The sequence below is a fragment of the Pan paniscus genome, chromosome 21, assembly GCF_029289425.2.
Source record: "Pan paniscus chromosome 21, NHGRI_mPanPan1-v2.0_pri, whole genome shotgun sequence".
NCBI lineage: Eukaryota > Metazoa > Chordata > Mammalia > Primates > Hominidae > Pan > Pan paniscus.
Genome location: NC_073270.2, coordinates 17,742,661 through 17,814,749, shown reverse-complemented (window position 1 = coordinate 17,814,749; position 72,089 = coordinate 17,742,661). Strand labels below are relative to the sequence as shown.

At 39.2% G+C, this 72,089-nt stretch overlaps 1 long non-coding RNA gene and 1 pseudogene across 1 annotated transcript; both read left to right on the top strand.

Annotated features, from left to right (window-relative positions):
* The first annotated feature begins 47,758 nt into the window (after positions 1-47,758).
* On the top strand, positions 47,759-62,947 carry LOC117977165 (uncharacterized). Its single transcript, XR_004668155.3, has 3 exons — positions 47,759-59,515; positions 62,355-62,529; positions 62,680-62,947. It is a non-coding gene; the product is annotated as an uncharacterized LOC117977165 (long non-coding RNA).
* Positions 62,948-68,263: 5,316 nt separating this feature from the next.
* Positions 68,264-69,912, top strand: LOC100994895 (large ribosomal subunit protein eL6-like; annotated as a pseudogene).
* The last annotated feature ends 2,177 nt before the right edge of the window (positions 69,913-72,089 follow it).

The following is a 72,089-nucleotide window of genomic DNA, read 5'->3' as shown; positions in this document are numbered from 1 at the left end:
CCTAAAGGGTATCAAAAAGCTGCTGGTAAAAACATCAAGATTTAAGTACTAGAGGGATGCTTAACAAATCAAATATTTTGTAAGAAAAAATCTCTACTATGAATAATTGCCCTTTAACCATTCTATTGTGATATGTTGGATTTTCTACTGAGAAATGCTTGTGCACAATATCTTTCTTTTTTAGACTATTTTGATTCAGTTGGCTATTAGATTCTGTTGCACTGGGAATTCTTAGCATTCTCTGCTGAAATCTGAAGCCTATTTGTTACACAATATGTCTGACTCACATATCCAGCCTCAAACTACTTGAGAGGAGAGGAATTTCCTTATATGGTTTGTACTCCTCCACGGCATCCCTAGAGGATAACAAATTCTCAATATTTGTTGAGTAGGAGACAACCTAAATGCCAGGCGTTAGATGAATGTTAAATAAATGATGGGGCAACCATACAATGGAATTTCACATAGCACAGTTCTAAAAAAAATAAGAATTTTCTTCTAATACAGATACGAGAAGAAGGAAGACAGTTATTTTAGGTAAAATAAACACATTGCAGAAAAATGTGTATAAAAATCCTATTTTGATTACATGTTCATACACACATGTAGGTGGATATGCATATTTAGAAATCTATCAGGTAAGATTACACAGTAAACTGACAAAGGCTATTATCTCCAGGGATGAGAATGGTAGAAGGCGAAAGAATTTTCTCCTTTTACTTGTACTGTTTGTGTTTTTTAAACAAATATTTATTACTTGTGTAATATAAAAATGAACAAGTAAAAGAAATAATGCTTTGAATTAATCATGTGTATTTGATGATACAGTAGAAAAACAGGCAACTGGGTACAAATAAATACTTAGCTTTGACACTGAATCAGTCAGGTACCATCTCTCATTTCATTCTGCATGGAAAAATTGTTACTTCCATTTTTTTTTAATCCCTATGAGAGCCATTGGAACCTCTGCATTCTCAACTTCCCCCAAAATAACAGTGTTCTTGGCTGACTTGCTTGGCTATATATCATTGTATTTACAGCATCATCCTTTCTTTTGCAGAGAGTTCTGTTTACAGTTCTAATGAAGAGATAAAAACTTTGTGACCAATATAGGTCACTCAGCCATGCATAACTGGGCTGGTTGTCTTTGCTTTTTTTAATTCTCAGATTTTCACTTCCTAAATCTGCTTTAAATGGAAATATTTTTGTGCACTGCAAACATGTAATAATGTAGTATTCAGATGTTCTTGCATAAATGGTCTCTACACCCTAATCAATCCCACATAGCAAAGCATGATAAATACATATTTAAAGTCCTTGGAAGTGGACAAGGTATTTTAGGCTGTGTTCATTTCTTGAATCTTTTTGTGACATCTCTCATGATACTTAGAGAATTACTCAAAAAGGAGAGAACCCAGTTTTTCCCAGGAAAGGCAGAGAAATGGGATAAAACATAGCTGTTTCCTGGGTTTACATTACCAACCCTGTCACTCGGACACTCCAACATTTCCTAAGCACCAACAAAAAACCATCTTTGGATCTCAGCTCACCATTCTTCATTCCCCCTTATTTATTTACTTCCTACTATCACTCCCTTTCACCTCGCAATCTTCATTCTCAAACCACCAATTACATATAAAAAGTAGATGTATTAGAATGTCAGAACATTTATCTTAGGTAACAGAGAATCCTGTGGAAAAATTTAAGAAATTGATAACATCAAGGAAGGCTACATAGGTCCTGTGGAACGAAGAGAAGGATTAAAGACAGCCCTCTGCTAGCAGAATGCCAAAGAGCCTGAGATCTGATTTAGGAAGAACATTTTGGTATACTAAACACGACTGAACAACACACAGCCCATAAAAATTCCCAAGTAATAAAAGCCGACAACAATTTGAAGGAACAAATATTTATTACCATAGAACCACTGTATCCTCAGATTTTTGACATTCACAACTTTGCTTTTCTAGAGGAAAAAATAATGCAAAGAGTGTGGCCATAACCAATGAGCAGACTTACCCTTTAGATAGAGAAGACCTATAAACCTATATGGAAAAAAATTGTTATTTTTTGCTATCTTTTGAATGAGATTTGACATTTATTTTGATAATTAATTTAGGCAACAAATGACAATTATCTTATTAGAATCCATGACTTTGGAGCCAGTGGAAATAACAGATACTTTTATACCACATCACAGTTGTTGCAGGGATCTTGAAACACTGTTCACATTTACCACTATTCAAAATTATGGTAGTTGATTGATTTGCCACTAGAACTCATTAATGAATGTGTTAATAAGAAATCAATATATTGCAATACCAAAAATTGTATATTTTGACACCTGTATTGTAGTATAATTGGCTTCCTTTGCAATTCTACATGTTTTACTTTTACTGTAAAAATACTATTCTGAGAAGGGATTGACAGACTTCAACAGATTTCAGAGGCATGAGAGAACCAGTTAAGACCAGAAAAACCAGCCAATTAAGTTCAGCCAAAATTGTTCACCCATGCAATAGTAATCTTAATACTGTTGTTTTGAGCCATTAACTTTGGGGGTGCTTGATTAAACCACAATAAATAACTGGCATGTATCCCTACTAATATCTATTTAACATTTTTTCTCAAAATCAACTTTTTCCTTTAAATAAATCAATGTTTAAACAGTCTTTATTGCACTACAGCAAATAGAAAAACATTTTTATTTGACTCAAATAGAAGCAAACTAAAAACAAATACAAGGAAAACATTAAGTATTGTTACTAAATTTTGGCTAGATAGATATGTTGTCTGGGAAGGCTCTTTATTAAATAAAAAAAGAGATGAGTAAGTGCTGGAGAGTGATAAAGACACATTGCCTCCCAAGTGAGACTTCACCTTGATAAAGGCAGAGGGACCGAGAAAGAAGTGTGTGATTCAACCTTATTTCATCTCCTGCTCCTTTTCCTCTTATAAGCAGGAATCTCAGTGGGTGGTCTTGGCCCACATTTTGGAAAGCATTGATCTCATCACACTTGCAGAAAAAATTGTATATTTATGTAGATGTATTAATTCATCCTCACACTGCTATAAAGAACTGCCTGAGTCTGGGTAATTTATAAAGAAAAGGGGTTTAATTGATGTACAGTTTCTCATGGCTGGGGAGGCCTCAGGAAACTTATAATCATGGCGGGAGGGGAAGCTGGCATGTCTTACATGGCAGCAGGCAAGAGACAGCGTGTGAAGGAGGAACTGTCAAACGCTTATAAAACCATCAGATCTCCGAGAACTCACTCACTATCATGAGAACAGCGTGGGGGAAACCGCTCTCATGATCCAATTACCTCCTACCAGGTCCTTCCCTCAACACATGGGGATTACAGGGATTACAATTCAAGATGAGATTTTGGTGGGGACACAGAGCCAGACCGTATCAGTAGATGAGTGCTTTATATCATAGTATGAAAATGAAATGGCATAAATCTGAGAGTGCTTGGGCTATACTGTAGGCATTCACCCAGACTATGACTGTGAAGGCTCTGGGATACTGCAAACCAACAAGTTTATCACATGGATAAGAACACTGAGGCCCAATGAGATTAGACATTGGCCAGGGCCATTCAGGGAGTCAGAGGCAAAGCCTCACGTGTAAAAAAAATTTTGAATAATTTCACTCCTGCCACGAGAGGACAGAGAACACAGCTTTCAGAATTCTATAGACATCCAGATCTCATGTGTTAAATTAGGGAACTGGTATAAAAGGCCCAGAATCCATCCCACCCCAAGTTCTACCTTTCTATGACCCCATGAGTTTCAATGCTGTAGCACAAAGAACCCAAATAATTCACTAAGGAATAATAAAGGAAGAGAGCAAGGAATTAAAGAACATTGACTTACACATGGAGAAAATTATTCAGTTTTCACTCTCTTCCATCCCTCTGCTTTGGTCAAGGTGAAGTGTTTTGCATTAAGCCCAGCACATATAACAATAAATGCCATCTATAGTTAGTATTGAAAATGGTAATATTAAATAGTAGAGCAGGTTAAGAACTTGGGCTCTGAATGTGAATTTTGTCCCCCCTGCCCATCCTAAATTTCCTAGGCTGACAACTGAATTTACTTCTCTGTGCCTCAATTTCTTCAACTGTAAAATGTGCATTAAAAAGTATTTGCATCAAAGGAACATTAATGGAGGTAATACATGAAAGTATTTAGAATGCTGTCTAGTACCTAGTAAATATATTGCATAGCAATAACAAGATTGCATAAGTAATCAACAAACATTAACCCACGATGATAATAATAATGATAATTAGATAAATCAATGTATCAGCAGCAAACCATTGTTTAGAAAGAGACTTTGAGTAAACTTCTCCTTCTAAAACAAATTCTCACTATTCTTTGACGTGTCAGACGTAGAACCATGACATTGTCTTTTGGATTCATATTATGATTAATTCCAGAAACATATGTCCAGAGAATACATGGCTTTTGCTATTTCTGATCATTTTGACTTTGTGACAACATTTTAATCCCTGATGATGTATATGATCCACCAGTGCAGAGAAAATGTATATGAGAATTTTGAGAGTGTGAAAACATTTAAGATTTCCATCACCCTCACCACACTTCTCTCCCTGTTACTCAGCTCCTTTTCCCCTCTATATCGCTATGATAATCTGCAATGTATCTACATTCTAGCTCCAACAGCAACCCTGGCATTTGAATAAGATTCATGCATGGCATGCTATTTTGGTAAAATTCATTTTCCAAAAACAGCATTATCAGAAAGTGAGGCCAAAAAGAACTCACTGTTCTCTCTCACACTGGCACATTGAGGTGTCTGCTTAACCTGCCTATGGGCTCAGGTATTTCAAACCATGGTATATTTTTTTCTATTTTGCTTTAAATGGCATCACTACGTTAGCCTGTTGCCAAGTCGGACTTAAGTTAAAGTAAGGTATGCAAAAAGATGATACTGTTTCTCTAGGTCCTAATGTGAAATTAGGTAGGTTAATGGGTTGCTATGGTGATCATTTTTAGCAATGAAAATGAATAATGGTAAAGAGAACATGTTTTAGAGTCAGATTTTTTAAAGTCCAAAATCACATTATGTCACTTGTTATATGTTTAGCTGACTTTCAGCAATTTACTTGGCCTTTCCCAGTACATGTTCTCATGGGTAAAATGATCAAAATAATACCTACCTTGGGGAATTATTATCTTAATTAGTTCTCAGAATAACTCTGTAGTGTAGGTATCACGAGGACCATCTTATAGACAAGTCATATAATTTGCCCAAAGTCACATGGCTAGTTAATGGCACAGCTGAGAGACCCAAATCATGATTTCTGGGGGCTAACTGGGCTCAGCTAGGTGGTTTTCACATGGGGTAGTCATGCAGCTGCAGTCAGATGTTAACTGAGCTAGAGTCATCTCAAAGGCTTCCTCACACACATGCCTGGTCTTGATGCTGGCTCTTGACTGGGACTTCAGTCTGGCACTATCAGCCAAAGGAGCCACATATGATCTCATCATGTGGCCTCAGCCTTCTCATAGCATAGTGGCAAGGTTCCAAACCTCATAAGTAAAGCAGCATCACTTTCTATTCATTGAAAGGAAGTCAATAAAGCTGGTCTATATTCAAACATCTTATATTCAAGAAGACAGTAGATTAATATCTTCAAAGTGGTGACAGAAAATATGTGAATCCTAGAATTATATATGTAGCTAAACTGATAACAAATCATAGTTTTCTTTTTTAAACAGATCCAATTTAGGATGTTTAAAATTGGTCATGTAATTTTTTCAGTAAAACATCAATATCTCTTAGTTTATTCGTTTTTGTTAGCAGGTTTTGTGACTTAGCATGAAATATTTTTTATCAACACAGGAAGGTAGAAAGAAAGAACAACAAAGAGAATAGAGCTATAAAATAATAAAGATAAAAGCAGAAAGTAGTAAGATATAAAACATAACAAAAATGAAATACAGTTAAGATAACTAAAAATGTATATTTTGAAGACTACTCAAACACTATGAACCTTTGGCAAGTATGAGCCCAGAAATGACACAAGGGGCAACCAGAGGACAACTCTGAAAGGCAGGAGGGCAAAGGAGTCTGGTTAGGAACCCCAGAACTGGAGGAAGAACACTGAAGCAGGACATTTTAGGACCACCCCCACAACAGCAGAAGGCAACCCAACTTAGCAACAGAATGAGATTGAGGTGGTCTCATTCCTCCCCCAGGACACCTTGGAGCACTGCTGACAACACTAGGTGAGCCTGAGAGCAAGTGCGAGGGTGATTGACAGGGAGCCCTGCTAAAGGAAGTGGGCAAATGAAGTGCTGCCTTTCCCCATTGAACCTGAGACTTATTTCCCTTACTGGGCGACATCAAGATGGCTGGGCAGCCCAGGCAAGAGAGAGACCACTATAACAAGCACTTGACCCAGGACACCTATTTGTCCTCATGGGCCTGACACTCTCTTTCCCCACCTAGAGACACTGGGCAGCCAGTCACCACCAATGAGAAGATTCAAAACAAGCACCCACTCCAGGAAGCACTCATCATCATCAATGTCAGCAGATACTTTATTGCCCCATTTAGAGCATAGGTGGCCTGGCCTAGGGAAACTCCTACACCCCATCAAGTGGCACTAGTAGGGATTACTAATGTCGCATTTTGAGGAGCGCCCAAATCACCACGCCACGCAGACCAAAATATTACCATACAGTCTCTGAAAATTAAATTGCCATTGAAACCAACAGCCCATAAAGGTAAACCAGGACCTGCACACCAAACCTAAACAGAGTGCCTGCATGCATTCAGGCTGCTTGCTGTGGTTTGGATATGGTTTGTTTGGCCTTGCCAAGTCTCCTCTTGAAATCTGGTCCCCAATGTTGGAAGTAGGGCCTGGTGGCAGGTGTCTCTTTACTGAAGGCAGATCCTTTAGGAATGGCTTGATGCCATTCTTATGGTAATCAGTGAATTCTTGCTCTATTAACTCTGAGGGAACTGATTGTTAAAAAGAGCCTGACACCTCCTCCCCCTTCTGGTGCTTCCTTCCTCTTGACAGAAAAAAAAAAAAAAAAATCAAGTCAAGATAGATTTCTTAAAATGGGTTTGAACAGCCCATGGGAAAACAATAAAAAACAAAGAAAGGAATGAAAAAGAGGTGAAACAAATGGAAAACACATAATAAAATTGCTATGGGATCTTTGGGGTGCTGATTTTCTGGCCAGAAACTTCTGTGGCCAGCAGCACCTTTGCCCAAGTTGTTGCCCTGCATCCAGGAAGAATGAGGTAAACAGACAAGTGAAGGGTAAACAAGACAAGCATGAGCTTTATTACGTGTTACGACAGCTCAGAGGACCTGTAGTTGGCAGTGGGTAGCTCTTCTCTATAGCCAGGTTGTCCCGTGGAGTGTTCAGCTCTCAGCAGAGAGGAGGCCCTGGAGAGAGTAGCTCCTCTCTGCTACTGGTCTTCCCAACATCTGCTGCTCTCAGCAGGGAGGAGGCCCTAGAGAGGATTGCTTCTCTTTGCAACTGGTTGTTCCCATGTCTCTGCAGGTCTCTGAAGCTCTCAGCAGAGAGGGTAGCTCCTCTCTGTAGCTGGTTGTCCAGAGGTCTCTTCATCTTCTCCATCCTCTGCCCTGCTGTGCCTGAGCCTGGGGCTTTTATGAACCTCAGAAGGGAGAAAGTGTGTGCTGATTGGTACTTGGGCAGCCATGGGTGGGGCTGGAAGAGGCACCACAAGTCCCCACTCCCATCTGCAGGACTGGGATCCCAGCCCTCGGCCTTCAGACCTGAAGGTGAGGCCTTACTGGGACCCACCCCCTTCTGCCCAGGAGCTTGTCTGTCTTCCACAGCCATCCATGGTGCCCAGGCTGCTGGCACCAAAGGGCACCTGCAGGACAGCACCCAGTCACCCTCAGTTTCCCCTCCTGCACTTCTAGGTGCCCAAAGTCCAGAGGGGACTGGAGTGCCATGGGTGTTGGCATGTCAACACTGCCCCCAAGCCTGGGCATACCTGGCCAGGCTGTGACAGCACCTGGGCTTGTCCTTAACCCTGCTCAAAGATCAGAGCAGGTGCCAGGAGCCAGGAGAAGCCAGGCAGTGGGAGCAGGAACCTGCATGTCTGCAATGGTGTGGGGTGCCTTCCCAGGCCCCCCAAGCATGCAGAAATGCCTGGGTCTGCAGCCCTGGTCTGGGCAGCTGCAGCTGTACCTCAGGAGGCAGGGCTCCTGCCTGCTGCATGGAGCTGGAGGCCCGAATCCATAGCTATGACTTGGGTGGCAGCAGTGCCTCCCAGGAGGGTGGGGACCCTGCCTCCTCCTAACTCCCAAGAGCACAAGGGTGCTGGGTTGCAGCCACAGCTTGGGCAGCTGCAGTTATACCTGGGGAGCTCCCACCCCTCCAACTTGGAAGGGGCAGGGCTCCCACTTTTCCCCAGCTCCCACTACCTCCGTGGAACACTGCACCCCTGGCCATGCCCCTTCACAGTCTGGGGTGGGGGCTCCAAGTCCTTGCTGGGCCTGGGCCAGCATCTGGGACAGGGGTGATGTTGCCATCAGCTCCCCCTGTGGCCCTGATGCTCCTGATGGCAGGGGTGGGTGGGGGCAGACGAAATGGCAGACTTAAGTCCTAACGTATCAATAATCACACAAAGGTTCTCTACCTAGTGACTGGATCTGGTTTGATGAGGCAGACACTCACACAAGTCAGGCAAAGTGGATTGGATTTATTACTCACAGATAGGCAGCAAGGGTCAACTGGAGCCTAGGATCCATGACAAGCAGGTCCTCCACGGACCAGGAAAGCTGCCCAGGGAAGATGGAGTCTTGACTGCATTTGCTCCACATTGCACTGCAGCTGAGGGACCCAAACCTGCTGTGCCCTGGGTTTACATTCCTTGGGTGACACTTGGTATCTTGAGCTCAAGCCTTGCAGGACACCTTGTTCTAGGAGTTAGGACACAGTCTGGGTTGTTCCAGACATGATCTCCTTATCTCAAGCTACCTCATTCTTAATATAGACTACCTGAAGATTGCAAGCAAAAGTGGAAGAGCTGGGTCAGCCATTGTCATCCAGGGACCTGTCCTCCTGCAATTGCTTTAAATGTATATTATCTAAATAAACTGATTAAAAGGCAGAGATTGGCAAAATGGATAAACAAAATGACAAACTTTATGCTGTTGATAAGGAACTGATTTCAAAATCAACAGCATAGATAAGTTGAAAGTAAAGGATGAAAAAAGGTGTGTATGCAAACATTAATCAACAAAAATGAGGTCAGCCTCCATGTATTACCATAGCTATTTTTCTAGAACATAAGATTGTGTGAAATAAAATTAAATTGGAAAATAATACATAAATTTGAATCCAAATATAATAACATGTATGTAAAATAGCACTCATTTTCTCCAGGTATATTTTTACATGTTCAAGTGAACAGAAAAAGATTTGGGAGTTTATAATCCACACTGTTTTAAAAAAATGGTTGTTTTGGGGAGGGTTGAAGGGATTGGGGATTGGGGAGAGCTGTGATGAAAGGGAAATGTTTTAACTTAATGTAAGGAGGGTATATTCACATATTTCTCAGGTGATTTTTTTTTTGTAATAAACACCTGGCAATGGCAGTTTGGATGAGTGGTAACACCTTCTCTCACTGCAGTCTCCAGCATCATCATTGCCTACATTAATATCCTCTTGAGCTAAGGTCAGCAAATGCCAGATCTGTATAAACACAAAAGATCTTTAAGAGTTTAATGAATGACGGGGGCAGTTCCAAGATGGTCGAATAGGAACAGCTCCAGTCTACGGCTCCCAGCGTGAGCAACGCAGAAGGCGGGTGATTTCTGCATCTCCAACTGAGGTACCAGGTTCATCTCACTGGGGCTTGTCAGACAGTTGGTGCAGGACAGTGGGTGCAGCCCACCAAGCATGAGCCAAAGCAGGGCGAGGCATCGCCTCACCTGGGAGGCACAAGGGAGCAGGGAAGTCCCTTTCCTAGCCAAGGGAAGCTGTGATGACAGCACCTGGAAAATCGAGTCACTCCCACCCTAATACTGCGCTTTTCCAACGGTCTTAGCAAACGGCACACTAGGAGATTATATCCTGTGCCTGGCTTGGAGGGTCACACACCCATGGAACCTCACTCATTGCTAGCACAGCAGTCTGAGATTGAACTGCAAGGTGGCAGCGAGGCTTGGGGAGGGGCGCCCACCATTGCTGAGGCTTGAGTAGGTAAACAAAGTGGCCAGGAAGCTCGAACTAGGTGGAGCCCACCGTAGCTCAAGGAGGCCTGCCTGCCTCTGTAGACTCCACCTCTGGGGGCAGGGCATAGCTGAACAAAAGGCAGCAGAAACCTCTGCAGACTTAAATGTCCCTGTCTGACAGCTTTGAAGAGAGCAGTGGTTCTCCTAGCACAGAGTTTGAGATCTCAGAACAGTCAGACTGCCTCCTCAAGTGAGTCTCTGACCCCCGAGTAGCTTAACTGGGAGGCACCCCCCAGTAGGGGCAGACTGACACCTCACATGGCCAGGTACCCCTCTGAGATGAAACTTCAAGGGGAACAATCAGGCAGCAACGTTTGCTGTTCAACAATATTGCTGTTCTGCAGCCTGTGCTGCTGACACCCAGGCAAACAGGTCTGGAGTAGACCTCCAGCAAACTACAACAGACTTGCAGCTGAGGGGCCTGTCTGTTAGAAGGAAAACTAACAAACAGAAAGGACATCCACACCAAAACCCCATCTGTACGTCACCATCATCAAAGACCAAAGGTAGATAAAACCACAAAGATGGGGGAAAAAAGAGCAGAAAAGCTGAAAATTCTAAAAATCAGAGCGCTTCTCCCCCTCCAAAGGAACGCAGCTCCTCACCAGCAATGGAACAAAGCTTGATGGAGAATGACTTTGACAAGTTGAGAGAAGAAGGCTTCAGACGAGCAAACTTCTCCGAGCTAAAGGAGGAAGTTCAAACCCATTGCAAAGAAGCCAAAAACCTTGAAAAAAGATTAGACGAATGGCTAACTAGAATAACTGGTGTAGAGAAGTCCTTAAATGACCTGATGGAGGTGAAAACCATGGCACAAGAACTACGTGACAAATGCACAAGCTTCAGTAGCCTATTCAATCAGCTGGAAGAAAGGGTATCAGTGATTGAAGATCAAATGAATGAAATGAAGCGAGAAGAGAAGTTTAGAGAAAAAATAGTAAAAAGAAATGACAAAGCCTCCAAGAAATATGGGACTATATGAAAAGACCAAATCTACGTCTGATTGGTGTACCTGAAATTGACAGGAAGAATGGAACCAAGTTGGAAAACACTCTGCAGGGTATTATCTAGGAGAACTTCCCCAACCTAGCAAGGCAGGGCAACATTCAAACTCAGGAAATACAGAGAATGCCACAAAGATACTCCTTGAGAAGAGCAACTCCAAGACACATAATTGTCAGATTCACCAAAGTTGAAATGAAGGAAAAAATGTTAAGGGTAGCCAGAGAGAAAAAGGTCAGGTTACCCACAAAGGGAAGCCCATAAGACTAACAGAGGATCTCTCGGCAGAAACTCTACAAGCCAGAAGAGAGTGGGGGCCAATATTCAACATTCTTAAAGAAAAGAATTTTCAACCAAGAATTTCATATCCAGCCAAACTAAGCTTCATAAGTGAAGAAGAAATAAAATCCTTTATAGACAAGCAAATGCTGAGAGATTTTGTAACCACCAGGCCTGCCCTACAAGAGCTTCTGAAGGAAGCACTAAACATGGAAAGGAACAACCGGTACCAGCCACTGCAAAAACATGCCAAATTGTAAAGACCATTGATGCTAGGAAGAAACTGCATCAACTAATGACCAAAATAACCAGCTAACATCATAATGACAGGATCAAATTCACATATAACAATGTTAACCTTAAATGTAAATGGGCTAAATGCTCCAATTAAAAGACACAGACTGGCAAATTGGATAAAGAGTCAAGGCCCATCAGTGTGCTGTATTCAGGAGACCCATCTCATGTGCAGAGACACACATAGGCTCAAAATAAAGGGATGGAAGAAGATCTACCAAGCAAATGGAAAACAAAAAAAGGCAGGGGTTGCAATCCTAGTCTCTGATAAAACAGACTTTAAACCAACAAAAATCAAAAGAGACAAAGAAGGCTATTACATAATGGTAAAGGGATCAATTCAACAATAAGAGCTAACTATCCTAAATATATATGCACCCAATACAGGAGCACCTAGATTCATAAAGCAAGTCCTTAGAGACCTACAAAGACACTTAGACTCCCACACAATAATAATGGGAGACTTTAGCACCCCACTGTCAACATTAGACAAATCAACAGACAGAAAGTTAACAAGGATATCCAGGAATTGAACTAGGCCCTGCACCAAGCAGCCCTAATAGACATCTACAGAACTCTCCACCCCAAATCAACAGAATATACATTCTTCTCAGCACCACATTGCACTTATTCCAAAATTGACCACATAGTTGGAAGTAAAGCACTCCTCAACAAATGTAAAAGAACAGAAATTATAACAAACTGTCTCTCAGACCACAGTGCAATCAAACTACAACTCAGGATTAAGAAACTCACTCAAAACTGCTCAACTACATGGAAACTGAATATCTGCTCCTGAATGACTACTGGGTACATAACGAAACGAAGGCAGAAATAAAGATGTTCTTTGAAACCAATGAGAACAAAGACACAACATACCAGAATCTCTGGGAAACATTTAAAGCAGTGTGTGGAGGGAAATCTATAGCATTAAATGCCCACAAAAGAAAGCAGGAAAGATCTAAAATTGACACCCTAACATCACAATTAAAAGAACTAGAGAAGCAAGAGCAAATACATTCAAAAGCTAGCAGAAGGCAAGAAACAACTAAGATCAGAGCAGAACTGAAGGAGATAGAGACACAAAAAAACCTTCAAAAACTCAATGAATCCAGGAGCTGGTTTTTTGAAAAGATAAACAAAATTGATAGACCACTAGCAAGACTAATAAAGAAGAAAAGAGAGAAGAATCAAATAGATGCAATAAAAAATGATAAAGGGGATATTACCACCAATCCCAAAGAAATACAAACTACTATCAGAGAATACGATAAACACCTCTATGCCAATAAACTAGAAAATCTGGAAGAAATGGATAAATTCCTGGACACATACACCCTTCCAAGACAAGCCAGTAAGAAGTTGAATCCCTGAATAGACCAATAACAGGCTCTGAAATTGAGGCAATAATTAATAGCCTACCAATCAAAAAAAGTCCAGGACCAGACAGATTCACAGGAGAATTCTACCAGAGGTACAAGGAGGAGCTGGTACCATTCCTTCTGAAACTATTCCAATCAATAGAAAAAGAGGGAATCCTCCCTAACTCATTTTATGAGGCCAGCATCATCCTGATACCAAAGCCTGACAGAGACACAACAAAAAAAGAGAATTTTAGACCAATATCCCTGATGAACATTGATGCAAAAATCCTCAATAACATACTGGCAAACCAAATCCAGCAGCACATCAAAAAGCTTATCCACCATGATCAAGTGGGCTTCATCCCTGGGATGCAAGGCTGGTTCAACATACACAAATCAATAAACATAATGCAGCATATAAACAGAACCAAAGACAAAAACCACATGATTATCTCAATAGATGCAGAAAAGGCCTTAGACAAAATTAAACAGCCCTTCATGCTAAAAACTCTCAATAAATTAGGTATCGATGGGACATATCTCAAAATAATAAGAGCTATTTATGACAAACCCACAGCCAATATCATACGAATGGGCAAAAATTGAAAGCATTCCCTTTGAAAACTGGCACAAGACAGGGATGCCCTCTCTCACCACTCCTATTCAACATAGTGTTGGAAGTTCTGGCCAGGGCAATCAGGCAGGAGAAAGAAACAAAGGGTATTCAATTAGGAAAATAGGAAGTCAAATTGTCCCTGTTTGTAGTTAACATGATTGTATATCTAGAAAATCCCATTGTCTCAGCCCAAAATCTCCTTAAGCTGATAAGCAACTTCAGCAAAGTCTCAGGATACAAAATCAATGTGCAAAAATCACAAGCATTCTTATACACCAATAACAAACAAACACAGAGCCAAATCATGAGTGAACTCCCATTCACAATTGCTTCAAAGAGAATAAAATACCTAGGAATCCAACTTACAAGGGATGTGAAGGACCTCTTCAAGGAGAACTACAAACCACTGCTCAACGAAATAAAAGAGGATACAAACAAATAGAACATTCCATGTTCATGGATAAGAAGGAACAATATCGTGAAAATGGCCATACTGCCCAAGGTAATTTATAGATTCAATGCCATCCCCATCAAGCTATGACTTTCTTCACAGAATTGGAAAAAACTACTTTAAAGTTCACATGGAACCAAAAAAGAGCCCGTGTTGCCAAGACAATCCTAAGCCAAAAGAACAAAGCTGGAGGCATCACACTACCTGACTTCAAACTATACTACAAGGCTACAGTAACCAAAACAGCATGGTACTGGTACCAAAACAAAGATATAGACCAATGGAACAGAACAGAACCCTCAGAAATAATACCACACATCTACAACCATCTGATCTTTGACAAACCTGACAAAAACAAGAAATGGGGAAAGGATTCCCTATTCAATAAATGGTGCTGGGAAAACTGGCTAGCCATATGTAGAAAGCTGAAACTGGATTCCTTCCTTACACCTTATACAAAAATTAATTCAAGATGGATTAAGACTTAAATGTTAGACTTAAAACCATAAAAACCCTAGAAGAAAACCTAGACAATACCATTCAGGACATAGGCATGGGCAAGGACTTCATGTCTAAAACACCAAAAGCAATGGCAACAAAAGCCAAAATTGACAAATGAGATCTAATTAAACTAAAGAGCTTCTGCCCAGCAAAAGAAACTACCATCAGAGTGAACCGGCAACCTACAGAATGGGAGAAAATTTTTGCAATCTGCTCATCTGACAAAGGGCTAATATCCAGAATCTACAAAGAACTCAAACAAATTTAGGAGAAAAAAACAAACAACCCCATCAAAAAGTGGGTGGAGGATATGAACGGACACTTCTCAAAAGAAGACATTTATGCAGGCAACAGACACATGAAAAAATGCTCATCTTCACCGGCTATCAGAGAAATGCAAATCAAAACCACAGTGAGCTACCATCTCACACCAGTTAGAATGGCAATCATTAAAAAGTCAGGAAACAACGTGCTCGAGAGGATGTGGAGAAATAGAAACACTTTTACACTGTTGGTGGGACGGTAAACTAGTTCAACCATTGTGGAAGACAGTGTGGCAATTCCTCAAGGATCTAGAACTAGAAATACCACTTGACCCAGTCATCCCATTACTGGATATATACCCAAAGGATTATAAATCATGCTGCTATAAAGACACATGCACACATATGTTTATTGTGGCATTATTCACAATAGCAAAGACTTGGAACCAACCAAAATGTCCATCAATGATAGACCGGATTAAGAAAATGTGGCACATATACACCATGGAATACTATGCAGCCATAAAAAAGGATGTGTTCATGTCCTTTGTAGGGACATGGATGAAGATGGAAACCATCATTCTCAGCAATCTATCACAAGGAAAAAAAAACCAAACACTGCATGTTCTCACTCATAGGTGGGAATTGAACAATGCGAACACTTGGACACAGGAAGGGGAACATCACACACCAGGGCCTGTCGTGGGATGGGGGGAGGGGGGAGGGATAGCATTAGGAGATATACCTAATGTAAATGATGAGTTAATGGGTGCAGCACACCAACATGGCACATGTATACAGATGTAACAAACCTGCACGTTGTGCACATGTACCCTAGAACTTAAAGTATAACAAAAATAAAAATAAAAAATAAAATTAAAAAAAGAGTTTAATGAATGAATAAGGAGATTTGCTGAGTGGCATGTAAAGAAATGACAAAGTTGGTTATAGACTTTGGGAAAAGCTCCCAGCCATGAGGACTGTATATCCATTCACCGAGCAGATATTTATTCTAAATCTAACTGAATTCCTGGAGCTGGAGCATCCATAGTGAACAAAACCCAGTCCCTGCCATATGGAGAGAACTTTTTAATGGAAGGAGGCAGTAAATAGCTAAATAGACAAAGAAATCACATTTTATGCAGTAATATTGAGTCTGAAGAAAACTAAGGCAGGGTGAGAACAGGAGAAGCCTTATTCGATGTGGTGATTGAAGAAGGCCTTTCTGGGTAGGTAACATCTAATCCATGTTTTAGGAATTGGAGTGGACCACTCAGGGATGTAGGGGAGAGCTTTTGAGGCAGAGGGAACAGCACATGCAAAGGTCCTGAAGTGGAATGGTCCTCAGTGTGTTTGAGAAGCATCAAGGGCCCCACGGCTGAAGAAGGCTACATCACCCAGGGATTTGGGGGCCATGAGAGAATGTCAGAGTTTATTTTGAGATGAGAAGCCACTGGGGGATTTTGGGCGGAGGAGCGACATGATCCAGTTCACATCAATCTAGAATGGTGAAAAAGGTTTCCTATTGAAAGAATTTGAGGGAAATACAGACTGGACTCTACCATTTATCCTCAGTTTCAGCAGCCTTTCTAAGCCCCTACCATTAATTTATCCAGTTATCCTGCAGTTGATCCCCACAATACTAAGTCACCAGAAAACCTTTCCAACAGATAGATGCTTTCTCAATTCTCCAAAAATACAAAGTATTTCTAACTTCTCAACCTCTGGCAAATTCCCAAAAGCCCAATACAAATCCAAACTTATTGGGAAACTTGATGAAATAATTGAACCAAATAACAGAGTGATAACAATGACTCTCATTATTGAACACTAACTACATTTCAGACATTGAACCAAGCCCTTTATGTTTTATTCAGTACTTATAATCCTAACAACACACTGATGTGGGTATTACCATTGTCTTCTTACATTTAGCAAACTGAACCTAAAGCAGATAAACTTGATAAGATCATATAACTAATGAAACTTGTACTTAAAGTTGATTCTGAGACAGTATCTCATATCACCCTCACTCATAAGCCCTCTGCCACCCCAGCCTTCACTCTATTAAATATGTCAAGGGCTTTGCCTCCAGCAGGGGCCTGGGCTCTTGCTATACTCAGCTGGCTACTCAGCATTCAGGGAAGCCATTCCTAATTGTCCACTCCAAGGCTCCCCACTCTTCCCAGCCACTCTGAATTCTACCACTTCACTTTACTTTCTTCACAGCACACACCACACCCTTAAATCATCTTGCCATTCATTTCCTAATTTCTGCCTTCCTCCACGAGAATGTAAATGCTGCAAATCCAACACATAGTACATAATCTATAAATATTCATTGACTGAGTGAATGAATGACTGTGCCTGGGTATATCTGACATCAAATCCATGCTTTTCTCACCATATCAAGTTGCCTCCTGGCTTACAGTCTACAAACATTCCCTTTGTCATCTATTGTGGCTAAAAGCAGCAGTAACTATGCTAAAAGCAGCAGTAACTACACACACACACACACACACACACACACACACATATACAGAGAGAGAGAGAGAGAGAGAGAGAGAGAGAGGTCTCTCTCATTCTCTAGCCCAGGCTAGAGTGCAGTGGTAGGATCAGTGCTCACTGCAGCCTTGAACTCCTGGGGTCCAGTGATCTTCCTGCCTCAGCCTCCCAAGTAACTAGGACTACAGATGCTTACCACCATGTCTGGCTAAGTTTTTAAAAAATTTTAAATATTTTAGAAAAAACAGCCAGGCGTGGTGGCACATACCTGTAGTCCCAGCTACTCAGGAGGTTGTGGCAGGAGAATCACTTGAACCTCGAAGGCGGACGTTGCAGTGAGCTGAGATCACACCACTGCACTCCAGCCTGGGTGACAGAGCAAGACTCTGTCTCAAAAAAAAAAATTAAATATTTCGTACAGGTAGGATCTCACTATGTTGCCCAGACTGATCTCAAACTTCTGGCCTCAAGTGATCCTTCGGCCTCAGCCTCCCAAAGCACTGGGATTACAGGCAACAAAAATGCTTTTTGGTGAAGTTTGAGCCAAAATGGCACCATATTGTTTTACTATATATTTAAATGTCCATGTCTACAGAGAACAAGAGTCTAAGAGTACAGGAACTGAATAATTGGCAGAATTGGCATTATTGAGGAGCTTTGACTTTTCCAGTTGCAAGGAGCACCCTATCCCCTTACTGAAGATTCATTTATGGTCTTCAAGTCTCCTTATTACATTAGTTCCCTGATGGATAGATTGACTACATCTTTCTTTCAGTTCACCTTAAAGTCACAAGCTGGATTAGGAGACTCAGAGGTCTCCCCAGTATGGAGCTGCCACACGAGGGAGCTCCCACTTCTAACCCCCGTTCATTGCCAAGCTTTTTCATCCATGGCATCAGAAGGATGGACTTATTCAGCCTTCTTTTTTGTCACTTGCTGCGTTGGGGGTACCTCACATACTCGCTGTTCTCTCTGCAGCATCTCCCTCCTTTACCCGCAACACTTTCTTTCCTAAATATTGCCTTCCCTTAGCTTTGCTGAGCTACTCACCCCTTCCCCACATCCAACCTAGTCTTGTTTGGAAACAGAGTGATAGGAGCTTCCTACTTTCCCTCCCTGCACTGTTATGCATGAAGCTCTGACAAATCCCAGGGTAGGAAAATATGTGCTAGGTTTCAGAACCGCACTGGAAAGAGTTCGTTTGATGTTTTATTTTTGGTATTTTGAATGCATCTATTGATTTGGAGGAGTGAGATTCCATTGGGTGCTCTGACTCCTGCAGAAACCATCTTTCAGCTTGGCAATGATAGATTTCTTTTCCTCGCTGAAGTCTGTCACATATAAGCTTCAAATATAAATTGAATGTCATAACACTAGGTATTTGGTATGCTTACCAAGTGCCATGTTCTGTGTTTATTTACTTCTCACAGCAACCTCGTAAAATACGATTTATTATTCCGATTTCATACTTGAGAACACGAACCAAGAAAGATTACACAACCTGTCTGTGATGTCTCCCTCTAAGTCTCTTTCTTTCTCCAAATCATATAAAAATGAACAATGTAAATTTATAAAAACCAGTCTCCAGGCTCCTGGCCTTTCTCCCACCTCACCCTCTCTCTCCAGCCACACTACCCCAATTTGGAACTATCCCAGTTCCCAAATCCTTATTAAAAATACACATTTCAGATGGGTATCACATTGCAACTTCTCTTGCATATCAAAAAGGGAGTTCGAATAGCCAAGTGGAATACAGATGAAGAAGGCAGCTTTCTGGTTATCAGATGGAAGTTTTAATGCATTTTTCAAAATTTTTAATTATGAAACATTTCAAGCATGCAGACTACCACTTCTCTGTGAACATACACACACCATTACCATGACCAGACCATCACCACCAGAGGTAACTACTATCTGGAAAGTAGTACATCTATTTCCTATTACAAGGTTTTGTGCTTTCTAATATACATACATACACACACACACACACATGCAGCACCCACATATAGAACCACAACTGTGTGTGTATTACATATATGTATATAATTGCATAATATACTGCCATATAGGCATAAGCAGTATAAGAAGCCTTCATTTTTGTCACTTGCCCCTTTGGAGGTAGCTCACATATATAGGCATAAGCAGTATATCATGCTACTTTGCATATACAATATACTCAAACACACACTTGTGTGTGTGTATACATATATATGTATATATATGCGTATATATGTGTATATATATGTGTACATATATGTGTGTGTGTGTGTGTACATATATATATATATAGTTTGTTTGTTTGTTTGTTTTGAGACAGAGTCTCCCTCTGTCGCCCAGGCGGAGTGCAGCGGCGCGATCTCGGCTCACCTCAAGCTCCGCCTCCCAGGTTCACGCCATTCTCCTGCCTCAGTCTCCCGAGTACCTGGGACTACAGGCGCCCGCCACCACACCCCGCTAATTTTTTGTAGTTTTAGTAGAGATGGGGTTTCACCGTATTAGCCAGGATGGTCTCCTGAACTCGTGATCCACCCGCCTCGGCCTCCCAAAGTGCTGGGATTACAGGCGTGAGCCACCACGCCCAGCCGTGTGTGTATATATATATTTTACATATACAAAAATATATTGTATATATAAAGTAGCATGATATACAACTTATGCCTATATAGCATTATATAATGCTACTTTATATGCACAATTATATTTATGTAATATACAGAGATATATGGACCTTAGCAACATATATTATTTTGTGTTTGAAATTTTACATACATTGTATCACACTGTATTTATGTATCCTGTTGCACCTGCCTTTCTTTTTATTTTATTTTATTTTATTTTTTTTGAGACAGGTTCTCACTCTGTCTTCCAGGCTGGAGTGCGGTGTTGCAATATTTGTTCACTGCAATCTCAAACTCCTGGGCTCAAGTGATTCAAGTGATCCTTCCACCTCAGCCTTCTGAGTAGCTGGGACTACAGGCACATGCCATCATGACTGGCTGGTTTTTTAATATTTTTTATAGCAACAGGGTCAGAGATTTTTGCCCAGACTGGTCTCAAACTCCTGGCCTCAAGTGATCCTCCTGCCTCGGCTTCCCAAGGTACTAGAATTATGGTGTGAGCCACTGCACCAGGCCCCTGTTGCAACTTTCTTTTGCTTTTTTTTTTACACATTATGTTTTTGAGACTTATTTTACTGTACATATAGCTCTACTTATTCATTCACCCTGCTTTCGTATGGGCATAGTGATAACTGCCATTTATGAACTGCTTTCTGTGTATCAGGCACTATTTAAGCATTTAAGTGTATTCCTTTATTTAATCCTTGAAATAGTGTTACATGGGAAGCATGTACATTTATAGGTGGAGGAAGTTGGGGAGTGCAATGGGGCAGTGATTCCCCCAAGGTCATAGAGCTAGTAATTGTCTCATCTGGAGTCTGACTCCAAAGCCTAAGATCTAATTCGTAGGCCATCCTGCCCATTCCACAGGCTATTTGTCCATTCATTCCACTATGTAGACTCATTTGGCATAGAGGTAGACTTTCAGAGGAGGAAGAAAACAGCAGTTAGTACTCCTGAGTTCTTCACTGTCATCTGCACCACTCCACACTCACCTAAAAGACAGTGGGTCACTTGAGTGAAAAGCTATGGGTAACTCAAGCTGTAAAACAAAAGTTGAAAGCTGACAGCTATAGTCAGACCTCGAAATTTTTTCTTTGTTAATCTGAAATTGTGTGTAGGGTGGATGCTGGAATCAGGGGCCCACCAGGTGTCAGGGCAGTTGGGGCCCCACTGTGCGGGAGCCGGCATTTTGGTCATAGAGCTCACAGAATGATCAGGGTTTCACAAATAAGGGGTGTGCTATGCATGGTGTGCCTGCCACAAAGGAGGGCAAAATGAAGAGAGAAGATGAATTACATCACTGATTTTCCTCTTGCAGCCTCTGTCTCTGCTGTCTCAGTGTCTTTACTGAATTGCAAGCTGCTTCTCGAGGGCTGGAGCTGTGTCCATGTCAGCTCATCCTTGGCATTTTATTAACACCTGTCCTTGCCACGCATGTAGAGGTCACTTGATTAATCTTGATAAGTTTCCATAGTGTCTTGGCAGTTTGGGGTAACAGGTAACAGAAATTCAGTTTGGAAAGTTTAAAGACAGAGGAAAATTTATTAACTCATGAAATGAAGAAAAACGAACAACATAAGTAACTGTACAGGCAGAAACACAGCTGGGCATTAGGAAAATCTGGAACCATTAACTTAAAGTCTCACCTCTGCTCTTCTCTATAGTTTTCATCATTGCCTCTTGAAAAAATAAGAGCCTCCCTCCAAATGGGATTAATTACAGAACTCACTTCCTTGGGTGGTTTTGGGGATTAAATGAGTTAATACATATAAAGCCGCTAGCATTGTGTTTCATACATAGTAAATGCTCAATAGAGGTTCACTAGTGTTTGCTATTATTGTTATAAATGAAATAATTTTTATAATGATGATGCCTGGGTGACCAATTTTGTGCTTTATGTGTTTTATATTTTTTTGTGTGTGTTTATTTATTATCTGTCTCCCCACATCTACCAGATTCTAACTGCCTACCACGAAAGAAGACACATCATCTTCTCTATTCAGTTCCATAGCCTCAGAGTCTAGGACAGTGCCCGACGCAGGGGAGCCCTCAGCTTCAGAAAGTAGAGCAAGATTGTCTCATCCTTCTTGTTAAGAAGTCCAAAAATCACAGAGAAGGGTCTGATTGGCCCAACGTGGGTCAGGTGCCCACCCTTAGACCAATCAACTGAGGCCAGAAGGACAGAGGTATGCTGTATAAAACACCTGCTTCTCGTTAGCTGTAATGAGAGGAGGAAGAGGGGCTGGATCCAGACAATCCAACTGACATCCACTATGATTCATGAGAATCCTTTTTAACACCAAATTGGAAACTGGTCATTTATCTATAGTGACCATCTTAAGCTTTCAAAATACCCATAATAACCTTGTAATCTCAAAGTTGAGACATCCTTATGTTACTTGTGAAATTGTTATATACAGTTTTGGGAGACAAAAAATAACATTGAAGAATAAATACATAAAATTTAGTTTGCAATAAAAATGCCACCTGAGGAAGACTATTTTGCCAATCCAGATCTCAGTTCTTCAGTCCCTGCTTGTCTTCCAGTTCTCTGTCGTTGTAGTGATTCATTCCCCTACCTCCCCCATGGGCCTGGGATGGCTTTTTTGAGACAGGGTTGACAGGGTCTCACTCTGTCACCCAGGCTAGAGTGCAGTGGCACAACCATAGCTCACTGCAGCCTCAGCCTCCTGGGCTTAAGCAATCCTCCTGCCTCGGCCTCCCATGTAGCTAGGACTACAGACACACACCATCATCCCCAGCTAAGTTTTTAAATTTAAATTAAATTAAATTTAATTTAATTTTTGAGACAGGGTCTCGCTGTGTCACCCATGCTGGAGTGCAGTGGCTGTGTCACAGCTCACTGCAGCCTCTACCTTCTGGGCTCAAGTGATCCTCCCACCTCAATCTCCCGAGTAGCTGGGACTACAGGCACATGCCACCATGCCCAGCTAATTTTCATTTTGTTTTTTTCTAGAGGTGAGGTCTCACCATGTTGCCCAGCCTGATCTCAAGCTCTTGGGCTCAAGCGACCCACCCGATTGGGCCTCTCAAAGTGCTGGGATTACAGGTGTGAGCCACTGCACCTGGCCTGGGATGACTTTAAGAGATGGTTCCCCATCTCATTTTATGTACATCTTCCCTGGTAGCCAGGGTAGGATGCATCACAATAGTGGTGCAGTACCTAATTAGCTAAGGAAGAACAGAGTGGAAATCGGTTGATTGTCACCAAGTGGCTTGTCCCACCTGGGGAGCAAAAGAGTGGGGAGCAGGATGCCAGGCAGTTGGATTATACTGTCCCTAAAATAAGAGGACCTCCAAAAACCTCTCTACCTGTTTGGGGTACCCTGTAGATGTTTCTCACAAAAGAAATCCCTTGGCCTCTCAGATTGAAAATGTTCTAAACATACTGGCCAGTATTATACCCTCTCCCTTTACTGTCCTTTGTGGATGTATTTGAGGATAGGAGAGTGTGGTTTTTGAACCCAGCTTCATTTCAGTATCAACAGAGGACTTTTAGAAAATACAGGCTCCTGGGCTTTCCCCCAGACCTATTTAATCCAAACCTCAGGTACAGGGGGCCCTAGAATCCTGTTTCTCAATAGCTCCCTGAGTGACTCTATGCAACAGGGGTTCAGAAATGGTCCTTGACTAGGAATCAAGATGTCATGTTCTAGTCTCATTCTGTCACTCACCTTATTTTTCCTCTTGGTGCCTCAACTCTTCTATCATAAAATGAAGAGTCAAATGAGCCACCTCAAAGATTTCTTTGATGCCAGTAAATAATCCAGCGTATGTATAGATTTTCCAGGATAGAGAGCAGGCAAATTCTTCTGCTATTGCCTAAAGATCGCAGATCCACCCTGAGGCAGGGAGATAAAAAGGCACTAAATTTAGTGCTATCAGAGCAGAGATTCAGCTATGAGGTCTTCAGAAGCCATAGCTGACTTTCATGCACCGAAAGGACATGCTGCTCCCCTGGACATGAGCCCGCAGAGGCTACAACATCTTTGTGTTGGTCCCAGCCCTGGAAGGCACATCAGGAAGCTCTCTGGGGACTGTCATTTGTTATGTGATTTCCTTTACTTATCTCTGTATCTTGCTTTTCTTTACTAATATTCCTGAATTCATGGCAACTCTCTTTATTGATGGTGCAAAACCCTCGTCTTGTTTTATTAAATCTCCTCTTGTCCTATTTCCCCAGTTTCATTTCCCTATCCCACCTCATAGGCAAACATGCTAATGGTTTGACATCCATCCTTTTGTTTGTATGTGTTCTTGTAAAATGCAAGAAATGTTTTTATGTTTATATAAATGGAGTTGGGCTTATAAGTCTCATTTTACACAGCATTATATTTGTAAGCTCCCTGTGTGGCTGGAGGCACGTCCAGGCCTCTGCTCCCAGAAGCCGGCATGATCGTGTTTTTCATCCATCCCGTGGTGGGCATGTGGATGATCTCTAAACCACTGCCCCACCAACACCACAGACAATGCTGCAGGGGCATCTTTCCTGTTTCCTGTGGACCTTGGGGACAGTTTATTTGGAACCTATGACCCAGAGTGGAATTGCTGAGTTATGTGATAGGAATGTACTTCTGTTTTCAGAGTACTTCTGTTTTCAGAGTCCTGACAGATTGCCCTTCAGAAGTGCAGTCTCCTTACAGCACATGCCATCGCTGCTTTCCTCCTCAATGAAAATATCACTCCCACCCCCATAAAGTGCAGGAAATTCCACCAATAGAAATCCCTTCAGGTCATAAAGTCTTTTAGGCTTTCAAGGATTCTTCTAACAAAACTCAAATATCCCTCTGTATGAAGCACAAGACATGTTTTTCTTCTCTTTGGGTTTTCATGAAGATCACATAAATAACTCATCAGAAGTGCCAAGCCCAAGTGTCTGGCACATTCATGGGGCTCAATACATTTTGATTTCTTTCTTTGAATACAGGAACTGCCAAAAAACCCAGTTATTAACAACACCTGGGAAGGGAGAGGAATTGAGAGAGGGTGAGGAGTAGCTGCCTATAGGGCATAGCTGCTGGAGGAAGGAGGAGTCTGGAATAGCAGAGTTGCCCTCACCCTCAGGAGTGTTCCCTGGGCCAGGCCCCACCTGAGACCCCAGGTCACCTTGAGTGCAATGAGAATCACTTGGAGGGCTTATGACAACACAGGAGGCTGGGCCTACAAAGAGTTCCTGATTCAGGAGGTCTGGATGGGCCTGAGAATCTGCCCTTCTGACAAGTTCCAAAGTGATGCTGCTGCTACAGCTGCCTTGGATGGGGGACTGTGATGCACTGCCTAAATCTTCATTTAACTCAGAGACTCTCTTTATGTCTTCTCTGGATTTTCCTTAGAAATAATTCACTCTGACAGGACAGACAGAAGATAATTTCAGGCATCCAGAGTGAGGCGGATGCAAACCTCAATGATAGGAGGAACAAGCCAGGATATGCCCTGGATAAGATTTCATTTGATAGATTCTTTTATATGAAACCTTGGCAAATGGATTTGTACTTTTAGATTCTAGGCTGGATGGGGAAATTCATTTCCCTTGCGTCTGCTGAGCCTATAATCTCCTTTTTGTGTCTGTATTCCTATAGGAATATTTTCTACCAAGACAGCCCTACTTATGAAGACCCCAGGTGCCCAAATATCTGGGCTTCCCATTTAACGCAGCTATTTTGGGCAGTAACCTGGAGCTTTTGGCCCTCTCAGTCTCATCCCTAAATCAGGTGGAACTGAGAGGAACTTCTCTTCCAACCTCCTCTGCTTACAGAAGTGAAGTCTTTTGCCCATGCATTGAGAAGGAATCCACATGGCAGTATGGAGAGTTCCAGGACTAAAGTCTAAGAGGACTTGAGTTTGAATTCAACTTCTGCCACTGCCCATGAACCTGACAAGCAGACCAAGATACACGTCAAACCTTAATTTCCACTTCCACAGAATGGACATCAAGATACCCACTGTCAAATTGAAAACAAACAAATAAACAAATGAAAAACCTGGACCTAGTAAGGAGAGATTTTATTCAAAGGATTATTGCAGCTTGGGGTGGGGAGTGTTACCTCCTTGTTATTGCAATATGGTGAACCCTGTGAACATAAGGTCTGCAAGCCTCTCAAGGGTTAGGCAAAGAGGGTTTCTTTTTATAGAGCAGTAAATCAGGCTAAAAAGAACCCAGTATGGGGAAGTGGGATGATAGGGAGGCAAGATCCGAGGGCAAATCAGATAATATTCTACCCTGAGGCCAGTCTATTTTCAGCACAGACCCTTAGGGAGAGATTGTACTGGCTCAGGTTGAGGGCAGGCCAAAGTCGGGGGAACTGGGGGATGGAGAGGAGCTTAATCAAAGTTTGATTAAGATGCATTGTGCTCTGATCAATCAGTGAAGACAAGCAGTTCGGCTAATCACTTTTGAGGTAAAGAAAGGGAGTTTGAAGGGTCTGTGGCTGATCTTGTCACAGGTAAACAAGGGAGCATCTGGGAGGCTCTTCTAAATCTTATGGGGAAGGGTTCTTTGCAGAAAGTCTTTTCTGAACACAAAAAGGCAAGGTAATTTCTTAACCTTCAGGTAAAACTCAACATTGGCACTGCCTGCGTCTCTCCTAGGACTGACAAGAAAATAAAAGGGGTAGCTCTATGTGAAATCACTTTACAAAATGCCCACCAGTGGGAGGTTCCATAGGGCCTGGACCAGCAGAGGAGCCTGGAGCTCCTAACCTCTAGCTTGTCTGGATTCCCGAGTACAGTCCTCATCTGCCTTCACACAGGGAAGCTCAACCTCCATCTTTCTTATGGATTGATGTTCTGGGTAAGATTTCAGTGATCACATTCCATATAACTAAACTGAAAGGAAGAGATTGAAAACCATGGAAGCACGACTGCCACTTTCCAACTCTGACATTCAATGATTTTCTAAAAGATACTTGAGAGAGAACTCTGTAATCCACCATAGGGTGGTGATGTCATCAGGATGTGCTCAAATGATAAATCCATGACATCAAATTCTGTAGCTCCTTCGGGCAAATTCTTTGGATTGCCAGTGCCAGCCGGTGCTTTACAGGGGTCAAAGTGGCAATGGTGGCTTGAAATACCAACTCACAGATAGCCCATCCCACCAGTTTTCAGAGCTGGGAGTCCAGGCTTGTGCTGCTACTTTCCAAGGCTAGATCAACATGTCTCTCAGCAGCCTCTCTGCCCTGGGGGTTGTCTTTGAGGTACCCACCTTATCCCTTCTTGTCCCAGACATGCCCAGAACAGAGTCCTTGGGCCCTGCAGACCATCCTCTTATTTCTTCTTCACCATCTGTTTTATCTATTTCTTTCTTTCTTCTCACTTCTTGACAGAAATTTCTCATGGAAACAAAAGTGCTCTATCCTCAGTTTCTGTCATTCTGGCAGAAATAGGATTAAAATACTAATTTGAGTCATGGTAAAACATATCAAATATATTTATTATACACTTGAGTTTGGAAACTAGGATTCATATCTCTTATGTTGCTTTTCTTAATTTTATATATATTACTTCTTTTGGTTTCATAATATAACTGGACTCTTGAGAATATGCTTAAAATGTACAGTCTCTCTCTGCAGCTGCCCTGCATGAACGTTAGCTATATTCGCTGTGGGATATTTTATTGCCGATTGAGACTAATAAATAAAACTTGTCATTTTTACTCCATAACTCAGAATTACTCCACTATGTCCTTGTCAAAATAACCTATGTTGAACAAGCACTGGTAAAAAATGGTTATTTTTTCTCCCCTAATCAAGAAGAATTTTAGTTCCTGGAGCATTGGGTAGAAGCAGTATGATCAGAAGCAACTTCGAGAAGCACTTACCCTCATTTCATGCAGCAGCTTGTGTTGCTCTCAAATTCCCACTCCCAGAGCCTGATCATCTCCCTGTGATCAAGTCAGAATTTTTATAAATCTCAGCAGATTCAGAGCTCAAGGAGGAGAATGAGGTAACCTTGAGGAGTCACAGATTGAAATGGAGGTTAGTGTGAGTTACTAGTGATTCAACTTGATACAATTTGACAGTAGGCTTCATAAAATCATGTTGCCAACATATTATATTCATTTTTTTAACTTTTATTTTAAGTTCAGGGGTACAAGTCCAGGTTAGTTACATAGGTAAATGTGTGTCATGGAGGTTTATTGTGCAGATTATTTTATCACCCAGGTATTAAGCCTAGTATCCATTTGTTATTTTTCTTCATCCTCTCCCTCCTCTTACCCTCCATTCCCTGATAGGCCCCAGTGTGTGTTATTCCCCTCTGTGTGTTCATGTGTTCTCGTCATTTAGCTCCCACTTATAAGTGAGAGCATGAGGGATTTGGTTTTGTATTCCTGAGTTAGTTTTCTAAGGATACTGGCCTCAAGCTCCATCCATGTCTGTGCCAAGGACATGATCTCATTCTTTCTCATGGCTGCATAGTATTCCATGGTGTATATGTGCCACATTTTCTTTATTCAGTCTATCATTGATGGGCATTTAGGTTGATTCAATATCTTTGCTATTGTAAATAGTGCTGCAGTGAGCATACATGTGCATAAGTCCTTGTAATAGAACAATTTATATTCCTTTGGGTATATTCCCAGGAATGGATGATTGCTGGGCTGAATGGTATTTCTGTTTTTAGGTCTATGAGAAATTGTCACACTGTCTTTCATAATAGTTGAACTAATTCAGACTCCCAACAATAGTGTATAAGTATTCCTTTTTCCCCAACAACCTCACCAGCATCTGTTATATTTTTATTTTTATTTTTATTTTTTGAGACAGAGTCTCACTCTGTCGCCCAGGCTGGAGTGCAATGGCGCAATCTCGGCTCACTGCAACCTCCACCTCCCGGGTTCAAGCAATTCTCCTGCCTCAGCCTCCGGAGTAGCTGGGGTTACAGGTGCTTGCCACCACACCTGGCTAATTTTTGTATTTTTAGTAGAGATGGTGTTTCAGTATGTTGGTCAGGCTGGTCTTGAACTTCTGAGCTCAAGCAATCCACCTGCCTCGGCCTCTCAAAGTGCTGGGATTACAGCCGTGAGCCACCATGCCCGGACTTTTTTGATTTTTTAATAACAACCATTCTGACTGGTGTGAGATGGTATTTCATTGTGGCTTTGACTGGCATTTCTCTAATAATCAGTGATGTTTAGCTTCCTTTCATATGATTTTTGGCCGCATGTATATCTTCTTTTGAGAAGTGTCTGTTCATGTCCTTTGCCCACCTTTTAATGAAGTTGTTTTTTTCTTCTAAATGTGTTTAAGTTCCTTATAGATCCTGAATATTAGACCTTTGTCAGATGCATAGTTTACAAAAATGTCCTCCCATTCTGTAGGTTGTGTGTTTACTCTGTTGATAGTTCCTTTGCTGTGCAGAAGCTCTTTAGTTTAATTAGATACCATTTGTCAATTTTTGCTTTGTTGCAATTGCTTTTGCCATCTTTGTCATAAAATACTTGCCCATGCCTATGTCCTGAATGATATTGCCTAGGTTTTCCTCTAGGGTTTCTATAGTTTTGGGTTTAACATTTAAGTCATTAATTCATCTTGAGGTAATTTTTTATATGGTGTAAGGAAAGGGTCCAGTTTCAATTTTCTGCATATGGCTAGCCCATTCTTCCAACACCATGTACTGAATAGGGAGTCCTTTCCCCATTGCTTGTTTTTGTCAGGTTTGTTGAAGATCAAATAGTTGTATGTGTGTGGTATTATTTCTGAGAACTCTATTCTGTTCCATTGGTCTATGTGTCTGTTCTTTAACCAGTATCATGCTGTTTTGGTTACTGTAGCCCTGTAGTATAGTTTGAAGTTGGGTAGGGTGATGCCTCCAGCTTTGTTCTTTTTTGCTTAGGATTGCCTTGGTTATCTGGGCTCTTTCTCAGTTCCACATAAATTTAAAAATAGTTTTTTCTCTAATTCTGTGAAGAATGTCAATGGTAGTTTAATGGGAATAGCATTGAATTTATAAATTGCTTTGGGCAGTATGGCCATTTTAACAATATTGATTCTTTCTATCCATGGGCATGGAATGTTTTTCCATTTGTTTGTGTCATCTCTGATTTCTTTGAGCAGTGGTTTGTAGTTGTTTTTGTAGAGATCTTTCACCTCCCTTGGTAGCTGTAGTCCTAGGTATTTTATTCTTTTTGTGGCAATTATAAATGGGAGTTCGTTCATGATTTGACTCTTGGCTTGACTGTTGTTGGTGTGTAGGAATGCTAGTGATTTTCATATATTGATTTTGTATCCTGAGACTTTACTGAAGTTGCTTATCAGCTTAAGAAGTTTTGGGGATAAGACAAGGGGGTTTTCCAAATATAAGATCATGTAATCTGCAAACAGGGATAGTCTGACTTCTTTTCCTATTTGAAGGCCCTTTATTTATTTCTATTTTCTTATTGCCCTGGCCAGAATTTCCAATACTGTGTTGAACAGGAGTGGTGAGAGAGGCCATCCTTGTCTTGTACTAGTTTTCAAGGGGAATTCTTCCAGCTATTGCCCATTCAGTATGATGTTGGCTGTGGGTTTGTCACATGTAACTGTTATTATTTTGAGGTATGCATCCAACACAGGAGCACCCAGATTCATAAAGTAAGTTCTTGGAGACCTACAAAGAGACTTAGACTCCCACACAATAATAAACTTCAATACCTAGTTTATTGAGAGTTTTTAGCATGAATGGATGTTAAATTTTATCAAAAGTTGTCTCCATATCTATTGAAATAATCATGTGGTTTTTGTCTTTAGTTCTGTTTATGTGATGAATCACATTTGTTGATTTGTTTATGTTGAACCAACCTTGCTTCCTGGGGATGAAGGCTACTTCATCGTGGTGAATAAGCTTTTTGATGTGCTGCTAGATTTGGTTTGTCAGTATTTTATTGAGGATTTTTGTATCAATGTTTATCAGGCAGTGGCCTGAAGTTCTCTTTTGTTTTAAATCTCTGTCAGATTTTGGTATTAGGATGATGTTGGCCTCATAGAATGAGCTAAGGAGGAGTCCCCCTCCTTTTCAATTTTTTGGAATGGTTTCAATAGGAATGGTATCAGCTCTTCTTTGTACAGCTGGTAGAATTCAGCTGTGAATCCGTCTGGTCCTAGGCTTTTTTTGATTGGTAGGCTATTTATTTCTGCCTCAATTTCAGAACTCACTATTAGTCTATTCAGGGATTCCATTTCTTCCTGGCTCAGTCTTGGGAGAGTGTGTGTGTCCAGGAATTTGTCCATTTCTTCTAGATTTTCTAATTTATGCGCATATAGGTGTTTATAATGTTCTGTGACGGTTGTTTGTATCTCTGTGGGGTCAGTGGTAATGCTCCCGTTATCATTTCTGATTGTATTTATTTTAATCTTCTCTTTTGTTATTTGTCTATTTTATTAATCTTTTCCAAAAAGCCAGCTCCTGAATTCATTGATCTTTTGAACAGTTATTGCATCTCTATCTCCTTCAGTTCAGCTCTGCTTTTGGTTATTTCTTGTCTTCTGCTAGCTTTGGGATTTGTTTGCTCTTGGTTCTCTGGTTCTTTTAGTTGTGATGTTAGGTTGTTAACTTGAGATCCTTCTAACTTTTTGATGTGGGCATTTAGTGCTATAAATTGCCATCTTAACACTTCCTTAGCTGTGTCACAGAGATTCTGGTACATTGTATCTTTGTTCTCATTAGTTTCAAAGAACTTCTTGGTTTTTGCCTTAATTTCATTATTTACCCAAAAGCCATTCAGGAGTATGTTATTAATTTTCATGTAATTGTATGGTTTTGAGTGAATTTCTTAGTCTTGAGTTCTAATTTGATTGTGCTGTGGTCTGAGAGACTGTTATGATTTCAGTTCTTTTGCATATGCTGAGGAGTATTTTACTTCCAATTACATGATTGATTTTAGAGTAGGTGCTATGTGGCAATGAGAAAAATGTATATTCTGTTGGTTTGAGGTGAAGATTTCTGTAGATATCTATCAGATCCATTTTATCCAGAGCTGAGTTCAGGTCCTGAATATCTTCGTTAATTTTCTGTCTCAGTGACCTGTCTAATATTGTCAGTGGGGTGTTAATGCCTCCCACTATTATTGTGTAGGAGTCTAAGTCTCTTTGTAGATCTCCAAAAACTTACTTTATGAATCTGGGTGCTCCTGTGTTGGATGTATATATATTCAGGATAGTTAGTTCTTCTTGTTGAATTGAACCATTTACCATTATTAAATGTCCTTTGTCTTTTTTTATCGTTGTTGGTTTAAAGTCTATTTTGTCAGAAACTAGCATGGTAATCCCTGCTTTTTTCTGCTTTCCATTTGCTTGGTAAATTTTCCTCCATACCTTTATTTTGAGCCTACATGTGTCATTGCATGTGAGATGGGTCTCTTGAAGACAACATACCAATGGGTCTTGTTTTTTTATCCAGCTTACTACTCTATGTCTTTTATTTGGAGGCATTTAGCTCATTTACATTTAAGGTTAGTGCTGTTATGGGTTGATTTGATCCTGTTGTCATGATGCTAGCTAGTTATTTTGCAGACTGGTTTATGTGGTTGCTTTATACTGTCACTGGTCTTTGTACTTCAGTATGTTTTTGTAGTGGCTGGTAACATTTTTTTCTTTCCATATATAGTGCCTCCTTCAAGAGCCCTTGTAAGGCAGGTCTGGTGGCAACAAATTCCCTCAGCATTTGGCCTGAAAAAGATCTTATTTCTCCTTCACTTATGAAGTTTATTTAGCAAGACATGAAAATCTGTGTTGTAATTTTTTTCTTTAGGAATGTCAAATATTGGCCACCTATTGTTTCTAGCTGGTAGGGTTTCTGTTGAGAGGTCTCCTGTTAGTCTGATGGGCTTCCTTTTGTAGGTAATCTGGCCTTTCTCTCTGGTGGCTCTTAACATTTTTTCTTTCATTTCAACCTTGGAGAATCTGATGATTGTGTATCTTGTAAATGATCCTCTCATGGAATATCTTGCTGGGGTTCTCCGCATTTATTGAATTTGAATGTTGGCCTGTCTTGCTAGATTGGGGATGTTCTCATGAATAATACCCTGAAATATGTTTTCCAAATTGGTTCCATTCTCCCTATCTCTTTCAGGTATACCAATCAGTCATAGATTCAGTCTTTATACATAATCCCATATTTCTTGGAGGTTTTGTTCATTCTTTTTCATTCTTTTTTCTCTATTCTTGTCTGCCTGTCTTATTTCAAAAATACAGTCTTTAAGCTCTGAGATTCTTTTCTTCACTTGGCCTATTCTGCTATTAATACTTGCTATTGCATTATGAAATTCTTGTAGTGTGTTTTTCAGCTCTATCGGGTCAGTTACGTACTTCCGTATACTGGCTATTTGGTCAGCTCCTGCAATGTTTCATCATGGTTTTTAGTCTCCTTGCATTGGTTATAATATGTTTCTTTAGCGCAATGTAGTTCATTTTTATCCACATTCTGAATTATATTTCTGTCATTTCAGCCATCTCAGCCTCAGCCCCGTTCCAAATCCTTGCTGAAGAGGTGATGTGGTCATTTGGAGAAAAGAGGGCACTCTGGCTTTTTGAGTTTTTAGTGTTCTTGCCCTGGTTCTTTCTCATCTTTGTGACTTATCTACCTTCAATCTTTGTGGTTGTTGACCTTTGGATGGGTTCCTTTGGCTCCATGTAACTCATGGTTGGGACTTCACCCTGTCCTGCTTTTCTCCCTTTTTTTGTGGGTTGAGCTATTTCTCTGATTAATCCCAATGGGAGTACCTGGATGTTTCAGTTGAAGGTGCTGGATGTACAGTTGAAGGTGCTGGATGTACAGTTGAAGAAGCTTTATTTACTTGCCCCTTTCATTCCTCTCCCTGAGAGCCATGCACTGTAGCTGCTTTTAGTTGGCTACTTTGGCCCTCTTGCATTATGTTCATTTTAATTGAGAATATAAAATACATGTAATTCTGATTTTGCTTAGCTAGACAGTGAAAACAGAGCCACTCTCAAAGCAAAGTAGGTTACATCACAGATAACATGACTTCAATCGGAAGTGGACAAAGTATTATAAGATAGAAATCCATTTGTGGGGGAATGCTACATAGATCAATATATAAATATTATGTTTCTTATCCTGATTGCATATACTTTGTCTGTATAAAAAAGAGAATATAGAGGATTTTCATTGTTTGCTTTCATCTGCCCTCACCTTCCATCTGTGCCACCACTGAAAAAATAAAAGCAGATCTAAGACATAGACTTTAAGATACATTGTTTATTTGAGAGGTGATCACTGGAAGCATGGTAAGAAACTGTGAAACTGAGACAAGGAAAGGAGAACAGTTAATTAAAAGAAAAATAATTAGCAGTTTACCACTATGAACAATGAGAGTCAGTCTCATTGGAGACGTTCTGAGAGTCTACATGAAGCACAGCTGAGGAAGAGGAAACAGCGATATTTTTCCAGTGACTCCTTCCCTCATTAGCTAATGGTCACACCTTGAGCATTTTCTTCCTAGAGCATTCTATTGAATAAAAAAAGTAATCACTGTATGCCAATATGGATTTGACAGGCATGTTAGGCTTATTTGACAAAGATTTTAAAGAAACCAACATAAAAATACTTTGAAGAGCAATTATGCACAGACTTGAAACAAATGAAAAAATATAAATTCTCAGCAAAGAAACAGAAGATACAAAGAATAACCAAGTTGATATTTTAAAACTAAAAGATAGAATAACTGAAATCAAAAGAAAACCCAATGGCTTGGCTCAATGGCAGATTGTAGGAGCCGGAGAAAAGAACAAGTAAGTTGAAAGATAGAATAATATAAATTACTCTTACAAACAACAGAAAGAAAACAGACTAAAATATTTTGACATATCCACAGGGATTTGTGAAACTATAAAAATGATCTAACATTCATGTCATCAGAGTTCCAGAAGGATAAAAGAAAGAAAGCAGGCCTGAAAAAGTACCTGAAGAAACAAATGTCTGAAAACTTTCCATAATTAGAAAAAGGCAAGAGGACAGGTGAAACTCAAATAGATAAATTCAAAGAAGTCCACATCAAGAAACATCACAGACTTCTGAAAGCAGTGGGAGAAAAAGGAAAACTTATCTATAAGGGAAAAACAATTTGATTGACAGCATATTTCTTATTCAAAACCGTAAAGGCCAAAAGTAATACATTTTTTAAGTGCTTAGGGAAAAGAACTGTCAACACAGAATCCTGTATCCAGTAAAAATATCCTTTGGAGCCAGGCACGGTGGCTCACTCTTGTAATCCCAGCACTTTGGAAGGCTGAGGCGGGTGGATCACCTGAGGTCAGGAGTTCGAGACCAGCCTTACCAACATGGTAAAACCCCGTCTTTACTAAAAATACAAAATTAGCCAGGCATGGTGGTGGTGCACACCTATAATCCCAGCTACTTGGGAGGCTGAGGCAGGAGAATCGCTTGAACCCAGGAGGCGAAGGTTGCAGGAGCCAAGATAGCACCATTGCACTCCAGCCTGGGCCACAAGAGCGAAACTCCATCTCAAAATTTTATATATATATATATATATGTATTTCCTATATTTCCTTTGGAAATGAAGGACAAATCAAGACAGTCTCAAATAAAGAAAACTAAGATAATTTGTCAGAAGCAAGCCTATCTTGAAAGAATGGCTCAATAATGTTTTCAAATGGAAATAAAACAATAATAGAAGAAATAACATGGTAAGCAAAAATATTAGTAAATACAAGAGTTTTTATCTCTTGTAACCTCTAAATTATAATGGACAGTTGAAGCAAAAATTATAAAACTGTCTAGTGTAGTCCTAAATGTAGGTAAAGGAAATATTTCAATGATTATATTATAAATTGGGAAAAGGCAAAATAATATAAAAAGTGGGAAGGTTTGTATACTTCACTAGAACTGATACAATGATAACACCAGTAGAATGTGAGAAATAGGTATGTATAATATAATACCTAGAGCAACCACTAAAATATATATATATATACACACACACAAAGATAAACTCAGAAACACTGTATATAGATCCTTGTTCAAGATGGCTGCCTAAAGATATCAGACACCCACTCTCTCCAGAAAAAATGAAGCAAAATTATGAATAGACATTCATACTTTGAACAGAACACCTTAGAGAGAACACTAGAGTCCGATGGAGAACTGATGGGAAATATCTGAGGCACAGAAGGAAAAGGGAGCAAGCAGCCAGCTTAGCCAAGACTGGTGGGTGCCCCAAGGGACTCAGTATTATGGGGAAAAGATAAATGAAAAAGCTTCAGTGTTCCACCTTCCTGCTGTGGCCTGCTGCAATCCAAACCACTAGAGAGCTCTCTACCCATACAAACCCTGATACTAGTGTGGGGAGTGATTTGGAGACTCCATGAGGGCATTGCACTAGGCAGGGAACTCACGCTGGGTCACTTACCTCTCCAAGACCTGAACAGCTGCTGTATGGAGCCTGTTGGTAGCACGGGGTCATGGTACTGCATCCTGCGCTGAGAACAACAGCCCTCATATCTCCACATCTCAGGAGCTCCTGATGACATTCCCCAGTGTCCACACAGAGGGCTTTGGCAGAACAGCATTGGCTGGTCCCAAAGTGCTGCAGAGTCCCCAGTACTTTAGCTCATAGGAAGTACTACATCTTGGGGAATAGGGTGTGCAGTGCACCAGAAGGCATCCCCTCCCTGACTCCAGGGCAAAGGAAAGCAAAGTGTGCACTTTCCAGAGCCCATGACTCTAGGGCTCTGACTCTGCCCCCAAGCAGTGGCTCAATCTCTGTGCTCAGCTCTGCAAGCCAAGAGTGAAATCCCCTCCCACTGGCAGAGTGGCCTCTGTGCTGGAGCTCTCATGTAGAGAACAGAACCCTTCCTCCCTCTTTGCATACCTATTCCTACTGCTGACAGAGACTGGAGCCAGTGAACCAGAGGGCTACCTGGATGGGGCAGGGAGTGGCAACTACGACTGTGCTGGCAGTGTAATTTCCATGCCCAAGATCACACTAGAAGCAGGGGCCCTTCCCCCATCATCTGTGGTACTTGGGTGCTACTGCTGCAGAGAGGGCCTCAGAGCAGCAGATCTGGGTTTGTTGGAGGGGACCTTGCACAATGATCATCACCACCACTAGCTTGCACCACTCAGAACCCAAAGGGATGTCCCACCACTGCTGCTGCTGTTTCCCACACCACACCAACTGCTCAGGGACCTGAGATCCTGATCACCATTCTGACCTATTGCTGCCTCTACCAGCATCCAAGCAAGCCACTTGGAGGCCCAATAATTGGCCTGCCAATAAACAGTAACACGGGTACCAGCATACACTGCCCTAGGGCACAAAGACATGCTCAGCTCACTACTAACATGACTGGGACCTGAAGACTGGCCCACCTGTCTTCCCAGTCTGTAGCACAACTTCACCACAGCTTCCACTAATAACCACACACTAACCCTCTGAGGAAATCACAGAAAGCACTAATACTGTTTATAGGCAAAGAAACCATACAGAGACTACACTACTGCATGCACCCAGAATTGAAGCCAAATTGCCCTACCCAACCAACACCACAGATACATTTTCAGGAAGGCCAGGCATGGTGGCTCATATCTGTAATCCCTGCACTTTGGGAGGCCAAGGCGGGTGGATCACTTGAGGTCAGATGTTCAAGACCATCCTGGACAACATGGCAAAACTCCATCTCTACTAAAAATACCAAAAAAAAAAAAAATTAGCTGGTCATGGTGGCACACACCTGTAACCCTAGCTACTTGGGAGGCTGAGACACAAGAATCGCTTGAAACTCAGCAGGATGCAATGAGCCAAGATCATGCTGCTGCATTCCAGCCTGGGTGACAGAGCAAGACTCTGTCTAAAAAAAAAAAAAAAAAAAAAAATCTGGAAAATGTCCTCCCCTACGTGAAAAGTAAATTCAAAAATAGAAAAAAGTGACTGTTATATCAGATGCACAAATATTACTATTTGTAATATGAAACATAGGAAAACATGTTTCATATTACAAACATTACTATTTGTGATATGAAAAATAGGAAACATGAAAAACAAGGAAATATGATAACTCCAAAGAAACACAATAATTCTCAAGCAAAAGATCTTAAAAAAGAAATCTCTTCAACACCTGTGAAGAGAAATTTAAAAAAATAATCTTTGGAATTCCAGATAAAGAATTCAAAATATTGATTTTATTATTTTTAATTTAAAAAATTTTTTGAGACAGGTTCTCACTCTGTCACCCAGGATGGAGTGCAGTGATACAATCTCTGCTCACTGCAGCCTCGACCTCCTGGGCTCAAGTGATTTTCCCACTGCAGCCTCCCAAGTAGCTGGGACTAAAGGCATGTACCACCATGGTCAGCCAATTTTTGTTATTTTTGTAGAGACAGGGTTTTGCCATGTTGCCTAGGTTAAAATATTGATTTTAAAGAAGCTCAGTGAGATACAAAATAATTCTGAACCACAATATAAAGAAATTAAAAAAAAAATAAGTCAGGTTATGAATCAGAAAATTGCCAGAGAGATATTTTTAAAAATAACAAAATAGAAATTTTGGAATTAGGTAATTCATTGAAGGAAACACAAAATACTTGTGAAACCTTCATGAATAGATCACATCAGGCAGAATAAATAATCTCAGAACTCGACAGTTCTTTGAAATAACTCAATCACACAAAAATTTTTTTTTAGAAAGGATGAGCAAACCCGTTGTGACGTTTGTGACAACATAAATGATCAAATATTTGAATTATCAGTATCCCAGAGGGTGAAGTAAAAATGAAAAGATTAGAAAATGTATTCAACAAAATAATAGGTAAAAACTTCCCAACTCTAGAAAGAGATTTAAGCATCCAGATACAGAAGGCTCAATGTCCCCAGTGAGAGTATGTAAAAAGGTCTTCTCCATGGCACATTAGAATCAGATAATCTAAAATCGAAGATAAAGAGCTAATTATTAAAACAGCAAGAGAAAAGTGCCTAGTTATGTGTAAAGGAAACCTCATTAGACTAACAGTGAATTTCTTAGGAGAAACTTTACAGACCAGAAGCTAATGGGATGATATATTCAAAGTGCTGAAAGATATAAACTATCAATGAAGAATACTATATATCCAGCAAAATTATTATTCATAACATTCATAAATAAAGAAGAAATCAAGTCTTTTCCAGAAAAGCAATTGCTGAGGGAATTCATCACCACTAGACCAGCAATATGAGAAATGCTCAAGGGAGTCCTAAACCTGGAAGTGAAAGGATAACATTTACCATCATAAAAAACATACACAAGTATAAATTCACTGGTAAAATGATCACAAAAAGAAGAAAGAGAAAGGACTCAAGTGGTACCACTACAGAAATCCACCAGATCACAATTATAAACAATATGAGAAAAAGGAATAAAGAATATGTAAAACAACCAGAAAACAGTAAACAATATGACAAGAATAAAGCTTCACATATCAATAGCCTTGAACATAAATGGATTAAATTATTCACTTAAAATATATAGACTGGCATATGGGTTAAAAAACATAATTCAATTATATGCTCTCACAAGATACCCACCTTACATATAAAGACACATACAGATGGAAGGTAAAGAGGTGGAAAGAGATATTACATATGAACAGAAACCAAAAGTGAGCAAGAGCAGTTATATCAGATGAAAGATACTTTTAGTCAAAAATCATAAAAAAGACAATGAAGATTATATAATAATAAAAATATCAAACCAGCCAAAAAAAATAACATTTCTGAATACATATGCACCCAACACTGAATCACACAGATTTATAAAGAGAAGAGTTAAACTAGATCTAGAGAGTTAAAACTGCAATATAATAATAGTGGGGGACTTTGGAATTAAACTGGATTTTAGAACTCATGGCACTAACAGACATTTACAGAAAATTCTATCCAACAACTGCAGAACATACATTATTTGTATAAGCACATGGAATGTTCTCCAGTATAGACCATATGTTAGGCCGCAAAACAAGTCTTAAATTTTTAAAAATTAAAATCGTATCAAGAATTTTCCACAGTGGAATAAAGCTAGACATCAATAACAAGAGGAACTTTGTAAACTATACAAATACACAGAAATTAAACAGAATGCTTCCGAATGTCTACTGGGTAAATGAAGAAATTAAAATGGAATAATGTCTTGAAACATGAAAATGGAAACACAATGTAACAAAACCTGTGGAATACAGTAAAAACAATACAAAGAAGGAAGCTAGAGCAATGAAAACCTACATCAAAAAAGTAGAAAGATTACAAATTAGTAATCTAACAATGCACCTCAAGAAACTAGAAGAGCAAGAACAAACCAAGCCCCAAATTAGCAGAAGAAAAGAGATAATAAAGATCAGAGGAGAACCATGTGAAATAGAGAGTACAAAAACAACACAAAGGATTTTAAAAAGTGAAAAGTTGGCTCATCAAAAAGATAATAAATAAAATTGGTAAATCACTAGCTGCAGTAACCAAGAAAAGAAGAAATCCCAAATAAAATCAGAAATGAAAAAGGAGAACACTACAACTGATACCACAGAAATGCAAAAAATCATCTGACTATTATGAACACCTATATGCTAACAACTGGAAAACTTAGAGGAAATGAATCAATTTCTGGAAACAGAAAACATATCAAGATTGAATCATAAAAAACTAGAAAACTTCAACAGATGAATAATGAGTGGTGAGATTGAATCAGTAATAAAATGTCTCCCAAGAAAGAAATGCCCAGGACCAGATGGATTCTCAGCTGAATTCTACCAAATATACAAAGAAGAACTAATACCAACCTTCTTGAAACTATTTGAAAAAATAAAGGAGAAGAGAATTTTCCCTAACTCATTCTATGAGGCCAGCATCACCCTAATACCAAAACCAGACAAGGAAAAAACAAAAAAAAAGAAAGAAAGAAAAACTACAGGCGAATAATCTTTATGAACACAGATGTAAAATTCTGCCCAAACGCTAGCAAAGTAAATGCAACAGCACATGAAAAAGATAATATACCATGATAAAGTGGGATTTATACCAGGGATGCTTGCAAGGATAGCTCAACATATGCAAATCAATAAACATGACACATCACATAAACAGAATGAAGGACAAAAATCATCACAATAGGCACAGAAAAAGCATTTGATAAAATTCAATATCTCTTCATGACAAAAAAAACCTTCGAAAAACTGGGCATATGAGAAACATATCTCAAAATAATAAAGGCCATATACAACGAATCCACAACTAATATTATACTAAATGGGAAGAAGTTGAAAGCCCTTTCTCTAAGAACTGAAACAAGACGAGAATGCCTACTTACTCCACTCCTATTTATCATAGTACTGGAAGTCCCCACCAAGGCACAGTTAAGAGAGAGAAATAAAATACATCCAAATTAGAAAAGAGGAAGACAAATTGTCCCTCTTTGGTGATGATGTAGTCTTATACCTGGAAAACCCTAAAGACTCCACCAAAAAACTCTTAGATTTGATAAATAAATTCAGTAAAGTTTCAGGATAAAAAATCAATTTACAAAACTCAGTAGCATTTCTATATACCAATAATGATCTAGCCAACAAAGAAATCAAGAAGGCAATCCCATTTACAATAGCTACAAAAATATAAAATACGTAGGAATAAATTTAACTAAGGAAATGAAAGATCTCTACAGCAAAAACTACAGAACGCTGATGAAAGAAGTTGAAGAGGACACAAACAAATGGAAAAACATTCTATGCTCAAGGTTCAGAAGAATCAATATCATTAAAATGACCACACTACCTAAGCAATCTACAGAGTCAAGGAAATCGCTATCAAATTCCTTATAGAATTTTTTTAAAAACTACTAAAATTCATATGGAACCAAAAACAGCCTGAATAACCAAAGCAATCCTGAGCAAAAAAGAACAAAGTTTGTGGCATCACATAATCTGACTTCAAAATATTTAACAAGTAACCTGAGTAACCAAAACAGCATGGTATTGGAATAAAAATAGATATATAGACCAATGAACAGAATAGAGAACTATAAATAAATCCACATATTTACAGCCAACTGATATTTGACAAAGCTGACAAGAAGTTACATTGGGGAAAGAACACCCCCTTCAATAAATGGTGCTTGGGAAAATTGAATTGCCATTTGCAGAAGAATGAAATTGAGCTCCTATCTCTCACCATACACAAAAATCAACTCAAAATGAATTAAAGACTTAAATACCACTGTAGAGCTTCTCTAAGCTTCTTCATATTCTCTTAACATGTCATGTCCTCTCAGTTCATCACCTGGCTGAAACATCACCTTTCATGAATTATTTTCTAATTCTTGCCCCAATAATTGCAAGGAATCCTCCATCCTCCCTACTCCCCTAGCATTGCATTAATTTTTCTATCAGAGTTTCTAAATGCGATATTATTTAAGTTGTTCATGTGGCTGCCTGTCTCTTCCCCTACACTTTTGGAAAGCAGGACTTTTAGCATTCACTATTACATCTTGAATTCGATGTAGGAAGCTGTGAATAGCGAGCCTTAAGTCAGTTCAATTGATTTGAATTGAGAAGAGTGGAATATTATTGTGTACAGGATGTCCTGGGAAGAGGGTCTCAAGAATTCAGGAATGTATTTAGTTTACTTTGATAAACAGGAGGCAAGCTGCCACATCCTATTCCACTCTCAAGCATTCTGAACTGTCAGGAAGGCAGCCTTATATAGTGCAACGAACATGCCACTTGACACATTTCCCTCAGAGGGAGACCCCTCCTAATGTCGGAGTTTGTCCTGAGAAAGCTAAGGAAGAAGTGTTTCTTGCAAAGCAACTCAAATCTGTCCCCCAAATTATGCTTGTTATACAAAGGTTTTCATACAGAAATGTTAGACACCTTCAGATACAAAACACTGATGGGAGAAAAGAAGTCAGAATTCAAATGAGATGTTGCCTTTGCAAAATAAAATTGGATAATCCCAAAAGTGTAGGATAAAGAAGGAACTGTAGTGAGAAGGTACTGAAAAAAAGAGATCAAATGAAAGAAAGAATTTAAGATTATGAATATACCTAATATACAAGTAGTACTTTAAAATTCATGGAACCACTGAATTTTAAAGCTAAACTTACCTAAAAGGCAATATGCTTGTGATGGTTAATTTCATGTGTCAACTTGGGTAGGCCATGGTACTCAGTTTTTGCTGAAAGAGCAGTCTTGATGTTTCTGTGAAGGTGTTCTTTAGAAGTGATTAACAAATCAGTAGAGTTTTAAGCAGAGTACCCTTCATGATGTGGGTGGGCCTCATCCTATCAGGTGAAGGCTTTAAAACAAAACATTGAGTTCTCCTGAGCAGAAAGGAATTCTGCTTTTAGACTGCCTTAAATTTGAGCTGCAACCTCAACTCTTCCCTGAGTTTCCAGCCTACCGAACTTCTCTGTACATTTTGGACATGTCAGCCACCACAATGTCACGAGCCAATTCCTTAAATGAAATATCTTTTTCTCTCACTATGTCTATTTAGACATCCTATTGATCCTATTTGTTCTGTTTCTCTGGAGAACCCTGATTAATATTGATTAATATAATGCCAAATTCCTCAATTACATAGATAAAGAAATGATAATTAAAACATTAATGTTAACAGCAAATATTTACTGGGCACTTAAAGCTAAGAATGCCCTATGCTGGACTCTCTAACATAACCTAAATTAAGTCCACAAACCAGAAGTTCAGTATAATTATGTCCATTTAATAAATGAGAAAACTGGGGCCACAGGGATTTCGAGGCTTCTCAGGGGCCACCTAGTCACTTGACAACAGACCTGGGGTGTAGTTGTTTGAGTCATCTGTTCACTTTGCACTGTGCAACTCTTCATGCCACACACTAGGATAAAATACCTGCTCATTTCTAAAAAATGTATAATGAAATATTCCAGAAGCTGAGGCAGGAGGATTGCTTAAGTCCAGGAGTTTAGGGCTAGCCTGGAAAACGTACCAAAACCCCATTTCAAAAAAAAAAAGTATAATGAAAATTTTCTACTTGGTATCGTAAATATTTTAAAAATTAAGAAGTGTGACACCTATTTGAGACCTATGGCAGCAAAGTTCAAGCCCTAAAACGGGTCCTAAAATGTGTAAGAATCTGGTGCAAAATAAAGAAATCATCATCAAAACAACAGAAAAAGATAGATGATTCAAAACTGGTGTTTAGAAGTTGGTTGCTTGGAAAAGAAAATATCATGCCATACCTTACACAAATTAGATTCCAGATGGATAAAAGGGTTAATACAAAATAAAATAAACCACTAATTATTCTAGAGGAAAACATTTCATCAATTTTTGGGTGAGAGCTGTCTTTTTTAGTCCAAAAGCAAAGCAAGAGATTTAAAAAAATCTGCTAGATTTGTTTAAATTTTAAAATTTTAATTCTATTCATTTCAAAACTAAAATTAAAAGAAATTAAAAGCAAATGACAACTTGGGAAAATATTACAAAAAAGTATAGACCAAGGATTAATAAAGAATATATAGAGAGAGATATTGACATGGTTTGGTTGTGTCCCTACCCAAATCTCATCTTGAATTGTAACTCCCACAATTCCCATGTGTCATGGGAGGCACCCAGTGGGAGGTGATTGAATTATGGGGGCAGGTCTTTCCTCCACTGTTTTCATGATAGTGAATGAGTCTCACGAGATCTGATGGTCTTAAAAATGGGAGTTTCCCTGCATGAGCTTTCTTTTTTTTGCCTGCTGCCATCCATGTAAGACGTGATTTGCTTTTCCTTGCCTTCCACCATGATTGTGAGGCCTCCCCAGCCATGTGGAACTGTAAGTCCAATGAACTTTTTTTTCTTCATTGGATGAAGGCGGGTGGATCACCTGAGATCAGGAGTTGGAGACCAGCCTGGCCAAATGGCAAAAACCTGTCTCTACTAAAAATACAAAAAATAAAAAAATTAGCTAGGCCTGGTGGCAGGTACCTGTAATCCAAGCTAGTCAAGAGGCTGAGGCAGGAGAATTGCTTGAACCCAGGAGGTGAAGGTTGCAATGAGCTGAGATCATGCCACTGCACTCCAGCCTGGGCAGCAGAACAAGACTCCATCTCAAAAAAAAAAAAAAAATGTAAATTGCAATACAGATATTGATTAATGTGCCATGAAACTTTTTTTTTGTATTGATGGAAGCGTAAGTGAATATGGTTTGTCTGGACAGCAATTTGGAACTATGAATCAGAGGTTTAAAATATGCATACCCATTTAACAAATATTTTCTGAGCACCTGCTACACGCCAGTTTTCAAAGACTCCTGAAAGCACGCATTTTTAAAAATATAAAAACATGGCATATTCTCTGACCCAATAATCTTTTTTCTAAGGACATACAGTAATAAAATTATCAGAGGTGCAGTGAAGATTGACAGAAAATATGTTAATCATAGGATTGTGTACAATGTAGAAAAAAATTAGCAACAACTTAAATACCTGGTAATAAGAAAATGATTTGTTTAATAAAACCATAGCATTACAATAAAGCACTTTTCAGCCCTTAACTGACGGGTTGGTTTTCTAAATTTTAAATTACATAGAGCAATGTTAATGCTATAACTTTCAAGATAAGAAAAGCAAGATGCATATTACTTAATTGAAATCATTATATATAGTTTTATATCTTGCTTTTGATCTCTGCATTTATTAAATTGTAGTTATCTCTGGATAGTAAGATAATCCATGATTTTGAATTTCCTCATTTGTATTTTTCTGATTCTTATAAATTTTCTTTGCTGAACATGAATCACTTTTATAACTTAAAAAATGCTAAATATAAGTGACCGCTTTCTGCAAGGTTTTATGAGGAAAAATCATGTAGTGTTAAAATTATGTATCTATAAATGTATGGTGTGAGTGTGCATGTGCATATGTGTGTGTGTGCACCTTCCAGCTGACATTGACTGCAGCCAACTGTCAAAAGTGTGACACATGGACATTTTAATATAAGTACTGTATTAGTCTGTTTTCACGTGGCTGATAAAGATATACCCGAGACTTAGCAATTTACAAAAGAAAAAGGTTTAATGCTCTCTCATTTCCACGTGGCTGGGGAGGCCTCACAATCATGGCAGAAGGTAAAAGGCATTTGTCACATGGCAGCAGAGAAGAGGAGAGAAGAGAAGCTTGTGCAGGGAAACTCCCCTATATAAAACCATCAGATCTTGTGAGACTTATTCACTATCACAAGAACAGCATGGGAAAGACCTGCCCCCATGATTCAATTCCCACCAGGTCCCTCCCATAAAACGTGGGAATTCAAGATGAGATTTGGATGGGGACAGAGCCAAACCCTATCAGCTACTAAAATTGGAGATCTGTTTTGTGCTTCTATTTGCCAGTTCAGTTCTACTAAAAATCTGGGCAGGCAATCTGAGACAAACTCCCAACAAATACAAATTGAACTACTTCCTTATTAAGCCACTTCACCTGCATCTTAATTACATGAGATACTACTGTATCCTACGTACAAGTATTTCTTCAAATGTTACCCAAGGATATTGAAAATATTCATGTGCCCTTTAGCAATATTCAAAGCATTCTTCATGCTCAGGAACAAGAAAGTAACTCAGATCCAGTGATTTAAGCCGTTGGTTCTCGTTGTTAATGGAAATTTCACACTACAGGGAATGGGGTTTAAGCTTCAAGGGAAATTCAGTAGGAAAAACAAGGTCTTGAATAAAATGTTTCAAAGTTTAAATAGCAGATTTAGGGCTATTTGCAGTACTACCCTACATCTTTTACTGGAATATTCAAAGCTGCAAAGTCAGTAATGAACTTGGCTTCCCAGGTAAACTTGTGAGTTAGCTGTGTAGAGACTCTGGCTATCAGAAGTGACAGGTGGAATATTGGGGAAATTTCCTTTCTTTTAATCATGTGAAGTTGTCAATGCAGAACAAATGAGAAATTACTTTGGTAAAATGATTTGGAAGAACTGCCTCACTCTCTAGATCTTTTAAGGTTTGAAAATAACATAAGACTAGACACCCCCTTTGCCCCTACACTTGGCAATGTAAGAATGGTCTGCATCCACCTCCAACAAATACAGCAGACAGTCTCCTGTTTCCTACAGTATCAACCACATGGCAATTTTTCCTGGAAATTGAACAAACAGGTGCTTTATTTGAGACACAGAGCAACGTCTTTATTTCTTTTGATCAGTGTAGTCCTTAGCAAGCAGCCCTTATTTTTAATCCATTTGAAACTCTGGCTAAAAGAGGAAGGTGGAGAGATTAGGAGGTGTCATCCTTTGGTTTATGAAAGGGAGAGTCAGACCGGGTGCGGTGGCTCATGCCTGTAATCCCAGCACTTTGGGAGGCCAAGGAAGGTAGATCACCTGAGGTCAGGAGTTCGAGACCAGCCTGGCCAAGAAGGTGAAACCCGGCCTCCACTAAAAATCCAAAAATTAGCTGAGTGTGGTGGTGGGCACCTGTAGTCCCAGCTACTCAGTAGGCTGAGGTAGGAGAATCATTTGAACCTGAGAGGAGAGGTTGTAGTAAGCTGAGATCACTCCACTGCACTCCAGCCTGGATGAAAGAGTGAGACTCTGTCTCAAAAATGAAAAGAGAGAGTCAAAATATAGTTGCATCAATCAAATGAGAGAAAGTTTGAATGGATGTCAACGGCTAAGAAGAACAATGGGGGGGTCGACCATATCAATCATGAATGTAAATGTTGTCTTTTCATTTTCAAGACACAAATATACTGTTACTCTGCTACTACAGATCTTATGTTCTGTTAATATAGATTTTTAATTACACAATAATAAATAAAAACACTGTTCTTATAAGGTTTAAACACTACAGGCACTCATATATATTAAAAGCAAACTGGCCGGGTGCGGTGGCTCACGCCTGTAATCCCAGCACTTTGGGAAGCCAAGGCAGGCAGATCACAAGGTCAGGAGTTTGAGACCAGCCTGGCCAAAATAGTGAAACACTGTCTTTACTAAAAATACAAAAAATTAGCCGGGCATGGTGGCAGGTGCCTGTAATCCCAGCTACTCAGGAGGCTGAGGCAGGAGAATCGCTTGAACCTCGGAGGCAGAGGTTGTAGTGAGCCGAGATTGCACTCCAGCCTGGGTGGCAGAGCGAGATTTCGTCTCAAAAAAAAAAAAAAAAAAAAACCATCAAGTCCTAATTTATACCTTCATTTTTATTCTTCTTTCTGAAGATAAATATTGCCAATATTTTGGTATGTTTGGTATGTTGACAATTTAATTTCAATGCATTTAACCATACATGTAATCAGGGTGAGATCCCCCTCATTGTCTTTAATAGCGGCATGTGATTAAATATCACAGATATGGCATAGTCTATTTAGCCACTCTTTCACTGATGACGGTTTAAGTTGTCTCCAATATTTATATCATGAACAACAACAAATGAACATTTGTTGAACAAAATTTTTAAACATAAATGCAAAGATTTATTATTTTTTAAACATTTTATTTATTTCTATAAGTAAGACATGGATATATATTCTCAAAATGCATAATCAAAGCTCATCTTAATCCTAATACCCTCTGTAAAGGTAACTGCTATTATTTTGATGTGAATCTTTCCAGAACTTCTGGACCCCATTTACACATGTACAACTGTATATAGCTAGGCATAGCTTTGTTTTGTGTGAAGAATTGCTTGTCATTTATGATAATATATTGCTAGACAATCTTCATAGCTCCCTTAACTGCAGGTGTGGTGATTTTTCTATGTACAAGTGTATCTACCCCATTTATTGTCACTGTTGCATAATATTTCATTGAGTCTCAACACCAATGTTTTTTAATCATTTGCCTATAAATATACTTTTAGTTATCTACTGTGTTGGATACATAGTGTATATTTCAATACATATTATATTCAGTACACCAAATACAGATGCTCCTCAACGTACACTGGGGTTACTTCTGATAAACCTGTCACAAATTGAAAATACTTTAAGTCAAAAGTGCAGTTAATACACCTAATATACCGAATATCATAGATTAGTCTAGCTTACCTTAAGCATGCTCAGAACATTTACATTAGCCTACTGTTGGGCAAAATCATCTAACACAAAGCTTATTTTATAATAAAGTATTGAGTATCTCATGTAAGTTAGTGAATACTGTACTGAAAGTCAAAACAGAATAGTTGTATGGGTACCAATCACAACATTAGAAAATTGTAAATTGAACCATCTTAAATCAGGGACTGTCTGTATATATTTATATGTGTGTATGTGAGTGTGTGTGTATGTTAGTTCTTATTGCCTGTGGTTTAAAATTTATTTTCTTTCACTGGGGGTATATTTTATTTTATTTTATTTGTGGATGGATAATATAGACACATGGTTCAGAATTTAAAAAGCAGAAGCATGTAAGGTGAAAATTAAGTCTCTTTCACACCCCTTTGCCCAGTCACCTGGTTGCCTCCCCAAAGGTAACCACTGTTACCAGCTCCTTGTGGGTTCTTCCAGAGATCTCTGTATATACAACAGGAAAACGCAGGATTCCTTCTCTGCAGGTAGATTTGTGTTTGCTGTTGCTGTGCCATCTATAGAAACAGGAAGACCCTTGCTCTAAGGTTGAAAGAATTCAGTGGTTACTTGGCATTCTTGTAGTGGCTTGAGGCTCTCTTGGAGTCAAACGCATTGTCTAGGCCGGGCGAAGTGGCTCACGCCTGTAATCCCAGCACTTTGGGAGGCTGAGGTGGGCGGATCACCTGAGGTCGTGAGTTTGAGACTAGCCTGACCAACATGGAGAAACCCCGTCTTTACTAAAAATACAAAACATTGATCGCGCCACTGCACTCCAGCCTGGGCGACAGAGCGAGACTCCGTCTCAAAAAAAAAAAAAAAAAAAAATACAAAAAATTAGCCGGGCGCAGTGGGTCGTGACTATAATCCCAGCTACTCTAGAGGCTGAGGCAGGAGAATTGCTTGAACTTGGGAAGTGGAGGTCGCGGTGAGCCGAGATAGTGCCATTGCACTCCAACCTGGGCAACAAGAGTGAAACTCCATCTCAAAATAAATAAATAAATAAATAAATAATACATTGTCTATAGCTTACCTTGAATATTCTTTCCAGTCCTTATATTCTATCTTTTCAATCTTGTACTAGCATCAAAATGTTATAGTTTGTCTGTTTCTGTTTGCAGATGACATGATCCTATATCTAGAAAATCCTATCGTCTCAGCCCAAAAGTTCCTTAAGCTGATAAGAAACTTCAACAAAGTCTCAGGAGGCAAAATCAATGTGCACAAATCAAAAGCTTTCCTATACACCAACAATAGACAAGCAGAGAGCCAAATCATGAATGAACTCAAATTCACAATTGCTACAAAGAGAATAAAATACCTAGAAATACAGCTAACAGGATAATGAAGGACCTCTTCAAGGAGAACTACAAACCACTGCTCAAGGAAATAAGAGAGGACCCAAAAAATGGAAAAACATTCCATGCTCGTGGATAGGAAGAATCAATATAGTGAAAATGGCCATACTGCCCAAAGTAATTTATAGATTCAATGCCATTTCCCTTAAACTACCATTGACATTGTTTGCAGTATTAGAAAAAAAAACTTTAAAATTCATATGGCACCAAAAAAGAGCCTGTATAGCCAACACAAGCCTAAGCAAAAAGAACATAGCTGGAGACATCACACTACTTGACTTCAAGCTATACTGCAAGGCTATAGTAACCAAAATAGCATGGTACTGGTACCAAAACAGAGACATACCAATGAAACAGAATAGATATCTCAGAAATAATACAACAAATCTACAATCATCTGATTTTTAACAAACCTGACAAAAACAAGCAATGGAGAAAGGATTCCCTATTTAATAAATGGTGCTGAGAAAACTGGCTAGCTATATGCAGAAAATTGAAACTAGACTCCTTCCTTATACATTATACAAAAATTAACTCAAGGTGGAGTAAAGACTTAAATGTAAAACCCAAAACTATAAAAACCCTAGAAGAAAATCTAGGCAATACCATTCAGGACATAGGCACGGGCAAAGATTTCATGACAAAAACATCAAAAGCCATTGCAACAAAAGCCAAAATTGACAAATGGGATCTAACTGAACTAAAGAACTTCTGCACAGCAAAAGGAAATATCATCAGAGTGAACTGACAACCTACAGAATAGGAGAAAATTTTTGCAATCTATCCATCTGAGAAAGGCCTAACATCCAGAATATACAAGGAACTTAAAAAAAATGTACAAGAAAAAAGCAAAGAACCCCATCAAAAACTGGGCCAAGTAATATGAACAGACACTTCTCAAAAGAAGACATATATGCATCCAACAAGCATATGAAAAAAGCTCAACATCACTGATCATTAGAGAAATGCAAATCAAAACCACACTCTCATGACAGTCAGATCGTGATTATTAAAAAGTCAAGAAACAACAGTTGCTGGCGAGGCTGTGGAGAAATAGGCATGCTTTTACACTGTTGGTGGGAATGTTAATTAGTTTAACCATTGTGGAAGGCAGTTTGGCAATTCCTCAAAGGTCTAGAACCAGAAATACCATTTGGCCCAGGAACCCTATTACTGAGTATATACCCAAAGGACTATAAATTATTCTGTTATAAAGATACATGCACATGTATGTTGATTGCAGCACTATGCACAATAGCAAACACATGGAATCAACACAAATGTCCATCAATGATAGACTGCATAAAGAAAATGTGGTACATATACACCATGGAATACTATGCAGCCATTAAAAAAACAATGAGATCATGTCCTTTGCAGGGACATGGATGGAGCTGTAAGCTGTTATGTTCAGCAAACTAAGGCAGGAACAGAAAACCAAACACCACATTCTCACTTATAATGGGGAGCTGAAAAATGAGAACACATGGACACAGGGAAGGGAACAACACTCACTGGGGTCTGTCAGGAGGCAGGGGGAGGGAGGGCATCAGGATAAATAACTGATGCAAGCTGGGCTTAATACCTAGGTGATAGGTTTCTAGGTGCAGCAAACCACCATGGCACATGTCTACCTATGTAGCAAACCTGCACGTCCTGCACATGTACCCCAGAACTTCAAATAAAATTAAATTAAATTAAATTTTGAGAAAAGAAACTAAAGTACACACACACCCCATTACATGAAAACCAAATAAATTTGTGTTAAGTTCCAAAGAAAATATAGTTTGTGATTCCTAATAGTTTGTTATTAAATAGGTGATCATTCGATAACTTTTAAAAATTCTTAAATGGTTATTGGTCTGTTCAGATTTTCTATCTGAATTAACTTTGGAAGTTCATGCTCTCATGGAACATTGTTGTGATGGTTAATTTTAACTGTCAATTTGACTAAATTAAGGAATACCCTGATAGCTGGTAAAGCATTATTTCTGGGTATGTCCGCGAGGGTGTTTCTGGAAAAGACTGGCATTTGAGTTAGTGGACTGAGTAAGGATGATCCACCCTCACCCAACGTGGGTGGGAACTATCTATCAGCTGAGGCACAGATAGATAGTCTAGGTGGGGAAAGGCAAATTTGCTGTTTCTCCCTTAAAGCTATGACACTCGTTTTCTCCCGCCCTTAGACATCAGGACTCCGGGTCCAGAACTTCAGACTCTAAGACTTGTGACAGAGGCTCCCCCAGGACTGAGAATCATACTGTTGTCTCCCCTGGTTCTGAAGCCTTCAGACTCAGACTGAGCCACACTACCGGTTTCCCTGGTTCTCCAGCTTGCAGACAGCCTATCGTGAAACTTCTAAGCTTCCATAATCACATGAGCCAAGTTCCATATGAAATCCTCTCTCTCTCTCTTGCTGTCGCTCTTTCTCTCTCTATCTCTATCTCCTATTGCTTGTGTCTCTCTGAAGAACCTTGACTAATAAAATTGTCTATTTCAATAATATTTACACATCTATCTGCATGGAGTTATATGAAGTTTTTTAAAAACATTTTCAAAATGTTCATATTTCTTATTTTGTGATTATAGACTGAAATGTTTGTATTGAATTTATAATAAAAATAACATTTCAGATCAGTGGAGAAAGGAAAGTGGGCTCAGAAAATAATAACATCTATTTATGAAGGAAAGCAAGTATTTTGAATATAAGGTGAGTATTTACATATTATAATAGAAAAGTATAACATTTTTAATCTGATAAATTTTATTTATTTTCCTTGAGGTCTTTTCTTAAATTTTTAGTTTTGCTAAGTACATAGTAGGTGTATGTATTTATGGGTAATACGAGATATTTTGATAGAGGCATGCAATGAGTAATAATTACATCAGGATAAATGGGTATCCATCACCTCAAGCATTTATCCTTTGTGTTACAAACAATCCAATTATACTCTTTTAGTTATTTTAGATGTACAATTAAATTATTTTTTACTATATTCATCTTGTTGTGCTAGCAAATAATAGATCTTATTCATTCTTTATAACTAGTTTTTGTACCCATTAGCCAACTCCACTTCCTCCCAACCCCATACTACCCTGTCCAGCCTCTGATAACCATTCTTCTACTGTCTGTCTCCATGAGTGTAATTGTTTCCATTTTTAGCTCCAACAAATAAGTGAGAACATGTGAAGTTTGTCTTTCCATACCTGGCTTATTTCACTTAACATAACAACCTCCAGTTTCATCTGGGGTGTTGCAAATGAAGGGATCTCATTCTTTTTATGGCTGACCGGTACTCCATTGTGATTATGTACCACATTTTCTTTATCCATTCAACTGTTGATGGACACTGGGGTTGCTTTCAAATCTTGGCTATAGTGAATAGTGCTGCAATAAACATGGAACTCCAGATATCTCTTTGATATGCTGATTTCCTTTCTTTTGGGTATATATACCTAGGAGTATATACCCAAAATTTGTAGGAGTGGGATTGCTGGATCATATGGTAGCTCTATTTTTAGTTCTGTGAGGAACCTCCAAACTGTTCTCCATAGTGGTTGTACCAACTTACATCCCCACTAACAGTATACAAGGGTTTCCTTTTCTCCACATCCCTGCCAGCATTTATCAGTCTCTGTCTTTTGGGTAAAAGCCATATTAACTGGGGTAAGATGATATCTCATTGTAGCTTCAATTTGCATTTCTCTGATAATCAATTATGTTGAGCACTTTTTCATATATCTGTTTGCCATTTGTATGTCTTCTTTTGAGAAATGTCTATTCAAATCTTTTGCCAATTTTTAAATCAGATTATTAGATTTTTTCCTGTAGAGTTGTTAGGGCTCCTTAAATATTCTGGTTATTAATCCCCAGTCAGATGGGTATTTTGCAAATATTTTTTCCCATTCTATGGATTGCCTCTTAACTTCATTGTATCCTTTGCTGTGCAGAAGTTTTTTGACTTGATGTGATTCCATTTGTCTATTTTTGCTTAGATCGCCCGTGCTTGTGGGCATTACTCAAAAAATCTTTGCCTAGACCAATGTCTTGGAGAGTTTCCCCAGTGTTTTCTTTTAGTAGTTTTATAGTTTGAGATCTTAGATTTAAGTTTTTAATCCATTTAGATTTTATTTTTGTATACGGCAAGAGACACGGGTCTAGTTTCATTCTTCTGCATATGGATATCCAGTTTTTGCAGGACCATTTATTGAAGGGACTGTCCTTTCCCCAATGTATGTTCTTGGCACCACTGTCAAAAATGAGTTTACTATACATATGTGAATTTATTTCTGGGTTCTCAATCCTGCTCCACTGGTCTATGTATCTGTCTTTATGCTAGTACCAAGCTATTTTGGTTACTAGAACTCTGTGATTCCTACAGTTGTTTTTGCTTAGGATAACTGGCTATTCTGGGTCTTTTGTGGTTTCACATAAATTTTATGATTTTTTTCTATTTCTGTGAAGAATGTCATTGGCATTTTGATAGGAATTGCATTTTATCTGTAGATTGCTTTGGGTAATATGGACATTTTTATGAGATTGATTCTTCCAATCCATAAACATGAAATATTTTTACATTTTTTGGTATCCACTTCAATTTCTTGCATCAATGTTTTATAGTTTTCATTGTAAAGATCTTTCGCTTCTTTATTTAATTCTTAGATTTTTTTATTTGTGCCTATTGTAAATGAATTTCCTTCTTGATTTATTTTTCAGATTGTTCACTGTTGGTATATAAAAATGACGCTAATTTTTGTATGTTGATTTTTTACCTTGCAACTTTACTCAATTTGTTTATCAGTTTTCATAGGTTTTTTGTGGACTCTTTTTTTTTTAATATAAGATTATGTCATCTGGAAACAAGGGTAATTTGACTTCTTATTTTGCAATTCAGATGCCCAATTAAAAAAAAAACCCAAAAAACAATTTTTTGTTTCATTGATCTTTTGTGTTGTTTCCTTCATTTCCATTTCATTTATTTATGCTCTGATCTCCATTATTTCTTTTCTTCTACTAATTTTGGGTTTGGTTTGCTCTTGCTTTTCTAGTTCTTTAAGATGCATTTTTAGGTTGTTTATTTGAAGTTTTTCTTCTTTTTTGATGTAGGCACTTCTAGCTATAAATTTCCCTCTTAGTACTGCTTTTGCTGTAGCCCATAGGTTTTGGGTTGTCATGTTTCTATTATCATTTGTTTCAATAAATTTTTCAATTTTCTTCTTAATTTCTTCATTTGACCCCTGGTCTTTCAGGAACATGTTGTTTAATTTCAAGTGTTTGTATAGTCTTCAAAATTACTGTTGGTATTGATTTCTAGTTTTATTCCATTGTGATCAGAGAAGATGCCTGATTATATTAAATTTTTTTAATGTTTTATGACTTGTTTTGTGACCTAACGGAGAGTCTATCCTCGAAAATGATCCATTTGCTAAGGAGAAGAATGTGTATTCTGAAGATGTTTGGCACATGTTATATAAATATCTATTAGGTCCATTTGGTCTATATTGCAGATTAACTCTGATGTTTCTTTGTTGATATTCTGTCTGGAAGATCTGTCCAATGCTGAAAGTTGGGTGTTGAAGTCTCAGCAATTATTGTATAAGGGTCTATCTCTCTCTTTAGCTCTGATAATATTTGCTTTATATATCTGGATGTTCCTGCATTGGGTACATATATATTCATAATTGTTACATCCTCTGGCTGAATCAATCCCTTTATAATTATATAATATCTTCTTCATCTCTTCTTATAGTTTTTGTCTTGAAATCTATTTTGTTTCATATTAGTGTAGCCACTCCTGTTATTTTTTGGTTTTTATTGGCATGGAATATTTTTTCCATCCCTTTATTTTCAGTGTATTTGTGTCTTTATAGGTGAAGGGTGTTTCTTGCAGGCAACAGATAACTGGGTCTTGTTCTTTGTCCATTTGGCCACTCTACATCTTTTGATTGGGGAGTCTAGTCCTTTTACACTAAATTTTATTATTGATAAACTCAATGTTATTGTTAATAAGTAAGGACTTACTCCTGCCATTTGGACCCTTTTATTCAGCCATGTTGCTCTGCCCCCCAACCCAATCTGTTAGATTTCATATCATAAGCTTTGTAAACTTACATACATCAAGTTATAAACAACATTTTAAAATAAGCAACAAGCTGGTGAAATATATACACATACATTTTTTGCAAAGGAATAGCATTCTTAATATATAAATAATTTGTTCAGATAAATATTAAAAAATACTGTAGCACAGTTGCTAGGAAAAAGAACAATGGATATGAATAGGTAATTCATAACAAGAGCAACTCTGATGACCAATAAATATATTTTAACTGTTCAGCATTACTATACCTCAGAAAAATGTGACAAAATGAGATCTTATTTTCTATCTGGCAGAGATTTTTTAAAATAGTAATATCCTGGCTTATGAAGAAACAAGCATTCGCATACACTGCTGGTGAATATGTAAATTGGTACAACTTTCTGTAGGAAAAATTGGCAATATGCATCAAAAGCTTTTGACTCAGCACTTCAGTGTCACAATTTATTCTTGGGAAATAGCTATGTTTGCAGAGATTAATGCACATGGATGTTTCAGATATTGTTTTCAAGAGTACATAATAAAAAATGGAACAAGCTAAGTACCAAACAATAGAAAAGTGGTTAAATGAATTGTGACACATCCCTGTGGCTGCAGCCATAAAAAATCACAGTGTGGAAGCATCTATACTGATGCTGGAAATGAGTACTCTTCTCAGGCCCTATTCCTGTTTTTTGGACTCATTCTCCTAGATAAACCCTCTGTTCAAAAGCCCTTGACTCAGGATCTCCTTCAGGGAGGTCACCCAAGCTGAAACAATTGTGTGTCCTTTCCATTTCAGAATGTTGAGCTCAATAGTTCTCCAAAAATTCTGTTGTCATCTTCCAAAAGTCCCAAGTTAAAGAACTTCCATTAAGTGGTTCTGCATATAAAATCTTGGTATGTGCAAAGTCAAGATTCTGGAGCCCAGTGGTAAAAAACAGGTAAGGAGCCTTATTTCAGGACACTGCCCTTATTTTGGGTAAGAGACTTATTTCTGAGTGAGTATTCATACAGCACTGGGCCATGTTGTCTTCTTGGCTACAAATTTCCTCCTCATTATTCCACATGACATCTGATACTTTCTTACTTACATAGATATTCAATAACCACTCTGTCTAACTGGGCCCATTATCTAGAGCCAGCAGCTGAAATATCAGGGAAAGCCTTTTAGATCTTGTGTAAGTGGGAAATTGCCTTTCAGGAAAGTAGTCTATTGTGGCCTATAAGATGAGGCAGCAGGAACTTGTCAGATTACAGCATCAAATGTCCATCCTCTCATTCACAGAGGAAACACAGAGAAGCCCTGAAGGCATTAGAAGTCTCTCATAATGGATCCACTTTGTGAGCCAAATACAGGGTGTCTGGGGCAGGGTACAGTCTTCCTTCCTTCTCAGGAGACTGCATTTGCTGATCTGATGTTAGCAGAGCACAAGCTTGAGTTTATTTTCACTCTCATGGTGATAGGTTATTCCCTCTCTTGACAGTCACCCTTATTATCAAGAGCACAAATCACATTTGAGAGAGAGAGTAGGGCCTTGAACTCAGAATGATGGCCATGGACTCAACATAAATTCGCTTAATGAGAAGTTTCCTTGAGTGCTGAATCACTCCTTTGTCTGCCCAACTGAACAACTTGGGATGTTCTTCCATTTCTCTCCAACCCTTGGCTGTCCCAACATTGACTGGCAAATTCTCTGGCCCTGGAGGTGCCACCAACTTAACACATACTTCTTTAACCACCACTTACATAGTGAGTCTACATTCCAGGCATTGTTCTAAGCCCTTTTATAGTTATTAGCTCATATGGCCCTAACAACTCCTCTATAAAGTAAGTACTGTTATTATCTCTATTTTATTAGTCCCACCTACCAGGGATTAGAGGTAGTCCATGATTTTTATTTCTTGTCCAAAGAACATAGCAAACTCCAGTTTTGTCTCCCTGTAGCTAGTCCCTCCATTTTATCCATTCTTCATTCTGCTTCTAGAATGCCGTTTCTGCCCTAAAACAGCGGGCAGACTCCCACTTGCCTACAAGGCAAAGGTGAAGTTGTATCTCCTTAGCCTGGTTTAGAAAAACTTCTTTCTCCCTTCACACCACTTTATGGCCATATGTTTGTCTTTCTACACTCAACAATACAGCATCCCACAGAAAAAGCAAGCCCTTTACCTAATACATGCTTTTGCTTTCTCTCTTAGGATGGATTTCCCAAGAAACAGACTCTGAGAGGAAGATTTTCAGGCAGGAAGTTCATTGGAGAGTTTTGTTGAGGACAACAGTTGTAAGGGAATATATTAGCTACCTATTGTGATGTGAAAAATTACCTCAAAACTCTGCAGCTTGCAGCAATAAGCATTCATTATCTCCACCGTTTCTGGGGGTCAGGAATCCAGGAGCAGCTTAGCTGTCTGGTTCTGGTTCCAGGTTCCTCATGAGGATGCAGTCACACTGTCAGTCAAGGGACAATCCACTCCTGAACTCAGGGCATGGTGTTGGCAGCACTCAGTTCTTCACCACACTGGCCGCTTAACAGTGTTCATATGACATGGCAGCTGGCTCTCCCCAGAATGAGTGACAAGACAGAGTGAGGGAGGGAGTACACCAAGACCGAAGCCACTAGGAAGTGACATCTTGCAATGCCTGCCGTAATCTATTCACTAAAATGAGTCACTAAGTTCAGCCCACACACAAGAGGAGAGAAATGAAACTGCATCTCTACTGGGAAGGAGCACAAAAGAATGTACGGACAGATCTTAAAGCCACCAGAGAGTAAGGGAAGCAGGGATGGGCAGAGGGAGAAGTTAAATACCGATTCAGTCTTCACGGTGCTCGGCTGACCCAAGGGGAGTCCTGCAGCTTGGATGGTGCCTTCAGAAAGGTCCCAAAATGAGGTAAGGGGCCAGCCTTTTAATGCCTGCATCTCCTAGTAATGGAAGTAAATTTTCTAGAGGAAAATATGCAGGATGCAGGTTAGTGCTAAGCAGGTGATATTGTCTCCTTCCTCTATTACCTGTTCTACCTCCCAACCCTGTCCACTCTCTTCCCACCATCAGTGAGCATCACTGATGGTCTAGGTGGTTTACCTGGTGGCGTGCCCTAGACTCTCGTCCTTGAAGGGTATGAGTCCTTCTGAGGTCAGTGTCGTACTCAGCCATTCACAGTCACAAATAGGCAGAGTACACCAAGAGACACTCCCTAGGATTGAGGCAGCATAAGGAAGAGACTAGGTCCTGGCACACAGATGGCGTGGTAACCTAGGTCCTGATGGGCTTTACATGTTCAGGCATATTTCCTCCCCTACCTTTTTACCTCCCTTAACAAGCTGACCCAAGTCGCATAGCAGGAAGGGAGCCTCTCCTAATTTAGCTGACCAGGCCTAATTCCTAAGCAAAAAAGGAAGAACCTAACCATTTATATCTTTGAGTAATGCCTTCTAAGGTCACAGAAGCAAGACTCTGGCATTCCTGATAAAAACCTGACCAGATCCAGCTGCCTGAAGGCAAAGTAGACTCCAGCGAAGACCTTTCACTGACTTTTTCCTCATTATAATTTCATTATAATACTAAAATATCTGCCCAGGGTGGGGCTTACCCATCATTTTCTGGTCATGCGATATATGTTAGAGCATGACGTCCCACTACACAAGTGTGGGAAAGACCACCACCTTAACATTCCTTTTCCTGCCTCAACTTCCTTAAAATGATAAGAGCCGAGCCCCTCAATGAGCTGGTACCAGGATCCCTTCCCTATGCACTGTTCCCCTGTGTGCTGGAGGCAAAAGCCTATTAAACCTTGCCTAAGACAAATCTCCATTAGGCCTGGTGTTAATTTCTGCTTACACAAGAGCCAAAGAACTCAGGGTCTAGGGCGCAATAACAGGATCACCTGAATTCCAAATATATTTTTCCCATTGTGTCACAGCAGCCCTACCTCCTGTGATAATCAAACCCATTTATTCCTGCCAAGGTGGGGACTCATTTTTTTGCCTGCTGTTTGACACGAGGAGCCAGAAGTGACCATATGACGGCAGCACCTAAAAATTTAATGGTACTCTGACTATCTCCTGGTAGAAGTATTATCACAGAAACTGCAGAAATGAGGGTTGGGACAAAAAACATGAATCTCCCAAATGCATCATCCAGAGTAATGGCAAAGTGGGGCCACTCCTATATCCTCCTCTTATTTTCCAACCCATGTGTTCTGCCCATGAGGAACACAGCACCATCAGATGATTATTGATTGAGGCTATGTACCGCATCTTGGAAGATGATGCCCCATGCTTGGGGGCCATCATTTCTAAGCTCACTCTTCAGCTATATCTTCAGATGCCTGTAGGAGGCTGGTAGCCTCTGGGTGAAGTGATACGTGATAGGACACGTGGATCTCAAGGGCATGGACTCACTACTGCAGCTCTTTGCTGTACAATGGGCACCTTCCAATGAGCTGCCATGTGGGACTCCATGCTGTTGAGTCCATCCTTGGCTACTCTGTTCACATGTCACCATGCTGACAGTGGAGTGGCCAAAGTCAGAGGCTGGCCGACTTACACTGATTGAGTCATTCTGTTCACTTGGTTGTTTTGTGCCTCTTCCATAGAGAACACTCTCTATCCAAAACAAAAAGTTTCATACTTTGTGCCTACTTTATCTGTCTATTAACATGCATTTACCCGGACCTTCTTGTCCTTGGTCTTCCAATCCTCCTCCTCGCAGATTCCACAGCAAGCAGAAAATCCATTTCCATAGTTGATGAATTATGTGTATCACACAATTGTATGTACGTAACAGAAGATTCATATTATGTTGGGGCACTTCTCTTTCCACAGAAAGTAGACAACAAGGTCACTGCCCAAATTTGTGGCCACTGGGATGATTTCACTCTCATAGCTGTCATTCAGGGCGACCAGCCCTACCATTTTCCTCCTCTGTCCACTGGTCGGGTCATATGTGAGTCACATGCATATACACCCAGCCATGGGTGTGAGCTGCAGGAGAGGAACTGGTGCAATAGTGCTGAATGGCATGAGTCCCTTTCTCATCCAGCTTACTTAAGCTTCTGTCAATGCTTATACCCAATCTTGTTGTGTGGCTTCCATCTTAACGTGGATTGCTGCTGGGCTCACGCAAACTGATAACTTGGTAGATTTGACAGAAATGGACAGAGATGACCTAACGGTTAGGTACTATTCCCTACCAAGCCCAGTAACATGCAAGGAGCCATCTTCCATGTGTATAATTCTCCGCTGAAGATGGCATAGCCTTGCCCCAGAACCCTAGGTCTAAAGTGATTCTTCTTATTAGGGCTTACCAAGGTCCAGATAGTGTCTTTTGCCCTCATAGGTTCTTCAAATGCCTTAGGGTCTGATGGAGCATGTGGGCTAAGCAGCAGGGTTATTTACACCACAATCTAGATCAATAGTCCTTTCCCACTGGAACGCACTTGAAACTGACAGCATTCCATGTCACCTAGTAAATGGGTCAGAGAAGTATGCAAAGTGTTGGATAACTGCCTCTGGAATCTAAAGAGTCCTACCAGGAATGAAACTTCCTTCCTAGTGGTCAAAGGTGGGAGGCACAATACTTGGAGTGAAATATCTAGCATGCCCCACACCACTGGACCTCCCCCAAAATTTTACTTATGTAGGAATCTTTGTAGAGTTTACTCCCATTCTCTGGAACATATGTCTCTTATCAAGACCTCTAGTGCACCTGTTAATTCTTGTTAATTTAGCCCAACCAGCATGACATCATCAATATGGTGGACCAGTAGCTGAAGGATCTCAAGATGACTAATAATTTGACCACCTTCTCTGAAGCTCTGCTACCTTCTTAATTACATCGTAGGCCTGGTTCTCATATTTTTGTCATCTTCCAGCTGCAGGATATGAGAGTTACTTTACACAATGGTAAGGAGGTCCTCTGATTTTCATATTTTGCATTAAATTGATGATTAATCATTCTTGACCTTTCACTGAATTTCTCCTATGCATCATTTGTACTTAGCAAGTGGCATTCAATTCCATAGTTATAATTACTACTTCCTCTGTGCTTTTCAGATGGCTGACATCTTGCACCTACTTGAGTATTTTGTTCAAGAATCACATTCCAGGTCACTAATAATAAAATGTTGACAATTGTACCACTGCAGCATGTCGTGCTGGGGACTTTCAGTGCTCTGCCCATCTCCAGCAATAGAGTCCTCATTGCCAAGCAGGGAGTGGATGACTCGCCCCACTAATAAATGGACTAATCAGTGAATTGTACTCATAAAATATGGTGGGGTGCAATAAATAATAAAAGATAAAATAATATAAATAGCCAGATGGGGCCAATAGATGATTTATTTTATTTGTCTTTATAATTTTGAAATAAATTCAGACTTACAGCACAGTTGCAAAAATAATACAAATGTTTACATCTTATATAATCACAGTATAATAATCAAAACCATAAAATTAACACCGAAAGAGTATTGTTAACTAATCCAAGTCTTATTCAGATTTCTCTATTTTTTCCACTGATGTCTTTTTTCTGTTTCAGGATCCAACCCAAGAGCTCACATTGCATTCAGTCATCATGTCACATTGGTCTACTTTACTATGGAATAGTCCCTCAGTCTTTCCTGACCTTGACGTTTAGAAAAGCTATTCTGTACATCAGGGCCATCCTGTAGAACTTTCTGCAATGACAGAAATGCTGTGTATCTGTGCTGACCAATATGACAGCCATTCATCACATGGAAGTGCATTTGAAATGTGGCTAGTGGGGCTTAGGAATTTAATTTTATTTATTTATTTATTTATTTTTATTCATTCATAGAGATTGAGTCTCGGTATGTTGCCCAGGCTGGACTTGAACTCCTGGGCTCCAGCAATCCTCCTGCCTCCGCCTCCTGAGTTGCTGGGATTAGAGGTGTGGACCACCATACCCAGTTTAAATTTTATTTAATTTTTTTATTATAAATTGACAATCTTGACAATTTATAATTTTATAAATTTATGGAATGCAAAGTAATGTAATGATTTATAAATACAATGTAGAATAATTAAGTCAAGCTAATTAATACACCCATCATCTCAAATACTGAACACTTTTCACAGTGAAAACATTTAAAATTTATTAGCAATTTTGAAATGCGCAATACTCCATTATTAACTATATTTACTATGTTGTGCAATAGAACTACAAAAAAATTCTTCCTGTCTACCTGAAATTTTTTTACCCTTGGAACTGAATTTTAAATTTTATTTAATTTTAATTAAAATAGCTACATGCAGCTAGTAGCTATGGTATTGGACAAGACAGCTGTCAAATATCTCTCATTTGGGTTTTGTTTAATGTTTCTTAATGATTAGTTTAAGAGTATATGCTTTTAATAAGAATTCTACAGGCAAAATGTTGTATATTTCTTTGTCCAAATTTTTAAAGGCTGTTGACAAGTGACCATCTAGCCCAGGAAGTTGATTGTTTTAATGCCCTTCGAGGTCCAGCAAAGACAAGGATGACAACCATATTTGCAAGCCAGTCCCCACACTACCAATGTTCTTTCTACAAGAAGTAGGTAGGAAGTCACTGGAGTCGAGGTGGGTAGCAGGTAGGATTAATTATTGAATTCAATGTTCACTCCCTCTTGCCCCTCTGCCATATTAGAATACAGACATAAAAGGGGAGAGATTTTGTGACTTCTCCCCACTGCAGTCTAGCACTTAGAACAAGGCCTGACATTCAGTATGCCCTCAACAAACATGTGCTAATCTCTGAGTAACTTCACTCACTCCTAGCATTACACATTCCTGCTGCTATTCATCCAGTTTATGCTATTCTGCCTTTCTGGAATATTCCTTCTTAGCCACTAAGATGCAGCTAACAGCTAAATCAATCTCTCACACACACACGCACACTCACTCTCTCTCTCTCCCCTTTCCCATTTTTCTAGTACTTCTAGTCATTCTAAGTACTTTCTTCTTTCTTTTGCTAGCCAGTATTTACTTCCATCCCGCTATGACAAGCAAATCCTACATGAGATCACTCTCCAGTGTTTTCTCATAGGATACTTCATTCTTACCTTGATTTCTCTCAACATCAGACACCAACACGGGACTGGTTACAGAAAATCTATGTGAGGTGGGGATAACTTCAGAAGCACAAGTGAGGGCAAGGGGGAGAGTGAAACAGGAGAGGAAAGCCAAGAAAGAGTGTGTTAGTAAATGGGTTACTTTGTGAGAAACTGAGGCTTCACACTGCTGGGGACTTTCTGAGATACTGTGTGGAACCAACTGGATGGAGGATAGGGAGGCTGGAGTGTTATCCATCAACTTCTGTACCCTGTTGTCTGAAAGTTGCCCCTGAAGGCATTCACCCTCTCACTTTTCAGGAATCCCCTGTACAATAAGGATGAAGAAAACCCTCAAGCAGGAGAAAAAGAAAAGAAGACAATCAAAGAGAGAAGTTCTCAGCTTGATGGGAGATATGGGCTGCAGCTGCAGTTAACTCAGTGGATGTAGAAGATATGGAGTGGGGAACAACAGTGTTTGCTGCTCTGGTCCTTCAAGTTTTTATTGAGTGTTTTGAAGTAGGGATTGTATAATGGGTGCCCATCTGTCTCCACAGTGCCCAGCAGAGTTCTAGGAGGTAGAGACGTCTGTTGTGTTTGCTTTTTCTTCACCTTTTGGTGGTTCTTCACTAATCTATGCATGAATTCAATTTGAAACCTATATCCCATTTTCCTTCTGGGAAGTCATTTTCTCTCCCCCTCTTAGCTCATGAATTCCCAGTGAAATTGAATCCACTGTGAATTCCATGGAATTGCCTCCAGAGGTGGGCAGGGAAATCAGGTCCAGTCAGTTAGAGTATTTTATTCTCTGACTACAGTAATCAGTTCAGAAAGAGTAAGTGACAAAATCATAGCTAATGAAATGCAGGGAGACTTTATGAAGATTGCTGGAAAATTGTCTTCATTTTTCTCCTAGCATTAAACCTGGAAGTTATCTTGAAACACTATATTTGATAGTTGCCCATCAACAAAGCCAGCACTTAGCAAATTGACATAAGAAAAAATAGACAACTAAGTGAAGAGCATTACTTTACTTGGATCAAATGAGTCCTCTGGAACCACACATTCCTATTTGGTATTAGCATATTTGACAGGTTTTGTTGTCACATGCAGTAAAAAAGTTGTGATATATATATGCTATTTTCTCTAGAAAGGACACTGGCTTCACAGAACAGGCACTAACTCAATTCAACTTGAGTTTTATTAAGTAGAAGAAAAGGAAATCTCATGAACTCCTAGGGACAAGGAATAAAGTTTGAAGAGACAGCATGGGTAAGACTCTGGAAAGTGACTCAGGAAACTGTGTAGTTTTACATGCTTCATGCTTCTCTAGTGGATGGTCATTGAAATAATTACTAAAGGATAAACTCCAGGAAAAAGAGAAGTGGATCAGAAGAAAGAAATGAAATGCAAGAATAAATAGGGAGAAAAAAAGTTGCTGAACATGAAGATAAATCTAAGAAAGTGTTACAGAACATGAGGGGATATCTGTGAAAGCATTAGTTTATAAAATGAGAACAACAATGGCTAAATTTGAGGGTTAAAAGAGGTTGGAACTAAATTACAAAGCACAACATCATTATGTCATGAGGGTGGGATCACAAGGAAGCCTTTGCAAGTACTCGCTTGTTCAGGAGAGGGAAGGAGATATAGATCACTTAGGCATAAGTCTATTTTTTGGTTAAGAGTCATCACTAAAATATTAGAAACAAAATACATCAGTATTGTTTATAGTTGTAAAACATTGGAAACAACTTAATGTCCATCTACAGGGGAAAAAATACAAATAATTCCGTGTACATTTAAACAAGGCAATATTATAGCAGTTAGTAAAGAATATGAATGAAAAACTCTCCAGAGAAATTGATAGCATAAATAAAAAACAATCACGACCTCTGGAAATGAAAGACACACTTAGAGAAATATGAAATATACTGGAAAGTCTCAATAATAGAATTGAATAAGTAGAAGAAAGAGCTTCAGAGCTTGAAGACAAGGCTTTTGAATTAACCCAATCTGACAAAGACAAAGAAAAAAGAATCAAAGAAAATGAAGCCTCCAACAAGTTTGGGATTATGTTAAATACCAAACCTAAGAATAATTAGTGTTCCCTAGGAGGAAGAGAAATCTAAAAGTTTGGAAAACTTATTGGAGGGAATAAATGAAGAAAACTTCTCTGGCCTTGATAGAGATCTAGACATCCAAATAAAAGAAGCTCAAAGAACACCTGGGAAATTTATCACAAAAAGATCATCACACAGCCACATAGTCATTAGGTTATCTAAAGTCAAGACAAAGGAAAGAATCTTAAAATCTGTGAGGCAAAAGCATCAGGTAACCTATAAAGAAAAATCTATCAGATTAACAGCAGTTTTCTCAGCAGAAACCTGCAAGCTACAAGGGATGGGGGTCCTATCTTTGGCCTCCTTAAACAAAACAATTAGCTAAAAATTTTGTATCCAGTGAAACTGAGCTTCATAAATGAAGGAAAGATACAGTCTTTTTCAGACAAACAAATGCTGAGAGAATTCATCACTACCAAGCCAGCACTACAAGAACTGCTAAAAGGAATTCTAAATCTTGAAACAAAACATTGAAATACACCAAAATAGAATCTCCTTAAAGCATGAATCTCACAGGGCCTGTAATAAAATAACATAATGAAAAAACAAAACAAAACCAAACAAGGTATTCAGGCAACAAATAGCATAATGGGTAGAATAGTACCACATATCTCAATACCAATGTTGAATGTAAATGGCCTAAATGCTCCCTCCAGTTAAAAGATACAGAATAGCAGAATGGATGAGAATTCACCAACCAAGTTCCTGCTGTCTTCAGGAGACTCGCCTAACACATGACAACTCACATAAACTTAAGGTAAAGGAGTGGAAAAAGACAGTCCATGCAAATGGACACGAAAAGCAAGTAGGAATAGCTATTTCTTATTTCAGACAAAACAATATTTAAAGCAACAGCAGTTAAAAGAGACAAGGGGGGACATTATATAATGATAAACAGACTAATCCAACAGGAAAATATCACAATTCTAAATATATATGCACCTAAAACTGGAGCTCCCAAATTTATAAAACAAGTACTGCTAGACCTAAAAAAATGAGACAGATGACAACACAATAATAGTGGGGGACGTTAATACTCCACTGACAGTGCTAGACAGGTCATCCAGACAGAAAGTCAACAAAGAAACAATGGACTTAAACTATACCTTACAACAAATGGGCATAACAGATATTTACAGAACATTCTACCCAACCACTGAAGAATATACATTCTATTCATCAGCACATGGAACATTCTCCAAGATAGACCATATGATAGGCCACAAAACAAGTCTCAGTAAATTTTTTAAAATCTAAATTATATCAAATTACTCTCTCAGACCACAGTGGAATATAATTGGAAATCAACTACAAAAGGAGCCCTCAAAACAGTGCAAATACATGGAAATTAAATAATCTGCTCCTAAATGATTGTTGGGTCAACAATGAAATCAAGATGGAAGTTTAAAAATTATTTGAACTGAACTATAATAGTGACACAATCTATCAAAACCTCTGGCATACAGCAAAAGTGGTGCGAAGAGAAAAGCTCATAGTGTGAAATGCCTACATCAAAAAGTCTGGAAGAGCACAAATAGACGATCTAAGGTCACAACTCAAAAAACTAAAGGAACAAGAACAAGCCAAACCCAAACCCAGCAGAAGAAAAAACAAAAACAAAAACAAACAAAGATCAGGGCAGACTCTTTCCCATCTTGCAAGATGGCGGGTGAAAAAGTTGAGAAGCCAGATACTAAAGAGAAGAAACCCGAAGCCAAGAAGGTTGATGGTGGTGGCAAGGTGAAAAAGGGTAACCTCAAAGCTAAAAAGCCCAAGAAGGGGAAGCCCCATTGCAGCCGCAACCCTGTCCTTGTCAGAGGAATTGGCAGGTATTGCCGATCTGCCATGTATTCCAGAAAGGCCATGTACAAGAGGAAGTACTCAGCCGCTAAATCCAAGGTTGAAAAGAAAAAGAAGGAGAAGATTCTTGCAACTGTTACAAAACCAGTTGGTGGTGACAAGAACGGCGGTACCCGGGTGGTTAAACTTCGCAAAATGCCTAGATATTTTCCTACTGAAGATGTGCCTCGAAAGCTGTTGAGCCATGGCAAAAAACCCTTCAGTCAGCACGTGAGAAAACTGCGAGCCAGCATTACCCCCGGGACCATTCTGATCATCCTCACTGGACGCCACAGGGGCAAGAGGGTGGTTTTCCTGAAGCAGCTGGCTAGTGGCTTATTACTTGTGACTGGACCTCTTGTCCTCAATCGAGTTCCTCTACGAAGAACACACCAGAAATTTGTCATTGCCACCTCAACCAAAATCGATATCAGCAATGTAAAAATCCCAAAACATCTTACTGATGCTTACTTCAAGAAGAAGCAGCTGCGGAAGCCCAGACACCAGGAAGGTGAGATCTTCGACACAGAAAAAGAGAAATATGAGATTACGGAGCAGCGCAAGATTGATCAGAAAGCTGTGGACTCACAAATTTTACCAAAAATCAAAGCTATTCCTCAGCTCCAGGGCTACCTGCAATCTGTGTTTGCTCGACGAATGGAATTTATCCTCACAAATTGGTGTTCTAAATGTCTTAAGAACCTAATTAAATAGCTGACTACAAAAAAAAAAAAAAAGATCAGGGCAGAACTAAATGAAATTGAAACAAAAAAATGCAAAAGATAAATGAAACAAAAAGCAGGTCCTTTGAAAAGATAAATAAAATTGATAGACCATTAGCAAGAGTAATCAAGAAGAAAGAAGACTCAAGTAAGCTCGATTAGAAACAAAATGGGAGATATTACAACCAATATTGCAGAAATGCAAAAGAATATTCAAAGCTATTATGAACACCTTTACATGCACAAACTAGAAAACCTAAAGGAGATGGATAAGTTACTGGAAATATACAGCCCTCCTAGATTAAACCAAGAGGATACAGAAACTCTAAACCGACCAATAACAAGCAGTGAGATTGAAATGGTAATTTAAAAATTGCTAAAAAAAAAAGTCCAGGACCTCATAGCTGAATTCTACCAGACATTCAAAGAAGAATTGGTACCAATCCTATTGAAACTATTCCAAAAGAGAAAAAAGAATCCTCCTTAAACCATTCTATGAAACCAGTATCATTCTAATACCAAACCAGGAAAGGATAAAATAAAAAAAGGAAACTACAGACCAATATCCCTTATAAGCATAGACACAAAAATCCTCAACAAAATACTAGCTAACCAAATCCAACAGCATATCAAAAAAAAAATCCACTATAATCTAGTCTGTTTTATACCAGGGATGCAGAGATGATCTAACATACACAAGTCAATAAATGTAATACACCACATAAACAGAATTAAAAACAAAAGTTACATTATTATCTCAAGAGATGCAGAAAAAGCATTTGACAAAATCTAGCATCCCTTTATGATAAAAACCCTCAGCAAAATTAGCATAGAAGGGACATACCTTAAGGTAACAAAAGCTATCTATGACAAACCCATGGCCAACTTTATACTGAATGGGGAAATGTTGAAAGCATCCCCCCTGAGAAGTGGAAGGAGACAAGGATGCCCACTTTCACCACTTCTATTCAACACAGTACTGGAAGTCCTAGCCAGAGCAATCAGACAAGAGAAAGAAATAAAGGATATCCAGATTGGTAAAGAGGAAGTCAAACTGTTACTGTTCACCCATGATATGATCATATACCTAGAAAACTCTAAAAACTCACCCAAAATGTTCCTAGATGTGATAAATGAATTTGATAAAGTTTCAGGATATAAAATCAATGTACACAAATTAGTAGCACTTTTATACACCAACAACCACCAAGCTGAGAATCAAATCAAGAACTCAACTCTTTTGACAATAGCTGCAAAGAAATAAAATACTTAGGAATATACCTAATCAAGAAAGTGAAAGAAAGAAAACTACAAAACACTGCTGAAAGAAATCATAGATGACACAAACAAATGGAAACACATCTTATACCCACAGATGGGTAGAATCAACATTGTCTAAATGACCATACTGACATATTGCCAAAAGCAATCTATAAATTCAATGCAATTTCCATCAAAATACTGTCATCATTCTTCACAGAACTAGAAAAACACCCTAAAATATATACAGAATCAAAGAGGAGCCCACATACCCAAAGCAAGACTAAGAAAAAGATACCTGACTTCAAACTACAGTATAAGGCTAAAGTCACCAAAACAGCATGGTACTGGCATAAAAATAGGCACATAGACCAAGGGAACTGAATAGAGAACCCAGAAGTAAACCCAAATACTTACAGCCAACCGATCTTCAACAAAGCAAACAAAAACAGAGAGTGGGGAAAGGGCACCCTATTCAACAAATGATGCTAAGATAATTGGCAAGCTATATGTAGAAGAATGAAACTGGATCCTCCACTCCCACCATACACAAAAATCAACTAAAGATGGATTGAAGACTTAATCCTAAGACCTGAAACCATAACAATTCTAGAAGATAACATTGGAAAAACCCTTCTAGACATTGGCTTGGGCAAAGACTTCATGACCAAGAACCCAAAAGCAAATGCAACAAAAACAAAGCTAAATAGATGGGACTTAATTAAACTACTAGTTCCTGGTCAGTAAAATAAATAAACAGCAGAGTAAATAGACAACCCACAGAGTGGTAAAAAGTCCTCACAAACTATGCATCCAACAATGGACTAATATCCAAAATCTACAAGGAACTCAAACAAATCAGCAAGAAAAAAAACAAATAATCCCATCAAAAAGTGGGCTAAGGACATGAATAGACAATTTTCAAAAGAAGATACGCAAATAACCAACAAACATATGAAAAAATGCTTAACATCAGTAATTGTCAGGGAAATGCAAATCAAAACCACAATGCAATACCACCTTACTCCTACAAGAATGGCCATAATTTAAAAATAATAGATGTTGGTGTATATGTGGCAAAAAGGGAACACTTCCACACTGCTGATGGGAATGTAAACTAGTACAACCACTATAGAAAACAGTATGGAGATTCTTTAAAGGACAAAAGTAGATCTACTATTTGATCCAGCAATCCCACTACTGGGTATCTATCCAGAGGAAAATAAGTCATTATATGAAAAAGACACTTGCACACACATGTTTATAGCAACACAATTCACAATTGACAAATATGGACCCAGCCCAAAATGTGGTGTATATATATATATATATATATATATGTGTGTGTGTGTGTATATACACACACACATATACCATGGAATACTACTTAGCCATAAAAGGGAATAAAATAATGGCATTCGCAGCAACCTGGATGGAGTTGGAGATCATTATTCTAAGTGAAGTAACTC